Here is a 72,089-nt window from a genome sequence, read left to right as displayed (position 1 = left end):
ATGTTTAGTCGCTGCTTGAACTTTGGAGGTGCTCTGCATTTATGTTTTGCGGTCACAGAAATGGCTAGCGAGATACCATTGTTGTCATATTATATCATGGTTGTTTTGACAAAGTGTTGTCATATGAGATATTTTATTATTGCTCGCTAGTTACTTATGCCATTGATATGAGTTAATATAATTTCTAAGAGTTATTGTTGACATGGTTAGTCATAATCTTTGCTGAAAACCTGGGTGCTACTTAAGCTTATTTATGTAAACAAGGGCAAAAGAGTTCGTGAAAGTTTTTCTTTTTCACTTTCAGTTTATCAACTGAAATGCTTGAGGACAAGCAAAGGTTTAAGCTTGGGGGAGTTGATACGTCTCCGCCGTATCTACTTTTCCTACCGCTTTTGCTCTTGTTTTGGATTCTAATTTGCATGATTTTAATGAAACTAACTGAAAGAGCAATCATGCCCTTACATCATGTTTTGATGTTGATGAAAATATACATGTAGGGGACTAACAATGGTTGTCAAGTAAATCGCAGGTGTCCGTCCCGGGTTCATCAAAGTGTATGGATCAAGAGCATACAAAGTGATTTTACTCAAAGATGAAGTATCAAAATTGATTACATATTTGTTTTCTTGAGTATAGGATCCCGCACTATTAAGAGGGGATCGATAGGGTTAGTTAAAGGCTTGCTCTTGCCACAAACCTCCTTGCCATATATGCACATGCTCAATCTTCATGTTTTTGTCTCTGGGCTGACGGATGTTCGGGCTTCAAGCCGGATGTCCGGGCCTCACGCCGGATATCTGGCCTGCTCGCCAGATCCGTGCCTAGCTATCCAGAGAGCAACTTGTGCTGTGCTGCTTGCTGGATGTCCGGCCCTCTATGCCAGATGTCCGGGCTCCCAGTGCACCCCGGATTTCCAGGCTTCCCTGCCGGACGTCCGGCCTGTGCTATCCAGAGGCCGTTTTGATTTGGTAAACTTGCCAGATGTCCGGCCATGTGCCGGATGTCCAGGGCTTCTTGAAATGCCGGATGTCTGGCCCCTCTGCTTTCTGCTCTACTTCTTTCTTGTTACTCGAGTGGCTTGCCAGGCCGGATGTCCGGCCCCTTGCCCGGATGTCCGGCCTGCCCGTTCACTTACACTACAACGGCCATATTTGTGCTCACACTATATATAGCCCTTCTCCCCCACGGGAGAGGGTTGACCATTCACTTTGAACAAACCCTAGAACACATTTCACTCTCTCTCTCTCTCTCTCACTTCTCCACACCAAATCTTAGATCCCCAAGGGATTTGAGAGCATTTGAGAGAAGTTGTCCGATCAAGTGATAGATCCACGCCTTCCCCTTCTTTGCACCAAAGGAATTCGTGATTTGAGCAAGTCTTGAGCTTTTCCCCATCATTCTTGTTACTCTTGGAGGTTGGAGACTCCTAGGCGGTAGTAGTCTTTCGGAGAGGAATCGACCATTGTGATTACCCCCGGAAAAGTTTGTGAGGCTTTGGAGACCACCCCAAGGTCTACCACTAGTGGTTGAGAAACGCCTCCGTGGTGTTGTCTCAAAGGGAGCATAGGGTGAGCCTTCGTGGCGTTGGTGTGCCTTCGTGGTAACATCCACCTCTCTAACGGTGACGTAGGTTCCCTCCGAGGAAGTGAACATCGGCATACATCCTCGTCTCCCAGAGTTGCGATTATCCCTAACCCTAACTCTCTAATTGTGGTTACTTGTCTCTTATCACTTACTTATATCATATTGTGCTTGCTTACTTACATACTTGTGTTACTTGTTTATCTTGCTTAGCTCTTAGCATCACACTTGCAATTGTTAGGCTCACTTTCATATTCCGCATTATTGCCTAAAATTGATAAGTAATAATTAAAATTTGTAATTGTACCTATTCACCCCCCCACCCATCTAGGTCCATCTCAATCCTTTCAATTGGTATCAGAGCCTCGTGCTCTATTCTTGTGGCTTAACCGCCCTAGAGCAAGATGAACCCTGATGGGACCCCCCCTTGTTGCAGATCCGAAGAATACGGGCGCGACTTCCACGGAAGCCATGTCCTTCACTTCAGAGGATCTGGAACGAGCTCTTGCTAAGTAAAAGGAGGAGCATGATGCCTCTCTTGAGGCCTTGGTCCAATTGAGGTTATCCACACTAACCACGATGCTTGCACCACTTTCTGGTGGTGCGGCCTCGAGGCCAGTTGTGCCTACTCCTTCACTTGGCCAACAACCTCCTAGCAATGAACACTCCAGTGTTCCTTGGCTTTATGCAAGACCTCAAGTAGAGAAACCCAAGTATAACCCTCAAGGCAAACCTCCTTTACTTGATGAAACTACCGATTTTGCTTTGTGGAGAGTTGTTATGCAGGACCATCTTCGATATGGAAATGATGAGATGTTGGAGATCTTGGAGTATGGCTACCAAGCTGTTGACCCGAAGAATCTTACCCCAAGAGAGGTATATGAAAAGAATCTCAATGACACAGCAACCATGTGCATAAGAAGAGGTATGACTGACAAGCAAAGGAGACCATACATACATATCACAAGTGCCTAAGAATTATGGGATAGCATTGTGAGAACCAAGACCGGTACCTCCACTCTCCGGCTTGCTCACTATGAAATTGCCAAGGGTCAATTGCAAAACTTTTGTATGGAGAAAGTTGAATCTCCCAAGCAACTTCTTGAGAGTCTCATGACTCTCACCGCCGACATCGAGTCATGTGAATGTGACAAGACCCAAGATGGATTAAACTTGACTAAGCGATTTCTCGTGGATAAGTTGCTTCACGCTCTTGCTCCGTATCATCATCAAATGGTGTGGGACATAAGACAACACAATGGATTCAAGGAAATGACTCCGGATGATATCATATCCACCTTCCAACTATTTGAAGAGTCAAAGGCAAATGCTACAAAACATCTTGCCATGCATGGTACCTCAACATCAAAGATCAATCTTGCATTGAAGGCCAAGCATGTATGTGAAGAAGAGCAAAGTGAAGAAGAAGATGATAATGATGATGAGGATGGTGATGAGGTTGACTCAGATGAGAGCCCATCATATGAAGACATTTCTCTCTTTGTCAAGAAGTTTAGCGCGGGAAAATTCAAGGGAAGATTCTAGAAAAAGAAAGTGAGAAAATGCTACAATTGTGAAGAAACCAACCACTTCTCCAACGAGTGCCCTTATGAGAAGAGAGAAGGTAAACCAAGGTTTCCCAAGACCTTTCCAAGAAGAAGTTGCCAAATCCTTTGAACTCCAAGCTCAAAAAGAGGGATGGGAAAGCAATGGTTGCACATGAAGAATCCGATTCGGATGATGTTAGTGGTGTTGCCGGAGTTGCTCAAGATTCTCAAAACACGTTGAGGCTAGTCAACAAGAGTGGTGATGTTGTCACATACAACTATATGAAGGACTACAAGGGCAACGCTCACAAGTGCCTAATGGCAAAGGCCGTGGTTGAAGATGGAGAGGACCAAAGCTCTCCTGACAAGGTCAAGGTAACCCCACGATCAAACCATCCTCTTTTCACTCCTCCTACTCCTAGTGCTGAGTATCTTGATGCGGAGGATAGTTATGAGGATGATGATATAGATGATCCTATGCTTGCTAAACTAAATAAGTTCATGTGCTCCCTCAAAGGAAAGAAGCTCACTATGTTTCGTATGCTTATGGAGATGGTGAGTAAGCACACCATCACCATTAAGGAACTCGAAACCCTCGTCACCGAGGAAAAGGAAAAATATGAAATCCTTGAGAGAAAAGTCCAATATGAGGAAGCACGAAATGATGAAATATGCTTGAAAATTGGTGCAAACATTGATGTTCATACTAAAGATCTTGCCACCTTGAAAAAGGCTACTGACTCTTGCGAAGAGTTGATGAATGATAAAATTAAGCTTGTGAAGTCTAATGCTTCTCTCTCTAAGGATTGTGAGCTCCTATCTGTGTCCCTCAAGACTAAGGAAGAAGAGCTCACCCTTCTTACAAAGAGTTTTGAGACGCTCAAGCTTACTTATCTTGAAACTCTAGCCAAGGCTTACTCTTCTCCTATTATCAATGTTGATGCTTGTACTACTAACTCTAGTAGTGATCTAGCATCTATTGTTGAGGATAATCGCTTTCTCAAGGCTCAAATTGAGAAAGGTCTCATGACATGTGCTCAAGGGCAAAAGAACCTTAATGAGGTATTGAGCCAACACAATGAGGTGTTTGCCAAAGAGGGACTCGGGTTTGACCCAAGCACAAGCAAGAAGAAGACGTCCTCTCAAAAGTGCACCACCCCTCTAAAAGAAACTTTTGTACGAGAAGGGCACAAGTAGAAAGGTAAGGTTGTTAGTGGGAAGGCCACATGGGGCATGCCCACTCTCAACAAGCTAAAAGAGTTCATGCCTCCATCCTATGTACTTCGTAAGACTAAGGATGGAGAAGTTTATGCAAAGTTTGTTGGTCCTCAAAATGCATTCCGGTTTTATGCTATTTGGGTCCCTAAGACCCTTATGAATAACTTGAGAGGTCCCATTGCAAAATGGGTGCCTCTAACCAAGTCATAATTGTGTGTAGGTTGCCTTCTCCGGTGGAGTAAAATGGGTGATTGATAGTGGATGTACCAATCATATGACCGGAGATAGCAAATTGCTCTACGATTTCATGGAAGCTATTCAACCATTTATGAGCATTATGTTTGGTGGAGGATCAAAAGGACAGGTACTCGGGTTGGGTAAGGGGGCTAGCACAAATGACATGTCTCTTGCAAATGTCATGCTTGTCCAATCCCTTAAATACCATTTGCTTTCTGTTCGCCAATTGGCTTCTGTTGGTTATGATACACTCTTTGGACTAACGGATGTGGAAGTCTTTAAGAGAGATACTCTCGAAGTGGCCTTTGTTGGAGAGTTGGATGGCAACCTTTACACGGTTGTTTTCTCGAAAGAGAGCACATTCCATGCAACTTGTCTAATGGCCAAGGCCGACAAGGGGTGGCTATGGCATCGCCGGCTAGCCCGTGTCGGCATGAGAAATCTTCAAGATCTCTTAAAGGGTAATCACATCCTTGGACTAACCAATGTCTCTTTCAAGAAAGATCGTGTGTGTAGTGCATGCATAGCCGGGAAGCAACATCAATCAAAGCACCCACCCAAGAATATTGTGTCTACTTCAAGGCCTTTGGAGCTCCTTCATGTGGATCTTTTTGGGCCTCCTTCATGGGATAGTCTTGGTGGGAAAAAGTATGGGCTTGTCATTGTTGATGATTACTCAAGATATACATGGGTCTTCTTCCTCAAATCCAAGGACGAGACGAAGATCACCTTCATTGATTTTGCCAAGCAAGCACAACGCAAGTTTGACAAAGAAATCTTGGCAATAAGAAGTGATAATGGCTCTGAGTTCAAGAACTACACCTTGGAAGAGTTTCTTAGTGATGAAAGGATTGAGCATCAATATTCAGCTCCATACACTCCCCAACAAAATGGTGTAGCAGAAAGGAAGAACCGCACACTTGTGGAGATGGCAAGGTCCATGTTGGATGAATACAAGTCGTCACATAGTTTTTGGGCCGAGGCTGTCAACACCGCATGCCATGCATCAAACCGGCTCTTCCTCCACACTATATTGGAAAAGACTCCATAGGAGCTCCTAACTGGGAACAAGCCGAATGTCAAGTACTTTCGTGTATTTGGGTGCAAACGTTTCATCCTCAACAAAAGAGAACAGTTAGGAAAATTTCAATCCAAAACCATTGAGGGCATATTTGTTGGCTATGGATCAAACTCTCACGCCTATAGAGTCAACAACAAATCCAATGGATGTGTTGTAGAAACTTGTGACGTGGTGTTTGATGAATTTAATGGCTCCCATGGGGAGCAAGTTGATCTAAGTTATGTAGGTGAAGAAGATTTTTATCAAGATATCTTGACCATGGGTGTTGGTGCACTTCTTCCAATGGAACAAGAACCTCATGATGATGAAGAAGAAGATGGAAGCTTCACGCATCATCAAACTACTTCAACACCCTTACCACCACAAGCTCCTATTGCTCAACCAATGCCCGTAGACCAAGTACAAGATGATGATCAAGTTCCTCTTCATGGTAATCATCAAGAACAAGATCATCCTCAAGGGCAAGAACAAGAAAGTGCAATCATTGACGATGAACCTCAACAAATGGAAGATGAAGAACAAGATCTTCCACCACACATTAATGATCCATATGTTGAGGACGTGGATGATGGACATGAAGTTGAACCTCGTGAAACTCTTACCTCCATCATGCCTCGAGTGGCCGGTCGTGTTGATATTGACAAAAATCTCACCGGCATATCGGAAGGTAGAGTCACTCGTAAACATTTGACAAACTTTTGTGCTCACTTCTCATTTGTGTCTAGTGTTGAGCCTCTCAAGGTACAAGATGCATTGATGGACAACGATTGGCTCGTTGCTATGCAAGAAGAGTTGAACAGTTTTGAACGCAACCAAGTGTGGTCATTAGTCAAGAGGCCAACTACCGAGCACAACGTCGTCATTGGAACAAAATGGATTTTCAAAAACAAGCAAGATGAGAATGGTGTAATCATCCGTAACAAGGCAAGGTTAGTGGCACAAGGGTACTCACAAGTTGAAGGTTTGGACTTTGGTGAGACCTTTGCCCCCGTTGCCCATCTTGAATCCATTCGCATCTTACTTGCTTATGCTGCTTTCAATGGTTTTACATTATATCAAATGGATGTGAAGAGTGCTCTCCTTAACGGTCCTCTATAAGAAGAAGTATATGTATCACAACCACCTGGGTTCGTTGATCCCGATCACAAAGACTATGTGCATAAACTTCATAAGGCTTTGTATGGCCTCAAACAAGCACCCCGTGCTTGGTATGATCATCTTAAGAAGTTTTTACTCGATGATGGTTTTGTGAGAGGGTGATCGATCCCACTATTTTTACTAAGAGGGACAAGGGTTGTTTATCTTATGCCAAATCTATGTAGATGATATCATTTTTTGTTCTCCTAACATTCATTTGTGCAAGAAGTTTGCGGCTTCCATGACCAAGAATTTTGAAATGTCACTCAATGCGGATTTGAAGTTCTTCCTCGGATTTCAAATTCAACAATTTCAAGAAGGAATTTTCTTGTCTCAAGAAAAATACCTCAAGGATATCCTAGATAAGTTTGGCATGTCTGATGCTAGTCCATGTAAGACACCCATGCCAACCAAAATGGTACTCACTGAAGACACAAATGGTATTCCTTTCGACCCATCTATTTACCGCTCTATGATTGGTTCATTGCTTTATCTTTGTGCATCTAGACCAGACATCATGTTTAGTGTATGCATGTGTGCTAGATTTCAAGCTTCCCCTAGGGAAAGTCATCATAAGGCGGTTAAGCATATTCTTAGATACCTTGTTCACACCCCAAAGTTGGGTCTATGGTACCCCAAGGATGCTAAGTTTAATCTCATTGGGTGCACGGATGCGGATTGGGCTGGAGACAAAGTGGATCGTAAGTCCACCTCCGGCGCATGTCAGTTTCTTGGACGCTCCTTGGTAAGTTGGTCCTCGAAGAAACAAAATTGTGTTGCCCTCTCTACCGCAGAAGCTGAATACATTGCAACCGCCAGTTGTGCAACTCAATTACTATGGATGAGGCAAACTTTGAAGGATTACGGTACCACCTATAGGCATGTGCCTCTTCTATGTGATAATCGAAGTGCCATCAATATTGCTGAGAACCCGAAAGATCATACCCGCACCAAGCACATTGATATTAGGTATCACTTCTTGAGAGATCATGTGGAGAAGGGTGATATTGGCATTGCTCATGTTGGCACAGATATGCAACTTGCAGATATTTTCACTAAGCCATTAGATGAGGCAAGGTTTTGTCAACTTAGGCATGAACTTGGTATCTTGGAGCTTGACAATATTATGTGAAATCTAGTCCCCATTCATGCATGAACTTAATGTCTTGTCTTGATGTAGGCATATATTTAGGGGGAGACATTCAATTCATGAGTATTCTCACCCTACATAATGCATAAATAGAAAAAACACTCTCAAAGTTATCATGGTTCTCGAAATATGGTGCTTTAACATGATGGAGTCGTGACTATGTGCCCAAAGTCTACATCTTTGCGGTAATATGTTCCATATGCTCAAACATGGTGACCTCGGTCACCGCTTGTAAATTTCTTATATGGACCTTTCTTTACTCAACATTGTTGGGTTGTTATTAGATCTTAGTATGGCCTTAGATTACTCAGGTTTTCACCCCTATAAATCTCTGAAAACTCCTTGGCGGAGTCTATATCAAATTATATTTGTTGGCCCCTTACCAATCTTCCCCCTTGACTGGTCTTTATGTCCAGTGGCCGGACATCCGGCTCCTCAGCCGGACATCCGGGCCCTGGGGCAAATTCTTCTGCTGCTCAAAACTTCCATCAAACACTCCAGTGGCCGGACATCCGGGCCCTAAACCTGTTGCTCCCTGATTTCCACACGCCGGATATCCGGGCTTGTCCCTGGATGTCCGGCCCGTTGGCCCTGGTTTTTACTGCTCTCTAACCTTCGCACGCTGGATATCCGGGCCAGGACCCCGGATGTCCGGCCCGTCGCCCGTAGCCATACATAACAGGGGAGGGGCTCGGGATTTGGGGGCAGTTCCCCATTCTCTCCCGTTGCTCTCCCCATCTCTTCAAGCCGCCACGGCCCTCTCCTCCGTCCTTCGGCCCCGATCTCCTGCCCACGGTGTCTTCTCCTCCCGATCTATGTTTCCATCCAATCCTTTCATTGGGTGGTGGTGTGAATCACTCGGAAGGGACTGGTGTATTGTGGGATTCACCGCCGGAGTTCCTCATGGCGCGTACCAAGAACTGTGGCCCCGAGCTCCCCGAGCCTTCTTCCCGGGGTATGGATGCTATCTCTCTAGCATTCTTCTCTTGCTGTGACCAAATCATCTTAGGGCTTCATTATCTCTCATGTATATCTTGGAGTATATCTCTCTCTAGAGTTTTGGTGTCTCTTGCCTAAGCCTAAAAATCTCTGTATGTACTCGGCTAATCAACTTAATCATGGGAGTAAAAATTTTGATCTACCACTTGGACTTGTCCTATGGTCATGATCGAAAATTTGCATCCCACTGTTTAATTTGCTTTATCCTTGTTCATACTTTTTGGCTCCTTCTCATCGGGACCTATCATTATCCGTTTCAGTCGCTCGCCGGCAAGGCTCAACCGACTCTGATGAACATGCTCGGCGTAAGAAGAAGAAGACCACCACCAAGAAGAAGAAGCGGGAACCATCCACAAGTCTGTCGGCCTCGGAGCCGGATGATGAGGACTATGTTGGGGAGGAAGAGGATGACACTGCGCCAAGACATTCCGTTGGGTAGTCCAAGCCTGGCACTAGGAGGGCACCGGTGCCTCAAGTCCATGGTACTGCTTTGCCCGTGGTCCATGGTCGTCGCATCTCAATGGAGCCTCCCGATAGCGGGGACCGCCTCACACACGACTTCACCATCGTGGGGGCTGGTTCATACCTTGAGTTCCGATGGGATACCAACCAATATGAGATGGTGGCTGATGCCGAGGATCCTCGGTTCTGTACTCGCATGCAGCAAGATCTTTACTCGATTTTCGTCCATGGTCATGGGCTTGCCCCTCATAAATACCTGGATCTTCAGTTCATGCGTGATCATCCTGCCATGTTCCCTGACAACACCGTCAAGATCATTGATGATATGACTCTTGGTCAAGCCATGACTTTCAAGTGTCATTGGAATGAAGCTGCCATCCTTCAGTTCTATGCCACCTACTTCTTTGGGCCAGACAACACTGTCGCATGGATGACTGATGACACTGTGCTAAGCATCACCTATGACCGCTTTGTTCAGACTTTGGGCTTCTCCGGCGTTGGCCATCACATTCACAGTCTGGATCCTCGCTATAGGCCTAAAGGGATTGATGCTTGCATGGCCCTTCTTAAGCCCATCCTCACTAATGAGGAACGTGCATATCCACCCAATGAGTCATCTATTTTCTGGTCTCCCTACTACATTCTCTATCAGTGTGTGCTTCGCACTCCCTATCCGAAGAAGGGAGATCGCTCAAGGGCTCGCAACTACTGTATTGATCTGATGGTACGTATGCATGATGCACCTACTGAGCCTCTTGACACCACTCACTATATTTGGCATGAGATTCGTCTCTCCAGCTTCATTCAGACGCGTTAATTCCCACATGCTCCATTCATTCAGGCCATCATTGATCACATTGCTCCGTTTGAGGTTGCTAAGACCGTTGGGCATTCCATTTGGAAGCCTCCCGTCCACATGCGCATGGCTGCTCCTGAACCGGCTGCTGCACCTCGACCACCTAGGAAGCCTACTGGTGGGTCTTAGCCCACTGCTTCCTCCGTGCCCTCTTCCTCGTCTGCTCCTCATGGACGTCTTGCCTCGTTCTTAGGCAAGGCTCAGTCTGCTATCATGAAGGCAATCACTTTCAGCTGTCAACAGAATCATGATGTTCAGAAGCGCCTCATCATCTCCAAGAATCAGCTCAAGCAGCGCCTCCATGACCGTGGGAGTCCCTTGAGTGATGATGATCCTATTCCCGCGGCTCCATCCACTTCCACCTTCGGATTCCCGTCTCATGAAGAGTACCCCGAGTTCTTTGTTGATGATGATGACATCCGCCAGGAGTGACCGCGTCCGTCTAGTTCTTCGCCCCTTTTTACTTGTTGCTGTCAAAGGGGGAGAAGTAGTATCTTAGTATGGTCATGCTATGTTGTGTTGGCTATTTGTGTTAGCTACTATTCAAACTTGTTATGTTGCTACCTATGGTACTTGATCGTGTGAGACTATGTTATTATGTTGCTACCTATGGTACTTGATCCGTTTGAGACTATGATATTATCTTGTGGCTATGAAATGTTTTTAGTCTATGTGTTATGGTGGTCTCATATGTGCATGTCTCTCACATTTACATCTCTTTGAGATACATATTCTACCATACAAAGATTGTGTTGTATATCCTAACATATTCATCTCATGCACGCAATGAGGGCCGGGGGAGCTAAAAGCAAATAGAAACATAAACATATTTTGTACTTTTGCCCTCATATTTGTCAATGCTAAGATTATTTATTGCATCTATGATACTATATGTATGATTGTCATCAACAAACAAAAAGGGGGAGATTGAAAGAGCAATCATGCCCTTACATCATGTTTTGATGTTGATGACAATATACATGTAGGGGACTAACAATGGTTGTCAAGTAAATCTCAGGTGTTCGTCCCCGGTTCATCAAAGTGTGTGGATCAAGAGCATACAAAGTGATTTTACTCAAGGATGAAGTATCAAAATTGATTACATATTTGTTTTCTTGAGTATAGGATCCCGCACTATTAAGAGGGGATCGATAGGGTTAGTTAAAGGCTTGCTCTTGCCACAAACCTCTTTGCCATATATGCACATGCTCCATCTTCATGTTTTTGTCTCTGGGCTGTCGGATGTCCGGGCTTCAAGCCGTATGTCCGGGCCTCACACCGGATATCCGGCCTGCTCGCCGGATATCCGGGTCTAGCTATCCAGAGACCAACTTGTGATGTGATGCTTGCCGGATGTTCGTCCCTCTATGCCGGATGTCCGGGCTCCCAGTGCACCCCGGATTTCCGGGCTTCCTTGCCGGACGTCCGGCCTGTGCTATCCAGAGGCCGTTTTGATTTGGTAAACTTGCCGGATGTCCGACCATGTGCAGGATGTCCGGGGCTTCCTGACATGCCGGATGTCCGGGCTTGGCCCCCGGATGTCCGGCCCCTCTGCTTTCTGCTTTGCTTCCGTCTTGTTCCTCGAGTGGCTTGCCAGGCCGGATGTCCGGCCTGCCCGTTCACTTACACTACAACGGGCATATTTGTGCTCACACTATATATAGCCCTTCTCCCCGACGGGAGAGGGTTGACCATTCACTTTGAACAAACCCTAGAACACATTTCACTCTCTCTCTCTCACTTCTCACACCAAATCTTAGATACCCAAGGGATTTGAGAGCATTTGAAGAAGTTGTCCGATCAAGTGATAGATCCACTCCTTCCCCTTCTTTGCACCAAAGGAATTCATGATTTGAGCAAGTCTTGAGCTCTTCCCCATCGTTCTTGTTACTCTTGGTGGTTGGAGACTCCTAGGCGGTAGGAGTCTTTCGGAGAGGAATCGACCATTGTGATTACCCCCTGAAAAGTTTATGAGGGTTTGGAGACCACCCCATGGTCTACCACTAGTGGTTAAGAAACGCCTCCGTGGTGTTGTCTCAAAGGGAGGATAGGGTGAGCCTTCGTGGCGTTGGTGTGCCTTCGTGGTAACATCCACCTCTCTAACGGTGATGTAGCTTCCCTCCAAGGAAGTGAACATCGGCATACATCCTCGTCTCCCGGAGTTGCGATTATCCCTAACCCTAACTCTCTACTTGTGGTTACTTGTCTCTTAGCACTTACTTATATCATATTGTGCTTGCTTACTTACATACTTGTGTTACTTGTTTATCTTGCTTAGCTCTTAGCATCACACTTGCAATTGTTAGGCTCACTTTCATATTCCGCATTATTACCTAAAATTGCTAAGTAATAATTAAAATTTGTAATTGTACCTATTCACCCCCCCCCTCTAGGTCCATCTTGATCCTTTCACTAACCCAAACCGACGTTGTTTTCAGCAGAACTACTATGGTGTTGTTTTTGTGCAGAAATAAAAGTTCTCGGAATGGAACAAAACTTTTTGGAGGATATTTATACAATAAAAGAAAAATACTGGAGCCAAGAACCATCGGAGGGGGGGCTGGGTGAGCACAACCCACCAGGGCATCCCCCTCCAGGCGCGCCCAGGTGGGTTGTGCCCACCTGGTGGCCCCGCAACCCTATCTCGGATGCTATAAAATCCTATTTTCAGAGAAAAATCAAGGAGAAAGAATTATCGTGTTTCACGAGACGGAGTCACCGCCGCTTCCTGTTCTTCATAGGGAGGCCAGATCTGGAGCCCGTTTGGGGCTCCGGAGAGGGAAATCTTCGGTCTTCATCATCACCAACCCTTCTCCATCGCCAATTCCATGATGCTCCCCACCGGGAGTGAGTAATTCCTTCGTAGGCTCGCTGGTCGGTGAGGAGTTGGATGAGATTCATCATGTAATCGAGTTAGTTTTGACAGGGCTTGATCCCTAGTATCCACTATGTTCTGCGATTGATGTTGTTATGACTTTGCCATGCTTAATGCTTGTCACTTCGGACCCGGGTGCCATGATTTCAGATCTGAACCATTTGTGTTTTCACCATTATATCTATGTTCTAGATCGGATCTTGCAAGTCATATTCACCTATTACGTGTTATGATCCTTAAACCCCCGTGTGACAGTAATTGGGATACTTTCTGGTGATGACCGTAGTTTGAGGAGTTCATGTATTCACTATGTGCTAATGCTTTGTTCAGGTTCTCTATTAAAAGGAGACCTTAATATCCCTTAGTTTACTTATGGACCCCGCTGCCACGGGAGGGTAGGACAAAACATGACATGCAAGTTCTTTCCATAAGCACGTATGACTATTTACGGAATACATGCCTACATTATATTTATGAACTAGAGCTAGTTTTGCATCGCCCTAGGTTATGACTGTTATATGATGAATATCATCCAATGAATTCACCAATCCAATGCCTACAAATTTTCCATATATTGTTCTTGCTAAGTTACTACTGTTGTTGCTATTGTTACACTTGCTACAAAATCATTGCTATCACTATTACCGTTACTGCTACTGTTACCACTACTATCAAAACTATCATATTACTGTGCTACTGATCACCTTGCTGTAGATAATTAATCTCCAGGTGTGGTTGAATTGACAACTAAGCTGCTAATACCTACAAATATTCTTTGGCTCCCCTTATGTCGAATCTATAAATTTGGGTTGAATATTCTACCCTCGACAACTGTTTCGATCCCTTATACTTGTGGGTTATCAATGATGAAAGCCTATGACAGGGTGGAGTGGCAATATCTCCAAGCTATCATGTTGAATCTGGGATTTTCTGGAAGATGGGCAAGTATTGTTATGAATCTGGTAACAACAATAAAATTTTCAGTTTAGTTCAATGGAAAGAAGCTTCAGGAGTTTACACCTTCGAGAGGGATCAGACAAAGGGACCCGATATCTCCAGACTTGTTCTTGCTAGCAGTAGAGGGCCTATCATGCCTGTTAAAATCTAGAAATGAGTCATCCAACGTGAGTGGTCTACATGTGGCACCTCTAGCGCCGCCGGTTAATCACTTATTATTTGCTGATGACAGCCTATAGTTTTTGAAGGCAAATAGTATGAGTGCTACCGAGGTGAACTTGGTACTAAATTCATATTGTCAAGCATCGGGACAGAGGATCAATAACAGTAAGTCCTTAGTTTTCTTCAGTAAGGGTGTTCCTGTAAGCACACACATAGAGATCAAAACCCTTCTTCAAGTTCCCAATGAAACCCTAAACGAAAAATATTTAGGAATGTCGTATGATATTTGTAGCTCAAAAAATGGTACCTTCAAGTATCTTAAGGACCGTTTATGGAGTAAGGTGCAGGGTTAGATAGAGAATACCATGTCGTCGGAAGGAAAGGAGATCCTTGTAAAGGCAGTGGCACAAGCAGTCCCAGTTTTCTCTATGTCCTGCTTTAAATTACCTCGCGGTTTATGTGAACATCTTAATAAGCTTATCAGGAAATTTTGGTGGGGAAGCAAGGAGGGTAAGCGCAAACCACATTGGGTCTCCTGGAAGGAGATGACGCAACCGAAAGGTATGGGAGGTTTGGGTTTCAAAGATTTCGAGTTGTTTAATATGACAATGCTAGCCAAGCAGACCTGGCAATTATTACAGGCTCCGGACTCACTAAGTGCTCGCATCTTTAAGAGTATATATTATCCCAACATCTCCATCTTGGAAGCAACTCTAGGCAGATATCCCAGTAAGGTTTGGAGATCTATTATTGAAGGTCGGGACACACTAAAACTGGGCCTCATAAAACGGATCGGTAATGGATCTTCTACAAGAATCTGGGATGAAAACTCGATACCGCATGAGGAGATGATGAGACCATACAGATGCATTGCTCAAAACTCTCCAGAACTTGTTTCCGAACTGATTCAGGCTCCGATGGCACAACAGGATACACATAAAGTTGCTTTGGTTTTCATGCCCATGGATGCTCAAGTTATTCTAGGCATTCTTTTATGCACAAGGAATCTACAGGCTTTTGGAGTTCGCATTACAAGCGGAATGGCATTTTCTCGGTCAAATCTGCCTACAGAATGTTGGTGGCAATGAGGGCAAGAAGAGAGGCATGGCTCAATAATAGAGCGGGCACGTCTAGTTCTGCAGCAGAGGAGATCTCCTGGAATAAGTTATGGAAGACTCAAGTTCCAGGGAAGGTGAGAACGTTTTTATGGCGCCTATCATAACCGTCAATCCTAACGAACGACGTTCAAGCTCGTAGACATATGACAGACTCTAGTGAGTGTGACATGTGCGGGTCGCCTGATTCATGGAGACACTCGTTGTTGGAGTGCACAATGTCGGGGTGTACCTGGTCTCTAGTTATGAAGATCTTGTGCAATCTCTGGTGGCTACAAACGAACCAAAAGCGAAGCAATGGCTTTTTTCGTTGATGGAGTTATTATCACATGAACAATTTGTCAAGTTGTCAGTCACGCTTTGTGTTGGAAATTTTCCCTAGAGGCAGTTATTATATTTCCATTATTCATAATTAAGATTTTATATTTCATGCTATAACTGCTATGATCCTGGAATATGCGATTCAGTGGAAAACTCATATGCACGTGTGAAATGATAAAATGTAAGCAATAGGTTCCTGGTCTCGCCTCTAAGACCGGCTCAAGTGTTGTTGGTGATCACTTTTTCCAGATCTTAGGATATCGTTAAGTGTAACGATATTCCTAGAACAATATTGAGGGTATGACATTAGAAGAACGATCATATTGAATCGACCCAATACTTGTCCGTTATACTATGTGGTCATATCGTCTGAAATCATCTGTTATAACACGGAGTGTTAGCATGTGTTTTAGTTCCTCAGACCATGAGAGTGTCTCGGTCACTTCCTACTGGACGGTGGGCTTTGGGGTTGCTCAAACTTCATCTGTAACAAGGTGACCGTAACGACAACTTTCAAGCTCACTAGAGAGTTTGACAAGTGACCAAATAGCTCGAGAGTGGGATTTTCTCCTCCGGCGATGGAGAGATATTCTTAGGGCCCTCTCAGTGTGACGGCATCCATCATCTTCTGTCCAAACACTGGTGAGTACGTCACGGGGATGCCGGAACACATCAACAAGAAAGAAGAACAAAGCCGGTAACGGGAGCAACGGTATAGTGAGCATGGTGATGGCTTTCTAGGATACTAATGCACACGGTTTTTTTTAAAGTATCGTGAAGCAAAGGGAACATCACATGATAACCAAAGGTCCACTCGAATATCATTCGTGTAATCATAGGGACCGATATGGATGTCTACGGTTCCGCTATAGGTCATTCAACGAAGAGGATTCGTTCATGTCTATGATTTACCAAACCTACGGGGTCACAAGCTTAAGGTAATCACGATCTACTGAGTGTTAGTAGGACGGGATGGATGAGAATATATTTGTGGAATTGTTTCATTAATATCCAGAATAGTTCCGAGAGGTTCCGGAAGCGTTTCGGGGTCACCGGAAGGGTTTTGGCGAATATCTGGTAATACCGGGTATTACCGATTAATATATATATATATGTGTGTGAAAAATGTTTTCAGGAATGTTAAACTATATAATATAATGCTCTAAAAATATTTAGAACACATATATATTTAATTTAATATCAATGGGCCTGAAAAGGCCCAGAGGTGGAAGGCAACTTGGGCCACAAGGGCCCAAGTGGGAAGGCGCCCCCCTTTCCTTGTGGGGGGGGCGAATTGGACAACGGGAGGAGTCCTACTCCTCCTCCCCTTGGTTGGACGCCCCAAGAGGGTTTCCCTCCTTGGTGGCAGCCCTCCTTCTCCCATGTAACCTATATATAGTGGAGGTTTGGTGCCCAATAGTTAACACAAGTTTTGGAGCCTCCTCTAGTTGATCTAGTGTACACTCTAGTTGGTCCTAGTTGACTAATTAGAGCGAGCCCTAGCCACCTCTAATCCTCATAATTAGAAGCTCTATGTGGTTCTAATCTCCTCCCTCTGATTCTCCAGCGAGGATTAGCTCTGGACGGTGAAGCGCTGCCGGATCGTGAAGACCGTATGCTTGCAACCAAATAGGGAGGCCGTGCTTTCGGTCTTCCGTTCGAGGGATCGTTCCTGGTTGTTTCGCGGGATCATCATCGATGTTCGAGGGACTCCAAGTATGATCTACACTGACTCATCTACTTCCGGTGCACTCCCGGAGTCGGTAACGATCGTTGATCACAACCCGTTATGCATCTTCATATAGTTCCTGGGTGATCATTGGGCGAAAGATTTTTGTTTTCTACTATGTTTCCCAACAGTGGCATCATGATCAGTTCTATGAGTAGATGGAGGTTGCGACCTAGATCATGTGGATGTGAGAGTGATGTTCTTTCTATGCTTCCCTTGAGTGTTGCTTCGGTTTAGTTCATTGACGGCATGGTGTCGCTTTCTACAAGGTTCTCACAATCGCTCGGCTCTAGCTGTCGACTATCTCCTAACAGTTCCTTGGGTTTCCCCATAGTCAAGAATAGTGAACTGTCGCGTAGACAAGTGGGTGATGAAGATGGATGATCTTCTAGGGGGTCACGCGTATTAGACAAAGTTTAGTGTGGGGGAACGATATTTTTAATTAAGTCTCTTCTTCCACACACACCCCTAAAGTTAATCTAGCAACAAGGATTATCACTTTATGGTGTGCATGTAGGTAGCTAGGTTTATCTGGAAACCCTAGAATCCACGTAATTAAAAATTGCCAAACTGATTAGAGGATGTCTAACTTGGTTTTACAGGGTTTGCATATGGTGCGGTATAGCCTTCGTCATGATAATGAGTTTACATATGAGATGTCTATATGTTGTAATGTTAAGTGGCCTGCGCATCATGGCATGATGGCTGGAGCCACGAGATTGCCACCTTAATGTAAATATCATAGAGATAGGTTACTGGTGACGGTGGCAAGACGTACATAGAGGACTCCGGCGAGGAGAAGGTGTACCAAGGCGCGGGACGAGGAGCTATAATTTCGTGCCATGGCGGAATTTCAGATTTTGGTGCCACGACAACATTTTTTCAAACGGCCGCCACGGCAACATTTTCTGAGATTGCCTCCACGACAACATTTTTGAAATGGTTGCCACGGCAATGAAATATTGGCTGTCACGTTGCTTCAACTGGAGGTTGAAGACGATCATGGAGAACTCCCGACGCCCAGGGCAATACCATCTCATGCTATTATGAATTTCCTGAGATGTTTATCCCTTTGTTATTTGCACCCTTTGATTGCGTAGTAATCAATTATTAAGGTGATCTCTCATCGTAAATATCGAGTTAGAAGGTGATCTTCCTAGTGTTGCAACCGTCTATAACACGTAGCATTTTGGAGTGCATTGATACGTCTCCAACGTATCTATAATTTTTGATTTTTTCATGCTATTATATTATCATTCTTGGATGTTTTATAATCATTTTATAGTCATTTTGTATCATTTTTTGGGACTAACCTATTGACATAGTGCCAAGTGCCAGTTGCTGTTTATTGCATGTTTTTTACATCGCATGAAATCAATATCAAACGGAGTCCAAACACCGTGAAACTTTTTGGGGATTTTTTATGGACCAGAAGACCACCAATGGGCCAGAGCAGCACCTGGGGGTGCCCCAAGGGGGGCACAACCCACCAGGGCGCGCCTGGGGGCCCAGGCGCGCCTAGGTGGGTTGTGCCCACCTCGGTGGCCTCCCGCACCCCTTCTTTGCTCTATAAATTCACAAATATTCCAAAACCCTTCGTGGTTACCCTAGATGAGAAGTTCCGCCGCTACAGGCCTCTGTAGCCACCGAAAACCAATCTAGACCCTTTCCGGCACCCTGCCGGAGGAGGGAATCATCTCCAGTGGCCATCTTCATCATCCTGTCGGCCACCACGATGAGGAGGGAGTAGTCCACCCTCGGGGCTGAGGGTTTGTACCAATAGCTATGTGTTTAACCTCTCTCTCTCTTGTGATCTTGAGATGTTATGATCTTGATATATCATGGGCTTTGTTAACATAGATGGATCATATGATGTTTCTCCCCTCTCTACTCTTATTGTGATGAATTGAATCTTTACCCTTTGAAGTTTTGTCTTGTCGGATTGAATGTTCAGATCTGAGAACACATGATGTATGTCTTACGGTATGAATACTCGAGGTGAAAATGGGGTATCATATTGATTCACTTGATGTATGTTATGGCACTCAACTTGCGGATTCCTGAGGTGACATTGGGGTAATCTATGCATAGGGGTTGATGAACGTTTTTATTATCTTTTCTCCGATAGAAACTTTGGGGTCTCCTTGTAGTTCTTTGAGTGGACTGAATATTATGATCATGAAGTTGTTTGATGCATATCGTATAATTAACTCACGGATACTTGTGTCGTGGTGACATTGGAGTATCTAGGTGACATTAGAGTTGGTTGATGTGTGTCATATGGTGTTATTTTAGTACGAACTCTTGATTAGATCGATCGGAAAGAATAGCTTGTGTTATTTTAGTACGAACTCTAGGATAGATCGAACGGAAAGAATAGCTTTGAGGTGGTTTCGTACCCTACAAACAATTTCTATCTTTTGTTCTCCACTAATAGGAACTCGGGAGTGATTCTTTATTGCACTTTGAGGGATAATCATATGATCCAACTATGTTAGCATTGTTGAGAGATTGCACTAGTGAAAGTATGGACCCTAGGCCTTATTTTCAAGCATTGCAATACCATTTTTGTGCCTGTTTACTATTTGCTACCTTGCTGTTTTTATTTATTCAGATTATAAAAATATATTTCTACCATCCATATTACACTTTTATCACCATCAGCGAACTAGTGCACCTATACTTGCCATTGTATTGGGTGTGTTGGGGACACAAGAGATTTCTTGTATTTGGTTGCAGGGTCGTTTGAGAGAGACTATCTTCATCCTACGCCCCCCATGGATTGATAAACCTTAGGTCATCCACTTGAGGGAAAATTGCTACTATCCTACAAAACTCTGCGCTTGGAGGCCCAACACGTGTCTACAAGAATAAAGTTGCGTAGTAGACACAAGCTCTTTTCTGGCGCCATTGCCGGGGAGGTGAGTGCATGAAGGTATATCTTTAGATCTTGCAACTGAATCTTTTAGTTTCTTGTTTTATCACTAGTTCGGTTTATAAAAGAAAACTAAATAAAAAATGGAATTGAGGTTGCATCATATTATTGATCATGTTTATAATATCTTTCTTGAAAATGATGGATCAGAAAATTGTGCTCAACTGATAGAAGAAGAATTCATTAGAATGTTTGGTATAAATGATGAGCATGATTGCAACGTTGTTAGTATGAATTCTTTGAATATCCATGATGCCAATGATATGCAAGGACATAAGCTTGGGGATGCTATGTTTGATGAAGATGGTATTTTAGTCCCCCAAGATTTGATGTGCAAATTTGTTATAATGATTGCATGCCTCCTATTTATGATGATTATAATGATGAAAGTGGATTCGGAGAGGTCATGACTTTATTTAATGATGAATCCACCATTTTGGATGAGGCTTCAATTGACTATGAGAATAAGGTTGCTATCTATGATGATTATGGTGATGACATGTACGCTATATTGAATAATGATAACCATGAAACTTGTCATCATGATTTTAATTTTCAATCACATGATAGTTATTTTGTTGAGGTTGCTCCCACCATCATTGATGAGAATAAATTTGCTTACGTGGAGAGTAATAAAATTTCTCTGCTTGTGGGTCATGAAAAGAATGCTTTATGTGATGGTTATATTGTTGAATTTCTTCATGATGCTACTGAAAATTATTATGAGGGCGGAACTTATGCTTGTAGGAATAGCAATAATATCAAGTTTCCTCTCTATGTGTTGAAAACCTTGAAGTTGCACTTGTCTTGCCTTCCTATGCTAGTTGATTCTTGCTCCCAAAAGTTATTTGCTCACAAAATCCCTATGCATAGGAAGTGGGTTAGACTTAAATGTGCAAGTCATATGCTTCATGATGCTCTCTTTATGTTTCAATTCTTATCCTTTATGCGAGCATCATTGAACTCACCATGCCTAGCTAAAAGGCATTAAAGAAAAGCGCTTGTTAGGAGACAACCCAACACTTTTACCTACTGTTTTTGTGTGTTCACATGATTAAGCTACTGTAGTAATCATGTTTTATTGCTTTTGTTTCAATAAAATGCCAAGTAAAGCCTTTAGGATCATGTTGGGTGATAGTTGCTTTGATCTTGCTATAAACAAAAACTTCTGCGCTCACGAAAAAGCGGCTAGCGGCTGTGCCAGATGGTCCACGACACCGGCCTGCGGCATGGCACCGTGGATCATCTCCAGATGGTGTTGGCGACTAGCTGGTGGATGGCCGTTGGCGACGCCAGCTACGACTCTCAGTTGGACCAAATGATCGTTCGCACCACCGACAGGTTCACCGTCGTCAAGAAGCTCGCGGACGACATCGCCAGTACTCCTCCAGCCCGCGCGCCTGGGCTCCTCATTGCCTGACACCCTAATCGGCCTCCATGGTTGGAACCTCTTTCAAGCACTGGTGGCCCTGCGACTGCCCGCCGACGCCACGAAGAATGTCCACCTAGAGGTCGCGCTCTCCGCGAGGCACCTCGCCCTGCAAGAATCTGTCGACCTACACATCCATGTGTATGAGCAAATCGTGTACATAGGTATCTACAAGGCCAGTGAGGACGCTATGATGTTGGCTTTCTTCAGCCGGCTAGAAGCCTTGGATGCCTTTGCTGAGAAGCACCTTGACCTCGCGACAAAATCCGCCGCTCCTTAGCCGCCGGTCAGTGACCTGCCGCACTGAGTTGAGGAGGAGAAGGTCGTACGTTGATGGATGCATCTTTCTTCTTGCCTCCTGTAACCACCACTGTGATTGCATCATCGTGGTCTTAATGATATTGCATTCTCGTTCCAGTCAATACACACATGTGCGATCCCTTTGCTTCATTATATGCATCACCGTAACTAGTACTCCATCCGTCAATTTATAAGTTGTGCTGCCAGTGTCTATCTCGTTACTTTTTAATAATTTTTGTTTCTTGAACACATGTTGATTGGCTTGAATGAAGGTCTATCCCGCCGTTAGGTGCCGCAGCACAATGTGCTCGCCATTAGGCGCCGCGGTGCGCCCTGCTCATGTTCGTTGGCGCGCTCTGCTATATGGTTCCTCTCCGTTAAGGCGACCGCGGAGCGCTCCGCTCGCGTCCCTCCGCGCGCGCTCTGCCAGCGATTGGGCGTGCGCACGATCACGTCAAGGGCCCCATATGCATCCGGTTGCGCCGCGCGCGTTGCCACGCGATGTAGTTACGTGCGGCACGATGGAGTTACGCGCTGCAAATTAGAACTGCCATCAGGGCCCGCCGATATTCTTGGTCGTCCGGCTTCCCCCTTAATTCCCGCGGCCATTATAACCTTAGTATCTTGAACCTTTCAATCGCGCCCCACAACACAACAAGCACACCCACGACGACACATAGAGAGGGGATGTCTAGCGACGCTCCAATGGAGTTTGGCGAGCATAGAGTGGAGACCCACGCGAGGGAGACGGATCTCTTGGTGGTGTACACCATCGACCCGGCCATGGTGGACGACTACATCAACAGCATTGAGCAGTTGCTTGCTCGAGACAAGTACAAGGTGGTCGGCATCGACCTCCAGTACACCATCGGTCGTCCCGGCATAGATCAGAAGGTTGTCGTCGCCCAGTTGTGCGTGCGACATCATGTCCTCATCTACCACTACTGCATGGCCACAGAGCCTTGCGACCATTTCAACAGGTTTGTCAACAAAACTGACTACAAGTTCGCCACGGTGGAAACCACCGACGATGTAAAAGTGCTCAGTGTTACGGGCTTGGCCTGCAAGAACCTTGTCGAAATCCGTGACCACTACAGGGTCTGGGGCAGCACGAAGGACTCCTTGGTCGAACTTGCCTCGGCCATCATCGACCCCTACTACGAAAAGATGAAGCAGGATACCCAGAGAACAAGTCCCCTATCCTGGCACAGGGCCTGGATGCGGCAACTGGATGAACCTCACCTCAGTTTCGCGGCCAAGAGCGTGTACACATGCTACGAGATGCACAGGCGGATCGTTGACATGAGGAAGTGCCTCGTTACCCAAATCGACGAGCCCGGATCGAGCCACAAGCAGAGCAAGCGTCACAAGAAGTAGATGATGATCAGATGATCGTTTATGCTAGTTAATCATGCATGTAATATATAGTTTACTTTATTGGTGTGTGGAAATGTCATGTGTGTAGTAGCCACCTATGTAATTATGCATGTAATAGTTTACTTTGGTGTGTGCAAATCCCATGGTTGTAGAAGCCACCTATGTAAGTGGATGTTTAATTTGGTTATGCAATCATGTCCTTATAAGTGTGTATATATATGTTGTTGTTTTGTATGCAATCCCATCGCACAACACACACGTCTTATTAGCAGCAACCATCTGTGTTATTATCGGTCTTCGCACACATTTCTGATTACAGACCTGTTTGCCGCGTATCACACACATCTTGTTATATTGAACCGTTTTTGTTCTCTTGTCTCAACACAAACAGTTCATCCGAGTGAACCTCATGCCGTATATCGCACACACCTTGATCTGGCTGACCGTTTCTTTTGTGTTGCCTAATCACAAACAGTTCATCCGAGTGAACCGTATGTTGTATATCGCACACACCTCCATCAGGCTGCCCGTTTCTTTTGTTCCTCCTCATTGCAAATAGTTAATTGAACTGAACCGTATGCCCTGCATCGCACACGCAACTAAAATCTGAACCGTGTTTGATGCATCCTCCATCGCAAACGTTTTGCACCTTTTTTGACGGGTTTTTTACACCACTGTTTGCGATTATTGCATCGCACACAGTTTCGTCGAAGGGTCTCTGATCGTAGTGTCGCGTTAGCAGCATCCTGCAGTAGTACATCATCTTGTAGACCCGGAGATTATCGAAGGTCTCTTTCAAATCATCTATCAATGTCTCCTTCTTTCTGGATTTCACAACAATATCATCCACATAAGCATGAACGTTGCATCCAATCTAGTCATGGAGGCAATTCTGAACAAACCGCTGATAAGTCGCCTGGGCACTCTTGAGCCTAAAAGGCATAGACACATAACAGAAGGTTCCAAAGGGAGTGATGAAAGATGTCTTCTCCTGGTCCTTAACTGCCATCTTGATCTGATGATAACCAGAGTAAGCATCCAAAAAACTCAAACGTTCACAACCCGCCGTAGCATCGATGATCTGATCAATACGGGGGAGAGCAAAAGGATCAGCCGGACAGGCCTTGTTAAGGTCCGTGTAATCCACACACATACGCCAAGTGCCATTCTTCTTAAGTACCAGCACCGGGTTAGCCAACTACTCAGGATGAAAAACTTCCACGATAAACCCAGCCGCCAAGAGCCGGGCCACTTCTTCACCAATGGCCTTACGCCTCCCTGCATTAAAACGACGAAGGAATTGCTTGACCGGTTTAAACTATGGCTCAACATTGAGAGTGTGCTCAGCGAGTTCCCTCGGTACACCTGGCATGTCTGAAGGTTTCCATGCAAAGATGTCCCAGTTCTCACGGATGAACTCGATGAGCGCGCTTTCCTATTTTGGATCCATAGTAGCACTGATACTGAACTGCTTGGATGGGTCGCCAGGAACAAAGTCAACCAGCTTAGTGTCATCTGCTGACTTAAACTTCAATAGAGGGTCATGCTCTGTGGTTGGCTTCTTCAAAGGTGTCATATCTGCCGGGTCAACATTATCTTTGTAAAACTTCAACTCCTCTGTTGCACAAACAGACTCAGCATAAGCAGCATCGCCCTCTTCAGACTCCTAGGCTATCTTCCTCTTCCCATGCACTATGATGGTACCCTTACGACCCGGCATCTTAAGCTGCAGATAAACATAACAAGGTCTTGCCATAATCTTAGCACAAGCCGGACACCCAAACAAGGCGTGATAAGGGCTCTTGATCTTGACCACCTCAAAAGTCAATGTCTCAGCTCTATAATCATGATCATCACCGAAAGCCACTTCCAAAGCTATCTTGCCCACTGGGTACGCCGACTTACCAGGCACCACGCCATGAAAAATAGTAGAAGACAGCTTAAGATCTTTGTCAGTCAAATTCATACGACGGAAAGTATCATAGTAAAGGATATTGATGCTGCTGCCTCCATCCATGAGCACCTTAGTAAACTTGTACCCTCCAACCTGGGGTGCGACCACCAAAGCCAACTGACCCGGATTGTCAACCCGGGTCGGGTGATCCTTATGGCTCTAGACAATAGGATGTTCAGACCATCGCAAGTAACAAGGGATCGCCGGCTCAACTGCGTTCACTGCCCTTTTATGAACCTTCTGGTCTCGCTTGCATAAAATTGTGGTGAACGCATGATACTGCCCACTATTCAGCTGCTTTGGATTACCCCGATAACCAGACTGCTATTGTTGATTCCCTTGACCAGATTGTTGATTAAAACCACCTTGACTGCCTTGGCCTTGAAAACCAGAGCTTGAACTGCCGCCTCCAAAGCTAGGTCCGTGAGAGCCGGATCCTGAGCCGCCATTCGGGCCATGATTATTCTGGAAGAAACTGGAATTTTACTCCCTCATGATGAAGCAATCCTTCCACAGATGGCTGGCCGGCTTATCTTGCGTACTGTGCTTCGGACAAGGCTGATTCATCATCGCCTCAAGGTTGAACTTTGGCCCGCCAAACCGGGGCGTTGGCGTTTTCCCCTTACCATGTTGAATTACTATCGGCCTTGCGCTTACCATTGTTACCATGACCCGCCGTATTGTGCTGCCCCTTGGCGTTGCCGTTCTTCTTCCCCTTGCCAGCCTTCTCCTCATCAGACTCAGGGTCCTTTGTACTATCAGAGTCGGGATATTTGACAAGAGCCTCCATGAGCTCCCCCATATCATTGCAGTGGCGCTCTTAAGTCGCCCTAGCTTCTGCTTAAGGGGAAGGAACCGACAATTCTTCTCCAACATCAGGACTGCTGACCCGGCGTTGATACTGTCCGATGAGTGGATAATGGCTGAAATCCGGCGCACCCAATTGGTTGTTGACTCGCCCTCACCTTGGACGCAAGAGTCTAAATCCAGAATCAACATAGGCCGCTTGCACGTGTCTTTAAAATTTTGGATAAACCGCGTCTTCAACTCTGCCCATGACCTAACGGAGTTAGCGGGCAATCCTTTCAACCAAGTACGAGCCGGCCCATCTAACATCATGGTGAAGTACTTAGCACACGCAGCATCACTAACATCCAACATCTCCATGGCCATCTCATAGCTCTCAATCCAGGCCTCTGGGGTTGATCCGCCGTGTAATTGGGCACCTTACGGGGGCCTTTAAAATCCAGCACCAAACATGGCACACCAAGGGTTCTAGAGGTCACTCCTACCTCCACAGACACCGATGGGTAAACCGGAGATTGCTGCTGAGCCGCCAACTCTGCCTCTCAACGTGTCGTGCCCTGATCCACCAAAGCCTGGGCATTATTATCCGTACGAGGCGGGTCATGCCTACGGGGCTGGTTACGTTGCCGCTCACTGCTTGAAACTGCTGGCGAATCAATATGCCTGCTATAACTCCGGATTGGACGCGGGGTCGAATGAATCCGTTCATGACTGCACGAGTAAGCCGCCTGCTGCGCCACCGCTGTCTGAAGAAGCTCTTCGTATCTCCATCGCGGACGGTGACTCGCCTTCAATAGGGAGAGCTGCCAATCGTGTAGCCGCGGCGATCATATTGTCCAAAGGGTTAGAATAATGACCCGGCGGTGTCGGAACATGCTGAGGCGGAGTCAAATTCAAGCGAGGCGGGTCCGCAGCGCGTGGCTGAATCGGCGCTCCGATCACCGGTGTCTCAACAACTCAATTTATGACGGTGGGTCACTGGTCCCTACCCCAGGTGTATTGAAAAGGTTCCTAGCCTCAAACTTTGTGGGTAGACGGGTCTGGTGCCTCCTCCTCATAATGGCGTTTGAAGAGTTTTGATCCAAGGTAAGCCGGAAAGACTCTGCCTGAATCCATTGTGCCTGAGCGTCTAGAGCAGCTCGTTTTGTTGCCATCCTAGCATTCTCAGCATTAAATTCCTCCTTGGCTTGAGCTACCTCGTCTCGCAATTTTGCCACATCCACTTTATGTTGTGCTTGATTCTCTTGCGTTACCTCTGCAGCCAATAAGGTTGCCAAAGGCTCCAAGAGCTCGGATAACACCTGAGTCGGCGGGCGCGCAGAGCCGCTAGCACCAGCCGTCACTGCAGCCGTTGAACTAGAGGTCATAGCCACAGCGGTTGTCGAACTGAGCACCGGTTGAGTGCCGGCCATGAAGATTGCAACCTGGCTCGGCGGCTCATAGGCGTCTGGAATACTGTCGCCATCGGAACAGCCCCCAAGCCAGCCTTCTTGCAATTGATACATGATGACCCACAAGTATAGGAGATCTATCGTAGTCCTTTCGATAAGTAAGAGTGTCGAACCCAACGAGGAGCAGAAGGAAATGATAAGCGGTTTTCAGCAAGGTATTCTCTGCAAGCACTGAAATTATAGGTAACAGATAGTTTTGTGATAGGATAATTTGTAACGAGCAACAAGTAACAAAAGTAAGTAAGGTGCAGCAAGGTGGCCCAATCCTTTTTGTAGCAAAGGACAAGCCTGGACAAACTCTTATATAGAGAAAAGCACTCCCGAGGACACATGGGAATTATTGTCAAGCTAGTTTTCATCACGTTCATATGATTCGCGTTCGGTACTTTGATAATTTGATATGTGGGTGGACTGGTGCTTGGGTGCTGTCCTTACTTGGACAAGCATCCCACTTATGATTAACTCCTATTGCAAGCATCCGCAACTACAAAAGAAGTATTAAGGTAAACCTAACCATAGCATGAAACATGTGGATCCAAATCAGCTCCTTACGAAGCAACGCATAAACTAGGGTTTAAGCTTTTGTCACTCTAGCAACCCATCATCTACTTATTACTTCCCAATGCCTTCCTCTAGGCCCAAATAATGGTGAAGTGCCATGTAGTCGACGTTCACATAACACCACTAGAGGAGAGACAACATACATCTCATCAAAATATCGAACGAATACCAAATTCACATGACTACTAATAGCAAGACTTCTCCCATGTCCTCAGGAACAAACATAACTACTCACAAAGCATATTCATGTTCATAGTCAGAGGGGTATTAATATGCATAAAGGATCTGAACATATGATCTCCACCAAATAAACCAACTAGCATCAACTACAAGGAGTAATCAACACTACTAGCAACCTACAGGTACCAATCCCAGACTTGGAGACAAGAATTGGATACAAGAGATGAACTAGGGTTTGAGAGGAGATGGTGCTGGTGAAGATGTTGATGGAGATTGGCCCCCTCCCGATGAGAGGAGTGTTGGTGATGACGATGGCCATGATTTCCCCCTCCCGGAGGGAAGTGTCCCCGGCAGAACAGCTCTGCCGGAGCACTAGATTGGTTCCGCCAAGGTTCCGCCTCGTGGCGGCGGAGTCTCGTCCCGAAAGCTTGCTTATGATTTTTCTTCGGGCGAAAGACTTCATATAGTAGAAGATGGGCACCGGAGGTCCAACAGGGGGCCCACGAGGCAGGGGGGCACGCCCAGGGGGTAGGGCGCGCCCCCCACCCTCGTGGCCAGGGTGTGGGCCCCCTCTGGTATTTTTTCCGCTCAGTATTTTTTATTATTTCCAAAAACAACTTTCGTGGAGTTTCAGGACTTTTGGAGTTGTGCAGAATAGGTCTCTAACATTTGCTCCTTTTCCAGCCCAGAATTCCAGCTGCCGGCATTCTCCCTCCTTATGTAAACCTTGTAAAATAAGAGACAATAGGCATAAGTATTGTGACATAATGTGTAATAACAGCCCATAATGCAATAAATATCGATATAAAAGCATGATGCACAATGGACGTATCAACTCCCCCAAGCTTAGACCTCGCTTGTCCTCAAGCGGAAGCCGATAACGATAAATATATCCACATGTTTCGAGGTAGAGGTGTCGATAAAATAAAATACGGACGTGAGGGCATCATGATCATTCTTATAACAGCAACATATATGGATAATGTCATATGATCTCTTATGATCAAGTAATAATCTATTCACAATGCAAAGTATGAATCAGAAACTTTATTGAGAACTAACAAACTTTAATCTGAGTCATTGAAGCAATTGCAATTTATCATAACATCGGAAAGAGTTGATGTCAGAGCTTTTTAGCAAGTTCACATACTCAACTATCATTTAGTCTTTCACAATTGCTAACACTCACGCAATACTTGTGGTTACGGAGTTTTAATCGGACACAGAGAAAGATAGGGGCCTATAGTTTCGCCTCCCAACCTTTTACCTCAAGGGTAATGTCGACAATAATAGCTCATGCTAACTTACATCCAATTAGATATATATATATATCAGGATCTTTCCAACACACTGTGCTTGCCAAAGGATAAAATGTAAAAAGGAAAGGTGAAGATCACCATGACTCTTGCAAAAGGTAGAAGATAATAATAAAAGATAGGCCCTTCGCAGAGGGAAGCAGAGGTTGCCATGCGCTTTTATGGTTGGATACACAAAATCTTAATGCGAAAGAACGTCACTTTATATTGCCACTTGTGATATGGACCTTTCCTATGCAGTCCATCGCTTTTATTTCTTCCACATCACAAGATAGTATAAAGCTTATTTCCTCCACACCAATCAATCATACATATTTAGAGAGCAATTTTTATTGCTTGCACCGGTGACAACTTACTTGAAGGATCTTACTCAATCCATAGGTAGATATGGTGGACTCTCATGGCAAAACTGGGTTTAAGGGTATTTGGAAGCACAAGTGGTATCTCTACTTGGTGCAAAGAATTTGGCTAGCATGAGGGGGAAAGGCAAGCTCAACATGTTGGATGATCCATGACAATATACTTTATCTCAGATATAAGAAAACATAACCCATTACGTTGTCTTCCTTGTCCAACATCAACTTTTTAGCATGTCATATTTTAATGAGTGCTCCCAATCATAAAAGATGTCCAAGATAGTATATTTATATGTGAAACCTCACTTTCTTTATTACTTCCTATTAATTGCAACGATGACCAAAGCTATGTTTGTCAACTCTCAACAATTTTTAATCATCATACTCTTTCTATGTGAAGTCATTACTCTCCATAAGATCAATATGATCTCTTTTTATTTCTTTTTACTCTTTTCTTTAGTTTTATTCACTCAAGATCATAGCAAGATAATCAAGCCCTTGACTCAACACTAATATTTATTATATAGCTCACGGACTTGATTACATAAAGGGATCATAAAGCAAAACTCAAAACTAGATTATACTAAAGCTTTATTCTACTAGATCAAGATATTACTGAAAGGATTGAACTAAGAAAAACGATAAAGATAGGAGTGTGATGGTGATACGATACCGGGGCACCTCCCCCAAGCTTGGCATTTGCCAAGGGGAGTGCCCATACCCATATGATTATATCTCCTTTTTTGGGGATGGTGATGTGATATTCTTGGCGATGATGCCCCTCAGGATACGATTCTCCTCCTCGAGCTTATTGACTTGCTGCTTGAGGTCCATTATTTCCTTCCAAAGCTTTCCTGTAACGGCTAAAGCTCCTTGCACCCAAGGGTGTTGCATAGCTGCGGGAGAACAAGTGACACTCTTCTTCATATTTTCATAAGAAAGAAATCTAACATTGGAAGGGATAACCGAGTTTGGAATAGTCGAGCTCTGTAGTTCCCCCATCGTGAATCCAGCTCGGAAGTGAGTGACTTCTTGATCCTCCTCCATGGCATCTATCCTCTTCAAATCAGCCTCCATCTCTTCCTCCGTTGCTGGCCCAAGTGGTCAGCATCGCTGTTTGTCCTTGATCTCGATGCCGGATGAGACACCCGGCTCTCCCCGACTGACTCTTGAGAGGACATCTTGCTCTAGTCTGCAGCAGCAGCAACAGCTCGAAACACAAACGAAGGATAATTGCGTGATACAGGGGTCAAAACCTTCGGGAGATTATATAATTAATTTTTACCGACCAAAATACGTAACGTGCAAGAAAACGGAGTCCAGAGAGCACACGAGGTGCCCACGAGGCAGGGGGCGCGACCAGGGGGGTAGGGCGCGCCCTCCACCCTCGTGGAGGCCTCGTGTCCTTCCCGGACTGCTTCTTGTTTTTCTATTTTTATAAATATTCCAAAACGAAGAAAATTTGCCATTAGAACTGTTTTGGAGTCGGTTTACTTACCGTACCACATACCTATTCATTTTCGGAGTCTGAAACGTTCCGGAAAGTGTCCCTTATGTATTCCTCTGGGGTTACGGTTTCAATAACATTGGTTTCAACATTTATAGGATTACCTGAGATATACTGTTTGATTCTTTGACCGTTCACCGCCTTCGGATTTTTGCCTTCGAAGCTGTTGATTTTTATGGCACCGGAACGATAGACCTCCTCGATAACGTAAGGACCTTCCCATTTAGAGAGAAGTTTTCCTGCAAAAAATCTTAAACGAGAGTTGTATAATAATACATAATCACCTACATTAAACTCACGCTTTTGTATCCTTTTGTCATGCCATCTTTTAACTTTTTCTTTAAAAAACTTGGCATTCTCATAGGCTTGGGTTCTCCATTCATCAAGTGAGCTAATGTCAAATAACCCCTTCTCACCGGCAAGTTTGAAATCATGGTTGAGCTCTTTAATAGCCCAATATGCCTTATGTTCTAGTTCGAGAGGTAAGTGACATGCTTTTCCATAAACCATTTTATACGGAGACATACCCATAGGATTTTTATATGCAGTTCTATAGGCGCATAATGCATCATCAAGTTTCTTGGACCAATTCTTCCTAGATCTATTAACAGTCTTTTGCAAAATTAATTTGAGCTCTCTATTGCTTAATTCTACTTGACCACTAGACTGTGGGTGATAAGGAGATGCAATTCTATGATTAACATCATACTTAGCAAGCATTTTACGGAAAGCACCATGAATAAAATGTGAACCACCATCAGTCATTAAATATCTAGGGACTCCAAACCTCGGAAAAATAACTTCTTTAAGCATCTTAATAGAGGTGTTATGATCAGCACTACTAGTTGGAATAGCTTCTACCCACTTAGTAACGTAATCAACAGCAACTAAAATATGTGTATATCCATTAGAGGCAGGAAAAGGTCCAATATAATCAAAGCCCCAAACATCAAATGGTTCAATAACAAGTGAATAATTCATAGGCATTTCTTGACGTCTACTAATATTACCAATTCTTTGACATTCATCACAAGATAAGACAAACTTACGGGCATCCTTGAAGAGAGTAGGCCAATAAAAACCGGATTGCAATACCTTATGTGCAGTTCTATCTCCAGCATGGTGTCCTCCATAAGCCTCGGAGTGACACTTGCATAGGATCTGTTCCTGTTCATGCTCAGGTACACAACGTCTAATAACACCATCTGCTCCTTCTTTATAAAGATGTGGGTCATCCCAGAAGTAATGTCTCAAATAATAGAAAAACTTTTTATTTTGCTGGTATGTGAAACTAGGTGGTATAAATTTAGCAACAATGTAATTAGCATAATCAGCATACCATGGAGCAGTACGAGAGGCATTTATGAAATTTAATTGTTCATCAGGAAAGTTATCATCAATAGGTAGTGGGTCATCAAGAACATTTTCTAACCTAAACAAGTTGTCTGCAATGGGCTTCTCAGCTCCCTTTCTATCAATAATATGCAAATCAAATTCTTGTAGCAAGAGAACCCATCTAATAAGTCTAGGTTTAGCATCTTTCTTTTCCATAAGATATTTAATAGCAGCATGATCAGTGTGAATAGTTACTTTAGAATCAACAATATAAGGTCTGAACTTATCACAAGCAAACACAACTGCTAAAAATTATTTTTCAGTAGTAGCATAATTTCTCTGGGCATTGTCTAGAGTTTTACTAGCATATTGAATAACATTTAATTTCTTATCAACTCTTTGCCCTAGAACAGCACCTACAGCATAATCACTAGCATCACACATGATTTCAAAGGGTAAATTCCAATCAGGTGGCTGCACAATAGGTGCAGAAATCAATGCTTTCTTAAGTATTTCAAATGCTTCTACACAATCATCATCAAAAACGAAAGGTATATCTTTTTGTAATAAATTAGTCAGAGGCTGAGAAATTTTTGAGAAGTCCTTAATGAACCTCCTATAAAAGCCGGCATGGCCAAGGAAACTTCTTATACCTTGGATGTCCTTGGGACACGACATCTTTTCAATAGCATCAACTTTAGCTTTATCAACTTCAATGCCCCTTTCAGAAACTTTATGCCCCAAGACAATACCTTCATTAACCATAAAGTGGCACTTCTCCCAATTCAAGACAAGGTTAGTTTCTTCACATCTCTGCAAAACTCGATCAAGGTTGCTCAAGCAATCATCAAAAGAGGATCCATAAACGGAGAAATCGTCCATGAAAACCTCACAAATCTTTTCACAAAAATCAGAGAATATAGCCATCATGCATCTTTGAAAGGTAGCAGGTGCATTACATAAACCAAAAGCATACGTCTATAAGCAAAAGTACCGAAAGGGCAAGTAAAAGTGGTCTTAGCTTGATCATCAGCTGACACAGGTATTTGAGAGAAACCAGAATAACCATCTAGAAAGCAAAAATGTGTGTGTTTGGATAATCTTTCTAGCATTTGATCAATAAATGGCAAGGGGTAATGATCTTTTTAGTAGCTTTATTTAATTTGCGGAAATCAATTACCATCCTATAACCTGTAATAATTCTTTGCGGAATCAATTCATCTTTATCATTAGGAACGACAGTAATACATCCCTTCTTAGGGACACAATGGACAGGACTTACCCACTGACTATCAGCAACGGGATAGATTATACCTGCTTCAAGGAGCTTTAATATTTCCTTTCTTACCACTTCTTTTATCTTAGGATTCAGCCGTCGTTGATGACCAATAACTGGTTTGGCATCTTTTTCCAAGTTTATTTTGTGTTGGCATAGAGTGGGACTAATGCCCTTAAGATCATCAAGAGTATATCCAATAGCAGCACGGTGCTTCTTCAGAGTTTTCAATAATTTTTCTTCCTCCTTCTCTGAAAGGTTAGCACTAATAATAACAGGATATATCTTCTTTTCATCAAGATAAGCATATTTAAGAGTATCAGGCAATGGTTTAAGCTCAAACACGGGATCACCCTTGGGTGGAGGAGGATCCCCTAAGATTTCAACAGGCAAGTTGTGTTTCAGAATAGGTCCCTGTTTAAAGAACACTTCATCTATTTCCCTTCTTTCATTCATAAACATATCATTTTCATGGTCTAGCAAATATTGTTCTAAAGGATCACTAGGAGGTACGTCAATAGAAGCAAGACCAATAATTTCATCTTTACTAGGCAATTCCTCTTCACGGTGTTGTCTACGAAATTTAGAGAAATTAAACTCATGGGACATATCACCCAAACCAATAGTGACAACATCCTTTTTGCAGTCTATCCTAGCATTAACAGTGTTCAAGAAGGGTCTACCAAATATAATGGGACAAAAGCTATCTTGTGGGGCACCAAGAACAAGAAAATCAGCAGGATATTTAGTTTTCCCACACAAGACTTCAACATCTCTAACAATTCCCATGGGTGAAATAGTATCTCTATTGGCAAGTTTAATTGTGACATCAATATCTTCCAACTCAGCAGGTGCAATATCATGGATAATTTCTTTGTATAAGTCAATAGGTATTGCACTAGCACTAGCACCCATATCACATAAGCCATGATAACAATGATCTCCTATTTTAACAGAAATAACAGGCATGCCTATCACAGGTCTATGTTTATCTTTAGCACAAGGTTTAAAAATTCTAGCAGTTTCATCACAGAAGTAAATAACATGCCCATCAATATTATCAGCCAAGAGATCTTTAACAATAGCAATATTAGGTTCAACTTTAACTTGCTCAGGAGGTGTATAAGTTCTAATATTGCTTTTACGAACCACAGTTGAAGCCTTAGCATGATCCTTTATTCTAACAGGGAAAGGTGGTTTTTCAACATAAGCAGTAGGAACAATAGGATCATTATAAGTGATAGTCTTTTCCTCAACTTTAATAGGTGCAGCTACTTTTACTTCTATGGGAGGATGATATTTAAACCACTTTTCCTTAGGGAGATCAACATGAGTAGCAAAAGATTCACAGAAAGAAGCCACTATCTCAGAGTCAAGTCCATATTTAGTGCTAAATTTACGGAAAACATCGGTATCCATAAAAGATTTAACACAATCAAACTTAGGTGTCATACCTGACTCCTTACCTTCGTCGAGGTCCCAATCTTCAGAGTTGCATTTAATTCTTTCCAATAAATCTCATTTGAATTCAATAGTCTTCATCATAAAAGAGCCAGCACAAGAAGTGTCGAGCATGGTGCGATTGTTATCAGAAAGCCGAGCATAAAACTTCTGAATAATTATTTCTCTTGAAAGCTCATGATTGGGGCATGAATATAACATTGATTTAAGCCTCCCCCAAGCTTGAGCGGCTTTCTCCTTCACGGGGCCAGAAATTATATATATAATTGCGATCACGATGAACAAGATGCATAGGATAAAACTTCTGATGAAATTCCAATTTCAATCGTTTGTAGTTCCATGATCCCATATCATCACAAAGCCTATACCATCTCAATGCATCTCCCTTCAAAGATAAAGGGAAGACCTTCTTCTTGATAACATCATCGGGCATACCTGCAAGCTTAAATAATCCAGAAACTTCATCCACATATATTAGGTGTTCATCAGGATGTAATGTTCCATCTCCTGTAAAAGGATTAGCTAGCAGTTTTTCTACCATACCTGAAGGAATTTCAAAGTAGACATTTTCATTTTCAATAGGTTCAGCAGGTTGAGGAGCAACTCTTTGCTCTACTGGTCGGGGTGAAGATACCCCGAACAAGCCCCTCAGAGGATTACTTTCCATAGTAACGAATGATAGTAAATTTCAGCACACTATATAAATTTTTCCTTACCAAACTCCACCTACCAAAGGCGCTTCACTCCCCGGCAACGGCGCCAGAAAAGAGTCTTGATGACCCACAAGTATAGGGGATCTATCGTAGTCCTTTTGATAAGTAAGAGTATCGAACCCAACGAGGAGCAGAAGGAAATGATAAGCGGTTTTCAGCAAGGTATTCTCTGCAAGCACGGAAATTATAGGTAACAGATAGTTTTGTGATAGGATAATTTGTAACGAGCAACAAGTAACAAAAGTAAGTAAGGTGCAGCAAGGTGGCCCAATCCTTTTTGTAGCAAAGGACAAGCCTGGACAAACTCTTATATAGAGAAAAGCGCTCCAGAGGACACATGGGAATTATCGTCAAGCTAGCTTTCATCACATTCATATGATTCGCGTTCGATACTTTGATAATTTGATATGTGGGTGGACCGGTGCTTGGGTGCTGTCCTTACTTGGACAAGCATCCCACTTATGATTAACTCCTATTGCAAGCATCTGCAACTACAAAAGAAGTATTAAGGTAAACCTAACCATAGCATGAAACATGTGGATCCAAATCAGCCCCTTACGAAGCAACGCATAAACTAGGGTTTAAGCTTCTGTCACTCTAGCAACCCATCATCTACTTATTACTTGCAAATGCCTTCCTCTAGGCCCAAATAATGGTGAAGTGTCATGTAGTCGACGTTCACATAACACCACTAGAGGAGAGACAACATACATCTCATCAAAATATCGAACGAATACCAAATTCACATGACTACTAATAGCAAGACTTCTCCCATGTCCTCAGGAAAAAACGTAACTACTCACAAAGCATATTCATGTTCATAATCAGAGGGGTATTAATATGCATAAAGGATCTGAACATATGATCTTCCACCAAATAAACCAACTAGCATCAACTACAAGGAGTAATCAACACTACTAGCAACCTACAGGTACCAATCCCAGACTTGGAGACAAGAATTGGATACAAGAGATGAACTAGGGTTTGAGAGAAGATGGTGCTGGTGAAGATGTTGATGGAGATTGGCCCCCTCCCGATGAGAGGAGTGTTCGTGATGACGATGGCGATGATTTCCCCCTCCCGGAGGGAAGTGTCCCCGGCAGAACAGCTCTGCCGGAGCCCTAGATTGGTTCCGCCAAGGTTCTGCCTCGTGGCGGCGGAGTCTCGTCCCGAAAGCTTGCTTATGATTTTTCTTCGGGTGAAAGACTTCATATAGCAGAAGATGGGCACCGGAGGGCCAACAGGGGGCCCACAAGGCAGGGGGCGCGCCCAGGGGGTAGGGCGCGCCCCCCACCCTCGTGGCCAGGGTGTGGGCCCCCTCTGGTATTTCTTCCGCTCAGTATTTTTTATTATTTCCAAAAACAACTTTTGTGGAGTTTCAGGACTTTTGGAGTTGTGCAAAATAGGTCTCTAATATTTGCTCCTTTTCCAGCCCAGAATTCCAGCTGCCGGCATTCTCCCTCCTTATGTAAACCTTGTAAAATAAGAGAGAATAGGCATAAGTATTGTGACATAATGTGTAATAACATCCCATAATGCAATAAATATCGATATAAAAGCATGATGCAAAATGGACGTATCAATACATAGAATTGGTCTCACCGGTTGACGACTCACCGTCAGAGTAGATGGTCGTCTCTCCACCGGGCACAGATCCTTCCTCAAGATCCGCCCCATGGATTACACCAACAAAGGTGTGCTTCACGGCGGCTTGAACCTTGGCGGGTCACGCACGCTGAGCCGCCTCGACGATGTCGGTGCAGGTGTCCGGCTCAGGCCCCGATTCGCCAATCTTGCCGATGAAGACATGGATTCCGCCGAAGGGGACCCGGTACCCGTACTCAATTGAGCCAGCCTCGGGGCCCTAGCCAGCGTCGTCGATGTAGAGCTTGCCGTGACGACTCTTAGTCATCCGGCCCATGGCGTATCCCTTGATCCCTGTGAAGTTGCCCTTCAAGAACTCGAAACCACCATGCGCTGGCCCCACGGTCATGGACAAACATAGGGGGGCGAAAAGACAAGGACCAACAACCCTCATGTAACAATATATATACCAATATATATATTCTACCAATGTAGTGTTGTTACATGTCTAATTTTCCTAACATATATAAACACAACATTAGTATAATTTGTCTAAGATTTATAAACATGTAACATAAAATTGTGACATGATACAAGTTTACATTCTAACACATTGTTAAACTGTCTCTTCAGATTTAGGTTTGCATTTACCTGTAACATTGTACTCGAGTAAATAATGTCCTAAAATCTTAATTTATCTTCACTTTAAACTAGAAAAGTACAGAAAAACAAAAGCAAATGATACATTAGATCTATTTCTTTCAACTGTCTACATAAAATTAGCATGTCTACATAAAATTAGCAAGTAGTATTACCGAGTTATTACTTATTAGACACTACTTGCATCAACGAAAGTAGATTAGCTATAAACATATACCTTGAAAAAAAGATCCGGGAGAGTTCACTGAACAATTATAGGCGCGCAGAAAACCGGCGATAAGAAGAAGAGGCGGCCATTGCAGCATCATTGTGTCTCCAAATTGAAATGATTATATGTACTCGCTGGACACCAGTCTCCAGTATGAAGTATCCTAGCGCCTGGCCGTGTGCTTGTTCTGTTGTTGTGGGTCTCGTCATGGCGGCAGGCGGCGGCGGCGGCAAGCGCCCTAGACAGCGAGACCTTTTTAGACCTAGTAGCGAGACGCAGGTATACGCCGACGGATCTGATTGATTTTTTTAGGCAAATCTGATTGATACGTGTGCACAGCCGGCAAAACAACCACACATGTGCGAGGCCGCAATGGCTTATGGGTAACATGGGCTGGGCTTCCTTATTTTTATGCGTTCATAAAGCAAGCATTGGGCTAATTAAGTTCATTACTTCCGGCCATTAGCACATCTGCAGTAATACAACCCGCTGCAAATCCATGGGGGTGGCGAGCCATTGGGGGGTCTAGCCCCTGCTCGCCCCTGTCTCCGCCCCTGACGGTGGGCGCCAATTATCGTGGACTTAACACGACAGATGCCCTAGCGAAAGGACTTAGGTGTGGAGCCATCGCAGCTAGGCTAGCTTGATGGGGTTAATCAGGACAAAGGACACAGAGAGTTTATAATAGTTCGGCCCCTCTCAACGAGGTAAAGGCTTACTCCAGTTTGGGATTGTATTGCTTGGGTTTTATCGATTACCATGGAGCGAATACGCTTGACCTAGTTCTCGATCTCTTGTTTCTTGTCTTAACCCGCCGCCCGGTCACCCCTTTATATACACAGGTTGATGCCCGACGGCTTACAAAGTCCCGGCCGGCTCATACACAACGTGTCCGGCTCAGTGACCAACTAAGCTTGCCTTACAATACAAGTTACACATATGGCAGTTCATCCTCTTGGGCCTCAAGTCGCCTCTGGGTCTTGGGCCTTCAATAGGCTTGCTTCATAACCCGCCATCTTCATCTTTAAGTCGCCAGCGGTATGACTCGGCCCCTCCTGGGCGGGTCATACACAATAGTTATATCCCCAACAGTACGCCTAGTTTATTAGGAAATATCGCACAGGTAACTGACTTATGGATCATAACGCAAAAAAACGCAGACAGGTACGACATAGAAACCATGTGGTTTGTGATCTTCTAATGGTTAACGCAAAAACACGCATACAGGCACACATGCTAATCAACGCTCAAAGCCCTCAAAGGATGCTCTTACCGACATTGTACGTTAATACTACAAACTTAAAGTACTACTGGTAATTTGCTCTAATACTACAAACTTAAACTACTTCTCACATGCTGCCATTGGGCCATGCTAGCCAAACGTCGGCGTTCTCCTTCCCGGCCTTGTAGGCGGCAGCCCACCGTGCTTCGATCTCCGCCAAGCTCTCCTCACCACGGCGTGCGGCCTCTTCTTTCTTGCAGCGGCGAGACTCTCTTTTCTTGACTGCTTCCTGCTTTTTCCGCTCCTTCTGTGCGGCTTTGGCCGCCTCTAGATCCACCGCCCATTCGGCCATGGCAGCCTCAAAGTCCGCCCACGTAACTGTGTGGCCGGCGGCGGCGATGAACTCAGCGCGGCGAGATGCCATCGCTTCCTTACCATGTGTGCGGTCGCGGGCGGCAAGGAACGCGACGCAGCGGGATGCCATCGCTTCCTTACCAGTTACTATGCGCCGCGGTGCCATGGACGACGCTTGGAGAGAGCTCTGGGACGGAGGGGCCGGGCAGCCGTACAGTGCGATGGTATTCAAGAGCTCAACGACAAACGACAACAGAAATTTGGCTTCCCTTACAATTTTGCTCGTTCATTATCACACACGGTTCATCTCTGTCGCTTTCGGAAACAGTGTGCGCTGAGCCTATTGTGTGTTGCGTTATGATTGGACAGAACCCCAGCCACGCGGATCGCGCGTGTGCACCGTAGGATGCACCGCAATCGAACGGCAATCCATGTCCCTCACATCACACCCGTGCAGCTGTAGCTGGATTGGATTTATATGCGCTAAATGCCTAGAAAATGCACATAATCCCCTAAATATGGTAAATGAACCCGGGAAAATGCCAAATTTGAACACGGTGATTTGCAGGGTGTATGTTCGTCATAGAAAAAAACTCCAGGGCAAAGAACGAAGAAAATTTGGATTCCCCTTCAATCTTGGTGATTACCCTCTCGAAAGCATGGAACTTCCTCGGTGATGGTTTGATTTATGAAGGCCGTGCATAACGACATAAGCCAAACCTTCTCAAATTTTTACCAGGGCATGGTGAGGTCATACCATGGCACCACGCCAGGCGTCATGTTTTTCAAGCATTTATTTCATTTTTTCTATAGTTGAAAACCCTATAAACAAACGTTTGTGGTTGACTATTGCCACACATTTCATCAAATATCGGTCCATTCCTTGTAAAAGGCATGAGAATTTACTAAATGGTGCGAGCATGGTTTTCTAGGCCGTTCTTGTTCACCCTTTCATCCACCGATTGTTTGAACTTGAATTATGTGCATTAACGCCTAGGAAATGCACATAATCCCCTAAATATGGTAAATGAACCCGGAAAAGTGCCAAATTTGAACACGGTGATTTGCAGGGTGTATGTTCATCATAGAAAAAACTCATGGACAAAGGACAAAGGAAATTTGGACCCCCTTCCATCTTGGTGATTTCCCCCTCGAAACCATGAAACTTCCTCGGTGATGGTTCAATTTATGAAAGGCGTGCATCACGACATAAGGAAAACATTCTTCAATTTTTACCATGGCACGGTGAGGCCATACCATGGCACCACGCCAGGCATCATGTTTTCCAACCATGTATTTCATTTTTTGTATAGTTGTTAACCCAGTAAACAACGCGTTTATGGTTGACTATTACCACACATTTCCTTGAAATATCTGCACATTCCTTGTAAAAGGCATGAGAATGTACTAAATAGCACGAGCATGGTTTTCCAGACCGTTCTTGTGCACCTTTTCATGCACAGATTGTTCAAATTTTAATTATGTGCATTAATGCCTAGAAAATGCACACAATCCCATAAATATGGTAAATGAGCCCGGAAAATTGTCAAATTTGAACACGTTGCATTTGGGGCGGTATGTTGATCGTTGGAAAAAACGGAATGACAAACTAGGACAGAAATTTGGATTCCCCTTCAATCTTGGTGATTTCCCTCTCGAAAGCATGGAACTATTGGAAATATGCCCTAGAGGCAATAATAAATTGGTTATTATTATTATATTTCCCTGTTCATTATAATCGTTTATTATCCATGCTAAAATTGTATTGATAGGAAACTCAGATACATGTGTGGATACATAGACAACACCATGTTCCTAGTAAGCCTCTAGTTGACTAGCTCGTTGATCAATAGATGGTTACGGTTTCCTGACCATGGACATTGGATGTCGTTGATAACGGGATCACATCATTAGGAGAATGATGTGATGGACAAGACCCAATCCTAAGCCTAGCACAAGATCGTGTAGTTCGTTTGCTAAGAGCTTTTCTAATGTCAAGTATCATTTCCTTAGACCATGAGATTGTGCAACTCCCGGATACCGTAGGAATGCTTTGGGTGTACCAAACGTCACAACGTAACTGGGTGGCTATAAAGGTGCACTACAGGTATCTCCGAAAGTGTCTGTTGGGTTGGCACGAATCGAGACTGGGATTTGTCACTCCGTGTAAACGGAGAGGTATCTCTGGGCCCACTCGGTAGGACATCATCATAATGTGCACAATGTGACCAAGGAGTTGATCACGGGATGATGTGTTACGGAACGAGTAAAGAGACTTGCCGGTAACGAGATTGAACAAGGTATCGGGATACCGACGATCGAATCTCGGGCAAGTAACATACCGATTGACAAAGGGAATTGTATACGGGATTGATTGAATCCCCGACATCGTGGTTCATCCGATGAGATCATCGTGGAACATGTGGGAGCCAACATGGGTATCCAGATCCCGCTATTGGTTATTGACCGGAGAACGTCTCGGTCATGTCTGCATGGTTCCCGAACCCGTCGGGTCTACACACTTAAGGTTCGATGACGCTAGGGTTATAGGGAATAGATATACGTGGTTACCGAATGTTGTTCGGAGTCCCGGATGAGATCCCGAACATCATGAGGAGTTCCGGAATGGTCCGGAGGTAAAGATTTATATATGGGAAGTCCTGTTTTGGTCACCGGAAAAGTTTTGGGTGCTATCAGTAACGTACCGGGACCACCGGGAGGGTCCCGGGGGTCCACCAGGTGGGGCCACCGGCCCCAGAGGGCTGCGTGGGCCAAGTGTGGGAAGGGACCAGCCCCTAGGTGGGCTGGTGAGCCTCCCACAAAGGGGCCCAAGGCGCAGGGAAGGGGGAAGGGGGAAACCCTAGGCTCAGATGGGCCTAAGGCCCACCTAGTGGTGCGCCCCCCTCTCTCCCCCCTTGGCCGCCCCTCCAAGTCCCATCTAGGGCTGGCCGCACCCCTTGGGGGGGGAACCCTAGATGGGGGCGCAGCCCCTCCCCTCCCCTATATATAGTGGGGGTTTTGGGGCTGCCATAGACATGAGTCTTCCTCTCTCTTGGCGCAGCCCTACCCCTCTCCCTCCTCGTCTCTCGCAGTGCTTGGCGAAGCCCTGCTGGAGTGCCATACTCCTCCACCACCACCACGCCGTCGTGCTGCTGCATGGACGGAGTCTTCCCCAACCTCTCCCTCTCTCCTTGCTGGATCAAGGTGTGGGAGACGTCACCGGGCTGCACGTGTGTTGAACGCGGAGGCGCCGTGGTTCGGCGCTTAGATCAGAATCAACCGCGATCTGAATCGCTACGAGTACGACTCCTTCATCCGCGTTCTTGCAACGCTTCCGCTTAGCGATCTACAATGGTATGTAGATGCACTCCCCTTCCCCTCGGTGCTAGATTACTCCATAGATTGATCTTAGTGATGCGTAGAAAATTTTTGAATTTCTGCTATGTTCCCCAACAGTGGCATCATGAGCTAGGTCTATGCGTAGTTTCTATGCACGAGTAGAACACAAAGTAGTTGTGGGCGTCGATTTTGTCAATTTACTTGCCGTTACTAGTCTTATCTTGATTCGGCGGCATCGTGGGATGAAGCGGCCCGGACCGACCTTACACGTACACTTACGTGAGACAGGTTCCACCGACTGACATGCACTAGTTGCATAAGGTGGCTAGCGGGTGTCTGTCTCTCCCACTTTAGTCGGATCAGATTCGATGAAAAGGGTCCTTATGAAGGGTAAATAGAAATTGGCATATCACGTTGTGGCCTTTGCGTAGGTAAGAAACGTTCTTGCTAGAAACCCATAGCAGCCACGTAAAACATGCAACAACAATTAGAGGACGTCTAACTTGTTTTTGCAGGGTATGCTATGTGATGTGATATGGCCAAAAGGATGTGATGAATTATATATGTGATGTATGAGATTGATCATGTTCTTGTAATAGGAATCACGACTTGCATGTCGATGAGTATGACAACCGGCAGGAGCCATAGGAGTTGTCTTAATTTATTGTATGACCTGCGTGTCAATGAAAAACGCCATGTAATTACTTTACTTTATTGCTAACCGTTAGCCATAGTAGTAGAAGTAATAGTTGGAGAGACAACTTCATGAAGACACGATGATGGAGATCATGGTGTCATGCTGGTGACGAAGGTGATCATGCCGCGCCTCGAAGATGGAGATCAAAAGGCGCAAGATGATATTGGCCATATCATGTCACTTTATGATTTGCATGTGATGTTTGTCATGTTTACATCTTATTTGCTTAGAACGGCGGTAGCATAAATAAGATGATCCCTCACTAAAATTTCAAGAGACGTGTTCCCCCTAACTGTGCACCGTTGCGAAGGTTCGTTGTTTTGAAGCACCACGTGATGATCGGGTGTGATAGATTCTAACGTTCGCATACAACGGGTGTTGACGAGCCTAGCATGTACAGACATGGCCTCGGAACACAAGCAAAACACTTAGGTTGACTTGACGAGCCTAGCATGTACAGACATGGCCTCGGAACACAAGAGACCGAAAGGTCGAACATGAGTCGTATAGTAGATACGATCAACATGGAGATGTTCACCGTTGATGACTAGTCCGTCTCACGTGATGATCGGACACGGCCTAGTTTGACTCGGATCATGTATCACTTAGATCACTAGAGGGATGTCTATCTGAGTGGGAGTTCATTAAATAATCAGATGAACTTAATTATCATGAACATAGTCAAAAGGTCTTTGCAAATTATGTCATAGCTTACGGTTTAGTTCTACTGTTTAAGATATGTTCCTAGAGAAAATTTAGTTGAAAGTTGATAGTAGCAATTATGCGGACTGGGTCTGTAAACTGAGGATGTCCTCATTGCTGCACAGAAGGCTTATGTCCTTAATGCACCGCTCGGTGTGCTGAACCTCGAGCGTCGTCTGTAGATGTCACAAAACATCTGACATACACGTTTTGATGACTACGTGATAGTTCAGTGTGTGATGCTAACGGTTTAAAATTGTGGCGACAAGACGGTTTTGAAACGTCGCAGAACATATGAGATGTTCCAAAGACTGAAATTGGGATTTCAGACTAATGCCCACGTCAAGAGGTATGAGACCTCTAACAAGTTTCTTAAGCCTGCAAACTAAGGGAGAAAAGCTCAATCATTGAGCATGTGCTCAGATTGTCTGAGTACTACAATCACTTGAATCGAGTGGGAGTTAATCTTCCAGATGAGATAGTGATGGTTCTCCATAGTCACTACCACCAAGCTATTAGAGCTTCGTGATGAACTATAACATATCAGGGATAGACATGATGATCCTTGAGCAACTCGCGATGTTTGACACCGCGAAAGTAGAAATCAAGAAGAAGCATCAATTGTTGATGGTTAGTAAGACCACTAGTTTCTAGAAGGGCAAGGGCAAAAGGGATACTTCATGAAACAACAAATCATTTGCTGCTCTAGTGAAGAATCCCAAGGTTGAACCCAAACCCGAGACTAAGTGCTTCTGTAATGAGGGGAACGGTCACTGAAGCAGAACTACCCTAGATACTTGGTAGATGAGAAGGCAGGCAAGGTCGACAGAAGTATATTGGATATACATTATATGAATGTGTACTTTACTAGTACTCCTAGCAGCACCAGGGTATTAGATACCGGTTCGGTTGCTAAGTGTTAGTAACTCGAAATAAAAGCTGTGGAATAAACGGAGACTAGCTAAAGGTGAGATGACGATATGTGTTGGAAGTGTTTCCAAGGTTGATGTGATCAAGCATCGCGTGCTCCCTCTACCATCGAGATTGGTGTTAAACCTAAATAATTGTTATTTGGTGTTTGCGTTGAGCATAAACATGATTGGATTATGTTTATCGCAATACGGTTATTCATTTAAGGAGAATAATGGTTACTCTGTTTATTTGAATAATACCTTCAATGGTCTTGCACCTAAAATGAACCTCGATCGTAGTGATACACATGTTCATGCCAAAAGATATAAGATAGTAATGATAGTACCACATACTTGTGGCACTGCTATTTGAGTCATATTGGGATAAAACGCATGAAGAAGCTCCATGTTGATGGATCTTTGGACTCACTCATTTTTTAAAAGATTGAGACATGCGAACCATGTCTATTGGTATATATGCATGAAGAAACTCCATGCAGATGGATCGTTTGGACTCACTTGATTTTGAATCACTTGAGACATGCAAATCATACCACATGGGCAAGATGACTGAAAGGCCTCATTTTCAGTAAGATGGAACAAGAGAGCAACTTGTTGGAAGTAATACATTTGATGTGTGCAATCCAATGAGTGTTGAGGAACGCAGTGAATATCGTTATGCTCTTACTTCACAGACGATTTGAGTAGATTCTGAGTATATTTACTTGATGAAACACCAGTCTGAATTATTGAAAGGTTCAAGTAATTTCAGAGTGAAGTTGAAGATCATCGTGACAAGAGGATAAAATGTTTGTGATATGATCATAGAGATGAGTATCTGAGTTACGAGTTTGGCACACAATTAAGAAATTGTGGAAATTGTTTCATGACTAATACCGCTTGGAGCACCATAGTGTGATGGTGTGTCCGAACATCATAACTGCGCCCTATTGGATATGGTGCATACCATGATGTCTCTTATCGAATTACCACTATCGTTTATGGGTTAGGCATTAGAGACAACCGCATTCACTTTAAATAGGGCACCACGCAATTCCGTTGAGACGACACCGTTTAGAGAAACCTAAGTTGTCGTTTCTTAAAAGTTTGGGGCTGCGATGCTTATGTGAAAAAGTTTCAGGCTGATAAACTCGAACCCAAAGCGGATAAATGCATCTTCATAGAATACCCAAAATAGTTGGGTATACCTCTTGTTTTAGATCTGGAAGTAAACGGGTCCTTTCTCGAGAAAAAGTTTCTCTCAAAAGAATTGAGTGGGAGGATGGTGGAGACTTGATGAGGTTATTGAACCGTCACTTCAACTAGTGTGTAGCAGGGCACAAGAAGTTGTTCCTGTGGCACCTACACCAATTGAAGTGGAAGCTTATGATAGTGATCATGAAACTTTGGATCAAGTCACTACCAAACCTCGTAGGACGACGAGGATGCGTACTACTTCAGAGTGGTACGTAATCCTGTCTAGGAAGTCATGTTGCTAGACAACAATGAACCTACGAGCTATGGGGAAGCGATGGTGGGCCCGAATTCCGACGAATGGCTCGAGGCCATAAAATCCGAGAGAGGATCCATGTATAAAACAAGGTATAGACTTTGGAAGAACTACTTGATGGTCGTAAGGCTGTTGGGTGCAGATGGATTTTAAAAGGAAGACAGACAATGATGGTAAGTGTCACCATTAAGAAAGCTCGGCTTGTCGTTAAGATGTTTTCCGACAAGTTCAAGGAGTTGACTACGATGAGACTTTCTCACTCGTAGCGATGCTAAGAGTCTGTTGGAATTGTGTTAGCAGTTACTGCATTATTTATGAAATCTTGCAGATAGGATGTCAAAACATTGTTTCCTCGACGATTTTCTTGAGGAAAGGTTGTATGTGATACAACCAGAAGGTTTTGTCAATCCTGAAAGATGCTAACAAGTATGCAATGCTCCAGCAATCCTTCTAAGGACTGGAGTAAGCATCTCGGAGTTGGAATGTACGCTTTGATGAGATGATCAAAGATTTTGGATTTATACAGAGTTTATGAGAAACTTGTATTTCCAAAGAAGTGAGTGGGAGCACTATAGAATTTCTGATGAGTATATAGCTCCAAGTAGCGCGTGGTAGCTGCATCTATAAGATGACATAGATATTCGTAAAGCTCACACGGATCTGAAAGGTTCAGACCCGTTGACTAAAACCTCTCTCACAAGCAGAACATGATCAAACCCTAGTAAACTCTTGGGTGTAGTCACATGGCGATGTGGACTATGAGTGTTAATCACATGGCGATGTGAACTAGATTATTGACTCTACTGCAAGTGGGAGACTGTTGGAAATATGCCCTAGAGGCAATAATAAATTGGTTATTATTATTTTATTTCCCTGTTCATTATAATCGTTTATTATCCATGCTAAAATTGTATTGATAGGAAACTCAGATACATGTGTGGATACATAGACAACACCATGTCCCTAGTAAGCCTCTAGTTGACTAGCTCGTTGATCAATAGATGGTTACGGTTTCCTGACCATGGACATTGGATGTTGTTGATAACGGGATCACATCATTAGGAGAATGATGTGATGGACAAGACCCAATCCTAAGCCTAGCACAAGATCGTGTAGTTCGTTTGCTAAGAGCTTTTCTAATGTCAAGTATCATTTCCTTAGACCATGAGATTGTGCAACTCCCGGATACCGTAGGAATACTTTGGGTGTACCAAACGTCACAACGTAACTGGGTGGCTCTAAAGGTGCACTACAGGTATCTCCGAAAGTGTCTGTTGGGTTGGAACGAATCGAGACTGGGATTTGTCACTCCGTGTAAACGGAGAGGTATCTCTGGGCCCACTCGGTAGGACATCATCATAATGTGCACAATGTGACCAAGGAGTTGATCACGGGATGATGTGTTACGGAACGAGTAAAGAGACTTGCCGGTAACGAGATTGAACAAGGTATCGGGATACCGACGATCGAATCTCGGGCAAGTAACATACCGATTGACAAAGGGAATTGTATACGGGATTGATTGAATCCCCGACATCGTGGTTCATCCGATGAGATCATCGTGGAACATGTGGGAGCCAACATGGGTATCCAGATCCCGCTGTTGGTTATTGACCGGAGAACGTCTCGGTCATGTCTGCATGGTTCCCGAACCCGTAGGGTCTACACACTTAAGGTTCGATGACGCTAGGGTTATAGGGAATAGATATACGTGGTTACCGAATGTTGTTTGGAGTCCCGGATGAGATCCCGGACGTCACGAGGAGTTCCGGAATGGTCTGGAGGTAAAGATTTATATATGGAAAGTCCTGTTTTGGTCACCGGAAAAGTTTCGGGTGCTATCGGTAACGTACCGGGACCACCGGGAGGGTCCCGGGGGTCCACCAGGTGGGGCCACCGGCCCCAGAGGGCTGTGTGGGCCAAGTGTGTGAAGGGACCAGCCCCTAGGTGGGCTGGTGCACCTCCCACAAAGGGGCCCAAGGCGCGGGGAAGGGGGAAGGGGGAAACCCTAGGCTCAGATGGGCCTAAGGCCCACCTAGTGGTGCGCCCCCCTCTCTCCCCCCTTGGCCGCCCCTCCAAGTCCCATCTAGGGCTGGCCGCACCCCTTGGGGGGGAACCCTAGATGGGGGCGCAGCCCCTCCCCTCCCCTATATATAGTGGGGGTTTTGGGGCTGCCATAGACATGAGTCTTCCTCTCTCTTGGCGCAGCCCTACCCCTCTCCCTCCTCGTCTCTCGCAGTGCTTGGCGAAGCCCTGCTGGAGTGCCACACTCCTCCACCACCACCACGCCGTCGTGCTGCTGCATGGACGGAGTCTTCCCCAACCTCTCCCTCTCTCCTTGCTGGATCAAGGCGTGGGAGACGTCACCGGGCTGCACGTGTGTTGAACGCGGAGGCGCCGTGGTTCGGCGCTTAGATCGGAATCAACCGCGATCTGAATCGCTACGAGTACGACTCCTTCATCCGCGTTCTTGCAACGCTTCCACTTAGCGATCTACGATGGTATGTAGATGCACTCCCCTTCCCCTCGGTGCTAGATTACTCCATAGATTGATCTTGGTGATGCGTAGAAATTTTTTGAATTTCTGCTACGTTCCCCAACAGGAACTTCCTCGGTGATGGTTCGATTTATGAAGGGCATGCATGACGACATAAGCCAAACCTTCTCAATTTTTACCAGGGCATGGTGAGGTCATACCATGGCACCATGCCAGGCATCATGTTTTTCAAGCATTTATTTCATTTTTCTATAGTTTAAAACCCAATAAACAAATGTTTGTGGTTGACTATTGCCACACATTTCATCGAAATATCTGCCCATTCCTTGCAAAAGGCATGTGAATTTACTAAATGGCACGAGCATGGTTTTCCAGGCCGTTCTTGTGCACCCTTTCATGCATCGATTGTTTGAACTTGAACTATATGCATTAATGCCTAGGAAATGCACATAATCCCCTAAATATGGTAAATGAACCCGGAAAATTGCCAAATTTGAACACGGTGATTTGCAGGGTGTATGTTCATCATAGAAAAAAACTCATGGACAAAGGACAAAGGAAATTCGGACCCCCTTCAATCTTGGTGATTTCCCCCTCGAAACCATGAAACTTCCTCGGGGATGGTTCGATTAATGAAAGACGTGCATGACGACATAAGGAAAACATTCTCAAATTTTTACCAGGGCATGGTGAGGCCATATCGTGGCACCACACCAGGCGTCATGTTTTCCAACCATGTATTTCATTTTTGTATAGTTGTTGACCCAGTAAACGACACATTTATGGTTGACTATTGCCACACATTTCCTTGAAATATCTGCCCATTCCTTGTAAAAGGCATGAGAATGTACTAAATAGCATGAGCATGGTTTTCCAGACCGTTCTTGTGCACATTTTCATGCACTGATTGTTCGAATTTGAATTATGTGCATAATTAATGCCTAGAAAATGCACATAATCCCCTAAATATGGTAAATGAGCCCGGAAAAATATCAAATTCGAACACGTTGCATTTGAGGCAGTATGTTGATCGTTGGAGAAAAACTGAATGATAAACTAGGACGGAAATTTGGATTCCCCTTCAATCTTGGTGATTTCCCTCTCGAAAGTATGGAACTTCCTCGGTGATGGTTCGATTTATGAAGGGCGTGCATGACAACATAAATCAAATCTTCTCAGCTTTTAACGAGGGCACGGTAAGGCCATACCATGGCACCATGCCAGGCGTGATGTTTTTCAAGCACGTATTTCATTGTTCTATAGTTCATAACCCAGTAAATGACGCATTTGTGGTTGACTATTGCCACGCATTCCCTTGAAATCTCTGCCCATTCCTTGTAAAAGGCTTGAGAATTTACTAAATACCACGAGTATGGTTTTCTAAACCGTTCTTGTGCACCTTTTCAAGCACCAATTGTTTTAATTTGAATTATGTGCATTAATGCCTACAAAATGCCCATAATCCCCTAAATATTGTAAATGAACCCGGAAAAGTGCCAAATTTGAACATGGTGATTAGCAGGGTTTATGTTCATCATAGAAAAAAACTCAGGATGAAGGACAAAGGAAATTTGGATTCCCATTCAATCTCGGTAATTTACTATCGCACACGATTCATCTCCGTCGCCTCTATGAACCGTGTGTGTTCACTCACACATGCAAAAGGAAAAGAAAACCCTCGCCCACTTCATCCCCGCCCACTCGCCGCGGACTCCTCCGCAACTCTGCACCTCATCAACTTCTATTGCGGCGGCCACCCTAAGCTCGACGGCTGTTGTCGGCGGGCGTAGGTCGCGCTCCAAACGGCACGGGATTTCGCCCCTATCGCTTTTCGCCGCCTATCTGCACTGACATTCTAGACTCTGGTCGACTGGGGTTTTCTGCGGGATTGGGCCGGGGATTTTTCTCATGGAGAAAGTACTCAACTTAGCAAAATATTCACTCATCTCTTATCGCAGTCCATCCGTCGCTATTAATGAACCGGTGGAAATCGCCGTGGAATCATTTTTGTTCTAGCTGATTCGTGGGTGTTCATTCACGTGTCCACAGTGCGAGCACAAATCAGGCAAGTGTGGTCGCGGCCAGTCAGAAACGAAGTTCTATCTCACCATCCTGATGACTTCAGGGAGCGCTCGGTATGTTCAATCTCAACCTACCACGGTTTCCATGGCCTAAATTTGTGAACATATACCGTCTGTTGCTACATTATCTATTTTTAATTCTATATTTTTGTACTTTGCTTTCATCTATATATTGATCTGTTCTATCAGTTACTCCCATATTTGCATCTTGCTCGGTTATTTCAATATATCTAATTTACTATCTTAATTTTCATTTCAAGCAGTACATCCCTTGCTTTGCAAGAACAGGAGTAGAAGGAAATCTTGGGCTTTACTTTGTTGATGACTCCCAGGATGTCATATTGACAACGCGACATGGATTTATAATGACGGTTAGTGTAAAACTTGATAAAGATGGTCACTCCTATTTTAATGCGGACCTTTGGACAAAAATGTCAAGTGTTATGAACTGAAAACTGGCAATAAAATTATAGTGCGTGCACCACAGCCTGGTCTAATTAACATGGATGTTTACTTCCTCAAAGTCATCAGCCGATCAAAGTCTGATCGAGGTTAGTGTCCTTTCAACTTTCTCCATGTTGTCATATTACTTAGCAAAATCGGGGCATTTGTTCTGACTAATTGATCACTATTTAAGCAACCAATTGTGATTTCATTTTCTGACTCCGTTCCTAGGCAGTAACAAATTCAATTTACCAATTTATGCGCACTATATATTCTTCAGCCATGCTCTGAATAAATAATACCTTTCCACCTTTTAAGTAGGATATGTTGGATGCATAGTGAACGATCTGTATGTTACTAAGCGTACCAAATTTCACTGCAAGGACTTGAAGCATGTCATAAACTTTGTTGATAATCTGACAGAGATAGCACATCGTATGAACGCTGGATTTTGGATGCGATTAATTAGACCTATGGTGCACACATTGAACAAGACCAATTATGTGCACAAACGCTGGTAAAAAGTCTTATTTTAATGTTGATGCTCATAAACTATATATATCTTCAACGATATGTTACAATTGATTTTTATTTTACATTTCAACAGAAATTGCCCGCTGTAGCAGTTACTGGATCGATTTTTTGGCGTGATCGAATTACACTTGTGCCTGCTAATAACGCCAAAGTGATTGCAAGGTACTGCATTTCCCGCAGAAATGGAACCATTCAAATTAACAAGTTCTCGCTTGTCATGGCAATGCATCCATATTGGAAAATTGGAGACATTGTTCTACTCATGCTCTACCAAGGCACGGGAGGGCTCTTCCTTTTCATTGACGAGATGTCGAGTCGCCATGATCAAGCTGCTTCCAGCGGATAGTTGTGGTTGTTGGCCCTCAGCCTCTTAAAATGTGCTAGCTGTTACTATGTTAAGTATGTAGATATGGACCATATGGTTGTTGGCCCTTAGCCTCTTAAAATGTGATAGTTATTACTATGTTAAGTATGTAGATATGGACCAAATGGTTGTCAAAACCGTGTTACGAAGATCCTCCTTTTGTCGAATAGTGTAACCACTATATATATGTTACTCAAATGTTGTTACCCAAGTTCTTAAATTTTCATGGAAAGTATTAGTATCGTGCACAGTTCATTGAGTTTAAGCGTGTGCCCGATGTCCAGAAGGAATTTGCATATTAACTATCCATATTGCAAATTCACACACATGTTAACATAAGGAAATGTATGTGTAAGTTACTAATCATCGCACACGAGTACTCGCAGACGCAACGTTTGTGATACTCCTAGCCACCGCAAGCAACTAGTTTGCATTTTTCAAAGTTTTTTGTACACACAGAATCGCACATGAACTAACTGTATTAACCGTTTGTGTTGTAATTTCTCATCGCAAACAGTTCATCCGAGTCGGTTGTTTGCCATGTATCACACACATCTTGTTTACACGACTCATTTGTGTTCTTTTGGCTCATCGCAAACAGTTCATCCATGTGAACTGTATGCCGCATATCACACATATCTTGTTAAGTTGAACCGTTTCTGTTGCACTCCCTAATAGAAAACAGTTGTTCGGAGCAAACTGTATGCCGTATATCGCACACACATTGATATGGCTGCCCGGTTCTGTTGGTCTCCTCATCGCAAATAGTTCGAATGGATTAACCGTGTGCCTTGCATCGCACACGCAACTAAAATATGAACCGTGTTTGATGGCTCCTCCATCGCAAACGTTTTGCACCTTTTTTATGGTTTTTTACACCACCGTTTGCGATTAATGCATCGCACACAGTTTCGTCAAAGGGTCTCTGATTGTAGTGCCGCATTAGCAGTATCCTGCAGTAGTGGCATGTGGTGACTAAAGTCGCGTCATCTCGTAGATTATCCGCGAGTGATTCACGAATGTGGGGGCTGAAGGGACATGTGGTTCCATCCAGGTAGTGGTGGAGCTGGGTTCCCGACGCCCCCCCCCCCCCCTGAGTGATACCTTGTGGCGGAGCGATAGGGCAGGTTGAGACCACCCAGGAGAGAGGTGGGCCTGGTCCCTGGTCGTTGTCCGCGGTTGTTTCAAAATAACACGCTTAACGAGATTTGGATATTTGATCTGAGTTGGTCTTTTGGCCTATACGCACTAACCGCCACGTGGGACAAGATATGGGCAACCAGCGTCGTAGTATCAGCCGAAGCTTTCTAGACATCAGCGACTGAGCGGCGCGCGCTGGATTGGACCTCGTAAAGCACCTGCCTTTGTAATGGAGGTTGTCAGGTCTGCTCACCGGCCGCGCACGCAACGTGCAGGAGTGCAACGGGTGATGGGCCCAAGATCCCTGCGCGCTTAGGATTTAGACCGGCGGGCTGACCACTCTATTGGGCCTAGGTAGGTTTGCGATGTGTTGATCTTCCGAGGCCGGACATGACCCAGAAAAGTGTGCCCGGCCAGAGGGATCGAGCGTGTCGGGTAATGTGGTGCACCCCTGCAGGGAAGTTGATCTATTCGAATAGCCGTGTCCACGGTAACAGGATGACTTGGAGTTGTATTCCGACCTCTGACAACTAGAACCGGATACTTAATAAAACACACCCCTTACAAGTTCCAGATACAACCCAGTGTTCGCTCTTCCACAGGGCGACAAGGAGAGTATCGTCGGGTAGGATGTTCTATACAATGAAACTTGATACTATACTTGCTACTCTCTTCTATATGCTTCAAGATGGAGGCTTCCAGAAGCGTAGTCTTTGATAGAACTAGCTCCCCCTCTTATTCTGGCATTCTGCAGTTTAGTCCACAGATACTACCCCTTTCATTGATACCAATGCATATGTAGTTTAGATCTGATGTTAGTCTTGCGAATACTTTGGATGAGTACTCACGGTTGTTTTGCTACTTCTTTTTCCCCTATTCCCGGTTATTGCGATCCTATGATGAAGTCCAGTAGCCAGAGGATCTCGAGGATGATTCTACGTGGAGTTCGACTTCGAGGAGTAGTTAGGAGGTCCCAGGCAGGAGGTCTTGCCTTTTCAATCGTTGCTACTTTTATGTTAGCCATCTTATGGCAGCTTGTTTTAACTTTATGTATGTACTCGGATATTGTTGCTTCCGCTGACTCGTTTGTGTCGAGCTTATGTATTCGAGCCCTCGAGGCTCCTGGCTTGTAATATGAAGCTTGTATGACTTTTATTGTGTTTAGAGTTGTGTTGTGATATCTTCTTGGGAGCCCCTGATCTTGATCGTACACGTTTGCGTGTATAATTAGTGTACGATTGAATTGGGGGCGTCACAGCTAGTCACACAATTAATTTCAAAGTAATTGTGATTTCATGAATATTTGCTGATGTAACTATTAAACGCGTATTATTATTATGGTAAAGAACAATGAAATGTTGTTTTTTTACATCAATACAGACACAAGCTCATATATACGCGCATACACCCACCCCTATGAACGCACACACACACCCTATCCCTATGAGCACCTCCGAGAAACTGAGCCGACATATCATCTTGAGATTTTACGAAGTCGCCGTAGGCGCCTCGTAGTCAACGGGAACGTCTCCCACCACTGAACGCGTATCGCCAGAAATCCTGAAATAAATCCAGGATAAATGCGAGCACCAGGACTTGAACCCTGCTGGGCTGGGGATACCACTGTCCACCTAACCGTCCAATCGCATGTTGGTTCGCGAAGAATGAAATGTTGTTGTCAAATAAAATTTGTTCCGTGAAACAACGTGTGGTTGGATGGTTAGGAGAACGATAGTATCCCCTGTCCACCAGAATTCAAGTCCCAGACTTGACAGTGGTGCTTGCATTTTCATGGATTTATTCCAGACCTTTCGGTCATGTGCGTTTGGTGGGAGGTGACATTCCTGAAAGCGTCTGGCAACTTTATCAATCTCAAGATAATGTGTCGGCTGAGTCTCTCGGAGGTGCTCATAGGAGTAAGATGTGCATACGTGCTTTCATAAGGATGAGTGTATATGCATATGTTGCGTCTACTATGTTGAAAAAACAAAATTACATAAGCAAACACTCATATATATGCGCATACACTCACGCGTATGAACGCACACTCTATCCCTATGAGCACCTGTGAGAGACTGAGCCGACATATCATATTCAAATTTTACGAAGTCACCGTAGACGCCTCGTAGTCGTCGGGAACATCTTCTTTCACCAAACGCGCATCACCGAAAATTCTGAAATAGATCCAGAAATTAATGCGAGCACCAGGATTTGATCCCTGATGAGCTAGAGGTACCGCTGTCCTCCTAACATGCAAGTACATGTTGGTTCGCACACCAGTAAATGTTGTTTGAGCGATTAAAACCCGTCGTCGTCAGTTTCCAGAAATGGCAAACAGTCAAAGTTCTTTCCATCTCTTCCCAAAAACCCCAGTTCCCTCGCCCTCGGCGCCTCCTCCCTCCTCTCTGCCACCCGTGAGCGCCCCGCTGATCAGAAAAGCAAAAGCCAGAGCGCAGCAGAGACCACGACGCGCAGCGCAACAACGAGAGGAGGCGGGGCGCGGAATCGGGCTCATCGCCGTCAAACCCCGGCGGCTCCGTCGGCAGCGCCCCCGGCCCCTGGGAGGCAGGTCGAGGTGCTGCGCGGCGCAGCGGCCGCCTGCTGCGAACCCCTCCTTGTTCTCGCGCCGGAGGGGACAAAAATGGTAAGCAATTGAAATCCCTCGCCATGCTCTGTTCTGGAATGAAGCCGGCGAGAGCGAGCGAAATAGGTGGTGGGCTGTGACCCGTGGTGCTGTTCGGGGCTTTCTGCCCAGGAAGAATCCCCCTTTCTCCGTTTTAGGTTTTGCCTGCTTTTGGGAGTTGGGTAGCGTAATGTTGGATTTTGAAAGGCGTTTGAGCCGATTCGAAGGAATTGCTAAAACTTTGAGGGGAGGCACTATGATTTTGTCGGATTTTAGTATCGGGAAAAAAAGTCACTTTCACGCCACTAGTTTCAGAGGGGGTATTGTTACTGGCTTTGTAAGATCATCGTGCAGTCTTATGCTTATACCACATCACTGATCTTTGAAAAAGTAAATATTAGTCCAATTGTCCTGTGGGATAGTACCCAAATAGTTAACCTTTTACTTGCACCGAACTATTTCGTATGGTTCATTCGAATCCTTCAGGATTGTAAGCATCGAATTTTAGACTGTTTGTGAGGAACACCTGTCTAATCTAGTTACAGTTACATGTTTCTGGAGTGTACCATGGCGAAAATGGCCAATTGTTGACTGCCCTGTTAGAGTTGCGGTGAATTCATTGCATTAGTGCCCAGAGATTTGTTGCCATGAACTTGTAATTTGTGAACAAGCTCATGCCTTCAGTCTGTTGGTAAATATATATGAGCCATTGACTACACCTCTATGTGCTCAAACTGTTCTTTATATCGGAAAAAAATGCAGAACAAACTGTTTCATCCAGTAACACTATGTTTAAACTTCTAAGGTACAGTGTTTAGTTGGATCATAGTCTTCTCTGTTCACATGTGGTAAATTCATCAATAGCAGTACATCATGTGCTGTCATTAAGAGGAAGCAGATGAAATCTAATCATTGGTGAAATGTTGCACTCATGTTTTGGAAATTTGACATTTTAATTTTTGCATTACTGAAGTATCTCTCATTGCTTTTCTTCAGGTTTTTTCCGCACAAGATCCTCAGACAAGTAATTGTGGAAAAGAACGGCATGGCAAAACCATTGATGAGGAAGGCAAAAAAGTGAGCTGCAATTACTGCGGTAAGGTGGTTTGTACTTACAACCGTCTAGAGCAACATGTAGCAGGCATCAGGGGCAATGTTCGTCCATGCAACCAAGTACCGGACAGTGTCAGGACAAGCTTAATGAGTTCACTTGTGGATCGCAAGAAAGATCGGATGCTCGGAAAAACGAAAAGACTGAAGCATGAACATGATGAGGTTCCTCACACAAGCCCAGCCCTTCCATCTGCTCAACTCCAGCAACCACAGCTACAACAAACTGTGTCCAATAACCGCTGTTTTCTTCATTATCCACCGGATCTGACGCAGCCCAAGGAAATCACATATAGTTCTTGTCAACTGAAACCCAAGGTTGAGAAAAGTGATTACTTCGATTCTGCGTCAGCAAAATCAGTAGGCAAGTTCTTCTCCGAAGCTGGACCTGAGCCTGGTGTTCTCCATTCATCATCTTTGAGGGAGATGGTTGTGTTTCCCCATGCGCCTGGGGCTGTAATGCCAACGTACGAAGCTGTTCTGCAGGAGCAACTAAGAGAAACTGAGAACCGCGCAAAGGAACTCAAGCAAGAGTGGCAAACAAGTGGTTGCACTGTAATTGTGGACAGTTGGAAGAGCAAGTGTGACAAAAGCTTCGTAAGTGTCCTGGTGCACTGCAGCAAAGGTACGCAGTTTCTCAGATCCATTGACGTCTCTGAAATCACTGAGGACTTGGATGAGCTAGAATCAATGCTTTCTCGCGTGGTTGATGATGTTGGTGCCCATAACATTGTTCAGATTGTCATGAATGACGTGTCACCCCATATGCAGATGGCACGGCAGTATGTGCTAAATAAATATGACAGCTTTTTCTTCGTGCTATGTGCTGACCACTGCATCAACCTTCTGCTTGAGAAAATAGCAGCACTCGAGCATGTCAGTGAAGTCCTAATGAAGGCAAGGGAAATTACAAGGTTTTTATATGGCCATGCACTGCCAATGAAACTGAAAGGAAGATATGTTCAGGAGGAGATTTTGAGCACTTCTTATCTGAGATTTGTGGCAGTGTTCATCACATTAGAGAGGTTAGTTTCTGCAAGAGTAGGTCTGGTGCAGATGTTCAGCTCGCCTGAATGGGTTCCCTCTGGTTGGACTTGTCTTGATTTGTTCGAGCGTATCCAGAGCATAGTAAAGGCAGATGATGCATTTTGGCATGCTGCTGCAGAAGTCGTGAAGGTTACAAACCCACTTGTCAGTGTGTTGTATAAACTAGAATCTGATATCTGTCCGATGGGTATCTTGTATGAAGCCATGGATAGAGCAAAAGAAGAGATATCTCTCAATATCGGAGATGAAAGCGACTCTTATTGGTGTATGATTGACAGGATATGGGATGGTTACTTGCATAGTCCTCTCCATGCTGCTGGTCAGATGCTAAACCCAAGGATCTTTTACACAGCTGGATTCCAGCCTGATGCTGAGATCAGCAGCGGCATCGCGGCCTGCACAATCCAACTGGGCAAGGCTCATTACAATGCTAGAAAAGCGTCTGCACAATTGGAAGTGTATGAAAAGAAGTTGGGCTATTTCGACACAGATCCAGCAATGCAGCAAATCATGGAGTTACCACAAGGTAAGCTACACCCTAACCTCTTGCAAAATGACCACTCCCTAACAAGCCACTGACGGTAGTGCCTTTATGTGTCATATGCACTTGATTTTTTCCAATCTTTAGAGTGAGCTGGAATAGTGTCTGAGGTCCTCCACAAAATCTGATATGTGCATTTGTGCACCGTAACATACAGTGCGCCAACATATTTAGTTAGCATGTGAACATGGCACAAATATATCATGTCATAAGTGCAGTTCTATTCAAAGTTCAACTCCTCTGCATTAGCCTAACTTGTCGACATGGTTGTTTAAATAAATACTCCCGCCGTCCCATAATGTAAGATGTGCTTGCAAAAACGTCTTACATTATGGGACGGAGGGAGTAGTAGAGAAGTCAAAAGGTTTACAGATGAACGTGTAGAACGATCAATTTCTCTGCATCAGCCTAAGCTTGTCAACATAGTTGCTTAGTTAGTTGCAAGTTGCAAACTGGGGTATATGTTCTGCTTAAACTGTACAGGAGCCTCCTCTTCTTCCATTTTCACTTCAACTTTCAAACCCAAACATTTACACCCACTGAGATGATCACCATTTCATTCATCCGTTCATATCATACTACATGAATTACGCACCTTCTTACCGTGCTTCACTCGACATTCGCAGTTGAATGGTGGTCGACGCACGGGGCTCGTGTGCCCGACCTGCAGACCCTTGCGAGGCGGGTCCTGAGCCAGACGTGCTTCGGCGCCACCAGGTACAACATCGACCGGAGCCTGTCGGAGAAGCTGCACGCCGAGTGGGAGGAGATGACGCCGCCCGAGCAGGAGAGGTTCCGGCAGAAGGAGTACGTCCACTACAACCGCGTCCTCGCCCGCGCCGCCCCGCTCCTGCACGGATCCTCCGTGAAGCAGCACGACAGGGTGACCATGGTGCTGCACGACTGGATCAGGCCGCAGAAACATGCCGCTGGTTGCCACTGAGTGACGGCCTTCAGTTGATGCTTTCGCCTCTCCTCCGTCCTGTTATGTGTATGTGTGTGTATGCTGCTGTAATGGTGTGCAGCAGTAATCTGTCGGATGCTCACTAGTGGCACTCCCTTGGTACTGTCGTGGTCTGTTATGTTGTTGAAACCCTGCTGAATTTCCAAGTTTGTTATGTTGTTGAAACCCTGCTGAATTTCTTGAACTCCTGTTGGATTACCAAGTTTGTTATGTTGTTGAAACCCTGCTGAATTTCCAAGTTATTATTGGTGTGTGTCTGACATAAACGGTAGTATATTCTACTGTGAATAGTTTTATCTTCAGACAGCATGCCGTGGATTAGCCTTTTCTTCAGGGTATTCTGGCTTTGCTAGAGCTTTCATGCTCGATTTTTCTTGTTCACTGGGTACAGCAATCATCTCTTCTTTTGTGAAAAGGTGCAGCAATCATCTGAACATACAAACATGACGGCAAGGAGTTCTTGTAATCTCCTACTCCCTCCGTCCTATAATGCAAGACGTTTTTGCAAGCTATGTTAGTTTGCAAAAACGTCCTACATTACAGGACAGAGGGAGTACTAATTAGCAACCAATCACAATTTTCAATATGGAACACATAGCTGCACCAAATCTGTCCCCTCTCGCTTAGAACTTAGAAGCAAGCTTCCAGCAGACAGCAGCAACAAAGGGCGGCCAAGCTGTCAAAACATAGAGAGAGAGAGAGAGAGAGAGTGCATGTCAGCAAGCTGGTGTCGCTATACTCGTATTTCTGCAAGTTCCATACACTCCCTCCGTTTCTAAATGTAAGTCTTTTTAGAGATTCCACTATGAACTATATACGGATGTATATAGACATATTTTAAAGTGTAGATTTACTCATTTTACTTCGTATGTAGTCCGTAGTGAAATATCTAAAAAGACTTATATTTAGAAACGGAGGTAGTAGTAGATAAATCAGTGTACATTGTATGCTCCGAACAAGAGAAAAATGGAATACGACACTTCCAGGCATGCTCCTCTGAATACTGTGGTAACTAAGTTTTGGATAAATTGTACTGGAAATATGAAAAGGTCTCAGAAAACGTTGACCTTCAGCTGGTGTCATTTCAATAAACGTCTAACAACCTATTTTTATTTATCATTTACGAATCACAAATATCTTTCCGCACCAGAAGGCCTAGCGTGACGGACAGCGGTGGTTGGCTCCACTCCTACTGACAGACACGTAAGAAAGGCAGCAACGACGAGTTGCGAGGCGAGGGTTGCGGGGCCGACGTCACCCACCAACGAACCCAACCCACTCCCTCCCTCCCGGCCACACAAAACACTGGCCCCTCCAACGTCCACTCCGACGCCGACGACCCACCGGAAACGGCGAGCTTAATCTGGCTTCAGTTCAGAGATCTAACGTGATACTAGAACCGAGACGAAGGACGACTTGGGAAACTGAGAAGAGGATGGAGGTGGGCTCAATCTTACTATCCCTCCATGAAGGAGGGGGCGCTTTTAACAATAATAATTTCTTTTTTTCCTTTGGTACTTCTTTTGCTGATTTTGGAAATGAAGAAGATCAAGAAGATCTTGAAGATTTATAATAGGATAGAAAATAGATAGATTTACTATAGTTCATTCTTTTTGTAAGAATTTGTAATGGCATTTTTAAATAAAGTTTCCTTTATTTTTTGTAACATAACTTTGTATTATTTCCCAATTATCAATAAAGTTTGATTTTCCCTTATCAGTTGTTTATTATTTATAAATGAATTTCCAATTCACATTGAATTGTACTATTAATTTCTAAGTCCTTCATACTATTTCTGGTTTGAGAATGAACCAAAACTCTAAATAAGAGCAAAGGTCATGTCAAATTTTATAGCAAATTGACTCAGTGATTTGAATGAAAGTTTAAATTCACCACAAATTTATTAGCATGAATGTGAAGTTTAATCGAAAAAATTCCCCTCTCTCATATACTAGGAAAAGCAATTTATTCACTAGGTGCATGAAAGCGGTTTTTTATACCATTTTTTCTAGGGATTATATTAGAATTAAATGCATGTTTCCCAGACTTCTTTTCAAAATCTCATTGTTCAAGTGCAGTAAGAGCGTTAAGATATTCAACTAGGATTCTGCCAAGTTGGCCTTTGGAATTGTGTGTCTATGCTGATGAAGTTGTATGGAGTAGCTAATCAAGGGCAAATGTATCCAACACAAAAACCACCTCACTCGAGATTTAAATTTGTTTTCAACCTATATATTTTTTTCTCTTCCAATGTCTCTCTAGTACACATCCACCCCCATCGGATTTTCTTTCGAACCATCCTCGGTTCATCGAGAATTGACCCGATAATCCACCAAAGTTTCTATTGGATGTTCTAATGATGATGTAACCGTGATTTCATGAATAATTGTTGATCTAGCTATTAAAAATGTATCATTGCAGAAAAGGAAATTGTCAGATTCAGGGCTCCGCAGACCCAAGAAAGGTTCGAACTCTGGGGCGTGTGCGAAGAACTTGACCTCTTTAGCCAGCCAGCTCGTCGTCCGCACGGCCTAACTCGGTGAAGAAGGAAGAAGATGGACACATCAGTTACCCAGGTTCGGGCCACCTTGCGGTGTAAGACCCTACTCCTACTTTCAGGTGGATTAGCCTCACGAGGGGTTGAGGATGAACTAGTATAAGGGATGAACAACCTCGCGAGGTCTGCTCTGGTGAGGGTGGAAAGGGATCGGCCTTCCCCTATGGTGGTGGCTAACCTATATTTATAGTGGCCTCGGTCCTCTTCCCCCAAAATGTAGGCGGGAAGGGATCCCACAGTGGCCAATTTTGAAAGGGGACAAGTAACATTTTATCCTGACGAAAGGTGGTCTTCGCCTGCAAAGCTTCTGGTCGTGACGCTGCGGTGGGCTCGGTGATGACATCCGTCCTGCCGTTCTGGCGGTCTTGGTCTTGTTGCACAGGAATGGAAACCTTTGGTTGATTCCTCGGGACCCCACGCCTACGCTTGCCTCCTTAGCACCAAAGAGGAAACCTGCTCCTCTGCGCCCGCCTGGCCTTGGTCGTCATGGCTTGCGTCACCTCAACCTCACGAGGTGGGCACCTACATAGAAATCTCCACTCCTCGGGAGGCAGCTGATACGTCTCCAACGTATCTATAATTTATGAAGTATTCATATTGATATATTATCATTCTTGGATGTTTTACAATCATTTTATAGCAACTTTATATCACTTTTTGGGACTAACTTATTGACCCAGTGTCCAGTGCCAGTTGCAGTTTTTTGCTTCTTTCTTACATCGCAGGAAATCAATATCAAACGAAGTCCAAACGCCGTGAAACTTTTTGGAGATTTTTTATGGAGCAGGACACCTAGGATGGGCCAGAGCAGCACCTAGGGGGTGCCCCGAGGGGGGCACAGGCGCGCCCAGGTGGGTTGTGCCCACCTCGGTGGCCTCCCGCACCCTCTCTTTACACTATAAATTTCCAAAAATTCCAGAAACCCTCGGGGTTAACCTAGATCAGAAGTTCCGCCGCCGCAAGGCTCTGTAGCCACCGAAAATGAATCTAGACCCTTTTCAGCACCCTGCCGGAGGGGGGAAATCATCACCGGTGGCCATCTTCATCATCCCAGCGGCCACCATGATGAGGAGGGAGTAGTCCACCATCGGGGCTGAGGGTTTGTACCAATAGCTATGTGTTTAATCTCTCTCTCTCTCTCTCGTGTTCTTGAGATGTCACGATCTTGATGTATCGCGGGCTTTGTTAATATAGTTGAATCATATGGTGTTTTCCCCTCTCTATCTTGTTGTGATGAATTGAGTTTTTCCCTTTGTGATTTCGTTGTTATAGGATTGAATACTTTTATGGATTTGAGAACACTTTATATATGTCTTGCAATTGAATACTCGTGGTGACAATGGGGTATCGTATTGATTCACTTGATATATGTTTTGGCACTCAACTCGCGGATTCCCGAGGTGACATTGGGGTAATCTATGCATAGGGGTTTATGCATGTTCTTGTCTTTGTTTCTCCGGTAGAAATCTTGGGGCACTCTTTGAAGTTCTTTGTGTCGGATTGAGTATTATGAATCTGAATTTGCTTTAGTGTTATTTTAGTACGAACTCTTGGTTAGATCGATCAGAAAGAATAGCTTGTTGTTATTTTAGTACGAACTCTAGGATAGATTGATCGGAAAGAATAGCTTTGAGGTGGTTTCGTACCCTACAAACAATTTATTCTTATGTTCTTTGCTAGATAGGAACTTTGGAGTGATTCTTCCTCGCACGTTGAGGGATGGTTATATGATCCAATTATATTAGCATTGTTGGGAGATTGCACTAGTGAAAGTACGGACCCTAGGCCTCACTTTTTAAGTATTGCAATACCGTTTGTGCTCACTTTTATCAATTGCTACCTTGCTATTTTTATTTATTCAGATTATAAAAATATATTTCTACCATCAATATTACATTTTTATCACCATCTCTTCGCCCAACTAGTGCACCTATACAAATTACCATTGTATTGGGTGTGTTGGGGACACAAGAGATTTTTTGTATTTGGTTGCAGGGTCCTTTGAGAGAGACTATATATCTTTATCCTACGCCTCCTACGGATTGATAAACCTTAGGTCATCCACTTGAGTAAAAATTGCTACTGTCCTACAAAACTCTGCGCTTGGAGGCCCAACATGTGTCTACAAGAATAAAGTTGCGTAGTAGACATCAGCAGCCAACGTAGCATGCAATTTCAAAAAATTCCTACGATCACGCAAGATCTATATAGGAGATGCATAGCAATGAGAGGGGGAGAGTGTGTCCACGTACCCTCGTGGGCCGAAAGCGGAAGTGTTTGTTTACGCGGTTGATGTAGTCGAACTTTTTCTCGTTCCGATCGATCAAGCACCGAACGTACGGCACCTCCGAGTTCTGCACACGTTCATCTCGATGACGTCCCTCGAACTCTTGATCCAACAAAGTGTCGAGGGAGAGTTCCATCAGCACGACGGCGTGGTGACGGTGATGGTGAAGTAATCCGCGCAGGGCTTCGCCTATGCACTACGTGAATATGACCGGAGGCATAAACTGTGGAGGGGGGCGCCGTACATGGCTAACAATTGTTGGTGTGTGTTCTAGGCGCCCATCCCCATGTATATATAGGTGGGAGAGGGAGGGGAGCAGCCTTGGGGCGCCCCAAGTAGGAGGAATCCTACTTGGGGCCTCCTCCAATTCAGCCTCCCCCTTTCCTTATCTCCGGAGGGGGGAAGGAAAGAGGGGAGAGGGGAAAGGTAGGGGGAATCATATTCCCTCTATTTCCTTTCCTCTTCCCCTTTTCCTTTCTCCACTTAGATCGGCCCATATGAGGGTAGATATACCCATATCTTCTCAAATCATCTGTGAAGGTCGGAAAATAACGATACACGTCGCGAGCCTCAACACTCATCGGACCGCATACATCGGTATGCATTATTTCCAATAAGTTAGTGGCTCGCTCCATTGTTCCGAAGAACGGAGTCTTAGTCATCTTGCCCATGAGGCATGGTTCGCAAGCATCAAGTGATTCCAAAAGTCCATCTGCATGGAGTTTCTTCATGCGCTTTACACCAATATGACCTAAACGGCAGTGCCACAAATAAGTTGCACTATCATTATTAACTTTGCTTCTTTTGGCATCAATATTATGAATATGTGTATCACTACGATCGAGATTCAACAAAAATAGACCACTCATCAAGGGTGCATGACCATAAAAGATATTACTCATATAAATAGAACAACCATTATTCTCTTATTTAAATGAATAACCGTCTCGCATCAAACAAGATCTAGATATAAAGTTCATGCTCAATGCTAGCGCCAAATAACAATTATTCAGGTCTAAAACTAATCCCGAAGGTAGATGTAGAGGTAGCGTGCCGACGACAATCACATCGACCTTGGAACCATTTCCGACGCGCATCGTCACCTCGTCCTTAGCCAATCTTCGTTTAATCCGTAGCCCTTGTTTCGAGTTGCAAATATGAGAAACAGAACCAGTATCAAATACCCAGGCGCTACTACGAGCATTAGTAATGTACACATCAATAACATGTATATCAAATATACCTTTGTTCACTTTGCCATCCTTCTTATCCGCCAAATACTTGGGGCAGTTCCGCTTCCAGTGACCAGTCCCTTTGCAGTAGAAGCACTCAGTTTCAGGCTTAGGTCCAGACTTTGGCTTCTTCCCGGGAGCAGCAACGTGTTTGCTATTCTTTTGAAGTTCCCCTTCTTCCCTTTGCCCTTTTTCTTGAAACTAGTGGTCTTGTTAACCAGCAACACTTGATGCTCCTACTTGATTTCTACCTCCGCAGCCTTAAGCATTGCGAAGAGCTCGGGAATCGTCTTATTCATCCCTTGCATATTATAGTTCATCACGAAGCCTTTATAGCTTGGTGGCAGTGATTGAAGAACTCTGTCAATGACACTATCATCAGGAAGATTAACTCCCAGCTGAGTCAAGTGGTTATGGTACTGCTACCTCTTGAGCATGCGTTGGTTTTCCCTTGAAGAGGAAAGGGTGATGCGGCAAAGTAGCGTAAGTATTTCCCTCAGTTTTTGAGAACCAAGGTATCAATCCAGTAGGAGGCCACACGCAAGTCCCTAGTACCTACACAAACAAATAAGAACCTTGCAACCAACGCAATAAAGGGGTTGTCAATCCCTTCACGGCCACTTGCACAAGGGAGATCTGATAGAGATGATAAGATAATATTTTTGGTATTTTTATGATAAAGATTAAAAGTAAAGATTGCAAAATAAACGGCGACAGAAATAGCTAGTTGACGGGAGATTAATACGATGGAAAATAGACCCGGGGGCCATAGGTTTCACTAGTGGCTTCTCTCAAGATAGCATAAGTATTACGGTGGGTGAACAAATTACTGTCGAGCAATTGATAGAAAAGTGCATAATTATGAGAATATCTAGGCATGATCATGTATATAGGCATCACGTCCGCGACAAGTAGACCGAAACGATTCTGCATCTACTACTATTACTCCATACATCGACCGCTATCCAGCATGCATCTAGAGTATTAAGTTCATAAGAACAGAGTAACGCATTAGGCAAGATAACATGATGTAGAGGGATAAACTCAAGCAATATGATATAAACCCCATCTTTTTACCCTCGACGGCAACAATACAATATGTGTCGTTTCCCCTACTGTCACTGGGATCGAGCAACGCAAGATTGAACCCAAAGCTAAGCACTTCTCCCATTGCAAGAAAGATCAATCTAGTAGGCCAAACCAAACTGATAATTCGAAGAGACTTGCAAAGATAACAAATCATACATAAAAGAATTCAGAGGAGATTCAAATATTGTTCATAGATAATCTTGATCATAAACCCACAATTCATCGGATCTCGACAAACACACCACAAAAAGAGTTACATCGAATAGATCTCCAAGAAGATCGAGGAGAACTTTGTATTAAGATCCAAAGAGAGAGAAGAAGCCATCTAGCTAATAACTATGGACCCGAAGGTCTGTGGTAAACTACTCACACATCATCGGAGAGGCTATGGTGTTGATGTAGAAGCCCTCCGTGATCAATTCCCCCTCCGGCGGAGCGTTGGAAAGGCCCCAAGATGGGATCTCACGGGTACAGAAGGTTGCGGCGGTGGAAATAGGGTTTCGTGGTGCTTCTGGATGGTTTCAGGGTATATGGGTATATATAGGAGGAAGAAGTAGGTCGGTGGAGCTGCGAGGGGCCCATGAGGGTTGGGGCGCGCCCAGGGGGGCAGGCGCGCCTCCCTGCCTCATGGCCTCCTCGCTTCTTTCTTGACGTCCACTCCAAGTCCTCTGGATCACGTTAATAACTCTCCCGAAGGTTTCATTCCGTTTGGACTCCGTTTGATATTCCTTTTCTGCAAAACACTGAAATAGGCAAAAAAACAGCAATTTGCACTGGGCCTTGGGTTAGTAGGTTAGTCCCAAAAATAATAATAAAGTGATTAGTAAAGCCCATTAAACATCCAAAACAGATAATATAATAGCATGGAACAATCAAAAATTATAGATACGTTGGAGACGTATCAAGCATCCCCAAGCTTAATTCCTACTCTTCCTCGAGTAGGTAAATGATAAAAACAGAATTTTTGATGTGGAATGCTACCTAGCATATTTCTCAATGTAATTTTCTTTATTGTGGCATGAATATTCAGATCCGAGAGATTCAAGATAAAAGTTTAATATTGACATAAAAATAATAATATTTCAAGCATACTAACAAAGCAATCTTGTCTTCTCAAAATAACATGGCCAAAGAAAGTTATCCCTACAAAATCATATAGTCTGGCTATGCTCTATCTTCATCACACAAAGTATTTAATCATGCACAACCCCGATGACAAGCCAAGCAATTTTTTCATACTTTTGATGTTCTCAAACTTTTTCAATCTTCACGCAATACATGAGCGTGAGCCATGGACATAGCACTATATGTGGAATAGAATGGTGGTTGTGGAGAAGACAAAAAAGGAGAAGATAGTCTCACATCAACTAGGCTTATCAACGGTCTATGGAGATGCCCATTAATAGATATCAATGTGAGTGAGTAGGGATTGCCATGCAACGGATGCACTAGAGCTATAAGTGTATGAAAGCTCAACAAAAAAAACTAAGTGGGTGTGCATCCAACTCGCTTGCTCACGAAGACCTAGGGCATTTTGAGGAAGCCCATCACTGGAATATACAAGCCAAGTTCTATAATGTAAAATTCCCACTAGTATATGAAAGTGACAACATAGGAGACTCTCTATCATGAAGATCATGGTGCTACTTTGAAGCACAAGTGTGGAAAAAGGATAGTAACATTGTCCCTTCTCTCTTTTTCTCTCATTTTTTTATTTTTTTTATTTGGGCCTTTCTCTTTTTTTTATGGCCTCTTTTTTTCGTCCGAAGTCTCATCCGACTTGTGGGGGAATCATAGTCTCCATCATCCTTTCCTCACTTGGGACAATGCTCTAATAATGATGATGATCACACTTTTATTTACTTACAACTCAATACTTAGAACAAAATATGACTCTATGTGAATGCCTCCGGCGGTGTACCGGGATATGCAATTAATCAAGAGTGACATGTATGAAAGAATTATGAAGGTGGCTTTGCCACAAATACGATGTCCACTACATGATCATGCAAAGCAATATGACAATGATGAAGCGTGTCATAATAAAGGGGACGGTGGTAAGTTGCATGGTAATATATCTCGGAATGGCTATGGAAATGCCATAATAGGTAGGTATGGTGGCTGTTTTGAGGAAGGTATATGGTGGGTGTATGATACCGGCGAAAGATGCGCGGTATTAGAGAGGCTAGCAATGGTGGAAGGGTGAGAGTGCGTATAATCCATGGACTCAACATTAGTCATAAAGAACTCACATACTTATTGCAAAAATCTATTAGTTATCGAAACAAAGTACTACGCGCATGCTCCTAGGGGGATAGATTGGTAGGAAAAGACCATCGCTCGTCCCCGACCGCCACTCATAAGGAAGACAATCAATAAATAAATCATGCTCCGACTTCATCACATAACGGTTCACCATACGTGCATGCTACGGGAATCACAAATTTTGGAACAAGTATTTCTCAAATTCACAACTACTCAACTAGCATGACTCTAATATCACCATATTCATATCTCAAAACAATTATCGAGTATCAAACTTCTCATAGTATTCAATGCACTCTATATGATAGTTTTTATTATACCTATCTTGGATGTTCATCATATTAGGACTAATTTTATAGCCAAAGCAAACTATCATGTTGTTCTAAAAGACTCTCAAAATAATATAAGTGAAGCATGAGAGATCAATAATTTCTATAAAATAAAACCACCACCGTGCTCTAAAAGATATAAGTGAAGCACTAGAGCAAAATTATTTAGCTCAAAAGATATAAGTGAAGCACATACAGTATTCTAATAAATTCCGATTAATGTGTGTCTCTCCCAAAAGGTGTGTACATCAAGGATGATTGTGGTGAACTAAAAAGCAAAGACTCAAATCATACAAGACGCTCCAAGCAAAACACATATCACGTGGTGAATAAAAATATAGCATCAAGTAAAGTTACCGGTGGACGAAGACGAAAAAGGGGATGCCTTCCGGGGCATCCCCAAGCTTAGGCTTTTGGTTGTCCTTGAATTTTATCTTGGGGTGCCTTGGGCATCCCCAAGCTTAGGCTCTTGCCACTCCTTGTTCCATAATCCATCAAATCTTTACCCAAAACTTGAAAACTTCACAACACAAAACTTAACAGAAAATCTCATGAGCTCTGTTAGTATAAGAAAGCAAACCATCACTTCAAGGTACTGTAATGAACTCATTCTTTATTTATATTGGTTTTAAACCTACTGTATTTCAACTTCTCTATGGTTCATAACCTCCGATACTAGCCATAGATTCATCAAAATAAACAAACAACACACGAAAAACAGAAACTGTCAAAAACAGAACAGTCTGTAGTAATCTGGATCAAACGTATACTTCTGGAACTCCAAAAATTCTAAAATAAATTTCTGGACGTGAGGAATTTATCTATTAATCATCTTCAAAAAGAATTCTATGCCAAGCGTCTTTTAGATTTTCTCCCTTCCTTTGTTTAAAATTAAGAACTTCATGATCGGGAGTACTAACAATGATAGAAGGACTAGCCATGACAGCAAGGCAAACGATCTAACACACTGATACACAAGAAGCAAGAGGAAGGGCGAACGGAAAAAGAGGACGCACTACTAGGAAAAAGGCTACTAGCAGCGCGGGTAAAATGGCTATTAGCAACGCGGGTACCCGCGCTACTAGTATCGCGCTACAGCTAATAGTTAGTAGTAGCATGTGCCTGTAGGGTAACGCAGCAGAAAACAAAAAATTTCCGACCTACGCACCAGCCCAGGACCACTATGGAGACTGCATACATGGTTTGATCTTTTTCGTTACCGACTCGTAGCGCAGCGGGAAGTAGAGTCGATGACGATCGGCGGTGCAGATCCCCGCAGCTAGGATTTACAACCTCCCAACCGCGAGGATGTATACCCTCATCTGCTCCTCAGACAGCCCTCCGGGAGGCGGTCGAACAGCCCCCCGGACGGTGTCGCGGACAGCCCTTCGGGAGGACCTTCAAAACTCGAAC

General features: G+C 44.2%; 1 protein-coding gene across 1 annotated transcript; it reads left to right on the top strand.

The window, feature by feature from the left end:
- The first annotated feature begins 26,728 nt into the window (after positions 1-26,728).
- On the top strand, positions 26,729-61,159 carry LOC109759353 (uncharacterized). The gene is made up of 4 exons (XM_040396102.2): positions 26,729-27,072; positions 56,958-57,276; positions 58,252-59,938; positions 60,580-61,159. The coding sequence occupies exons 1-4, from the start codon at positions 26,729-26,731 to the stop codon at positions 60,894-60,896; spliced, it is 2,667 nt and encodes an 888-aa protein (XP_040252036.1). The 3' UTR covers positions 60,897-61,159.
- The last annotated feature ends 10,930 nt before the right edge of the window (positions 61,160-72,089 follow it).

This window comes from Aegilops tauschii, chromosome 7 (genome assembly GCF_002575655.3).
Source record: "Aegilops tauschii subsp. strangulata cultivar AL8/78 chromosome 7, Aet v6.0, whole genome shotgun sequence".
NCBI lineage: Eukaryota > Viridiplantae > Streptophyta > Magnoliopsida > Poales > Poaceae > Aegilops > Aegilops tauschii.
The sequence above is the reverse complement of the archived record's forward strand: the minus strand, read 5'-3'. Positions and strand labels throughout refer to the sequence as shown.

What these genes read in the sequence shown, in the direction of transcription:
- LOC109759353 (XM_040396102.2), top strand. Translation starts at nt 26,729, where the DNA reads ATGGGTAAACCGGAGATTGCTGCTGAGCCGCCAACTCTGCCTCTCAAC. An exon ending in GCGATCATATTGTCCAAAGG is followed by an intron (nt 27,073 to 56,957) that starts GTTAGAATAATG and finishes GTCAGTTTCCAG; the next exon opens with AAATGGCAAACAGTCAAAGT. An exon ending in CGCCGGAGGGGACAAAAATG is followed by an intron (nt 57,277 to 58,251) that starts GTAAGCAATTGA and finishes GCTTTTCTTCAG; the next exon opens with GTTTTTTCCGCACAAGATCC.